Here is a 62,480-nt window from a genome sequence, read left to right as displayed (position 1 = left end):
GCCAGTGCGCTACAAGCCTCGCCAGAGAGGCTAAAAATATTACCAGAGAGGATTCAACCCATCCGTAGGGATCTGTATCCCGAACAACAGCCTTCAGAGCTATATGAGGACATTTCACCGCCTCTGACACAGACAGAGCTGCGTCATACCTCACTTCCAGCTACATGGACCTCCCTGCAGTCCTCGCCGGTTTTTTTTGAGGACAAAGAGTTTTCACCAGCCCCCCGTACCGACACTGCACAGCCCGGACGACAAGTATCCCCACATACCCCCTCCCTGACTTTGCAGCGTTCAAACGGGCACCAGGTAGTTAATGGTGGGGCCTTATTCGAGCTTACAGACTCACTGGACGCCAGTGACGTTCCATATTCCCAAGAACGTCCTGTGTCTAGCAGCTGCAACTCCTCCGCAGACGAAGTGCCTCTCTCTGACATTGAACTCCAGACGGAAATTAACGAAGCCGAAGTACGTGCATTGCAGCCAACTACCTATCTGGCAGACGTAATGGAGCAAACAGACTCTGGTGCCACTCTATGTGAGGACCTCTTCAGTAGGATATATTACGATTTTGATGAGGAGAGGTACTCAAGAGAGCATTGGGCCGATGTCGACGCTGAGGCCATGAATTTATGCGTCCCGGTCTCAGCAGAGGAATTGGAGGAGCGTGCTCAAGCGCAAAGAAGTGACGGTCTCGATGGCTGGCACTATGATAGCCCTTTCGACGAAGTATTCGTGAAAATCGACAACGTGAATCGGAGTCTGGAGGGTCGATTTGTAGAAGAAGCCAACACTGCACTCGACCGGGTTGTTGCAGACATTTCCAGTAGAAAGGATGACCAGGATGGTAGAGATGACGCCGCTACTTTATTAACGCCATTGTCCTGTATGCAGACGTTTGTTACTGAGTGTCTGCTGGAAAAACTTCGGTATGTAGCAAACCGAGTCTTGCACGAGAGAAAAAAAGCGCCAACAACAAAGAAAGAGATACTTGGCATGCTTATTCTACATATTCTTTGTGCTTCGTACAACGAGTCGCCGACTACGGTTTGTGACCCCCTCGAAAGCGGCCACTTCTTCCAAATGGGTCTGTCTGCAGACCGCTACTATGATGTCTGGGGGGCTCTCAGTGGTTCGAAGGAGCCCCGTGCCACACACGACTACAGTAGCACGGGATGGTCCCGTACAGCGAACAGAGCAACGACTCTCATAACTGAGATAGAAGCCGAGGTTGCAGCCGTCAACCGTGACCTACTTTATGTACAAAACGCAACTGTCTTCTCGTTAGATGACGATCATTTGCGTATGGCATCGCGGGCTGTTGTTGAACTTACCTACTTGCGACAACACAATAACCCTAAGAAGGGTTTGGGGCCTGTAGGTAACGCACTATGCTCCGCTCTGAACCCTTTCTTTATTGCCTGTCATTTTACGCGCACGGGTGAGAAACTGTTGCATACTTGGGAGAGGCTTATCCAGATGGTGCAGGGGGCATCTACGACCGGAGCTTTACGCCCTATGCCGAACGCAATCTTCGCTGCCGATCGCGGCTACAATTCTAAAGAAACAATCTCGTTTCTGTCCGACAAACTAGGTGCAAGCCTGCTGGGTACCCATAAGAGGGATTTATGGTACCCGTTTGTATTTGGCGAAGGCCCAATTTCAAGAAGGCACCGAGGGATGGACGTGTCTGAGAGGGGCTGCCGTGCTGTGTACACGGCCCAACTGAAGGGCGGGGGGGCTCGCAGTTCCCAGGTTCGACGCGCGGAGGCCTGTGTTTATCGAGAGAGCTGCTCTGGGAGAATTGCTGCCCTGGTTCACAATAATGCATCCCTGTTCCCTTCCAGATGCTTCACTGTTGTGCTGCGTGACTCTTTTCGAACGAAAAGTTCTGTACAGAAGCTACAAGAGTCATTGGTAGCCTTTGACGAATACCAAAAATGCGGGGATCGGCCGACAAGGTCCGAATCGGTCCGATCGGGCACAGTTAATCATGGCAAAAACAAGGTTGAACAGCTTCTTAGCAGGTGCACCATGCTGACATATTATCAGTCGGAGGACCCGGTTTGGTTCCTCCTTCGTGCATTCCGCTTCACATCACGCACTGCCCATGGCTTTAAAGCCGCATTGGCTAGCGACTACGAGGCTTTATTGGGGGGGCTATCATGGCTGTTGCGGGAGAAAGTGCTAACTATTGGGGCACAGTCTTTGTCTGAAGACCATGTCATTGTTCGGGAATACCTCAGGCCGAAATGGGAGCAGGTTCTCAGAACCCTAGGAATGGCATTAGGATGCATGCCCCGCCCATCTTCCCGTGCCTCTCTTGCAGACCGCATTTCAAATAGCTCTGCAAGCAGAATTTCTGCAACTACAAAACCTGAGTTGCTTAACTTTCTATCTGTGTTTGGGCGTGTAGTGGATAGTCGTGCTAACAAGCCCGAAGTTGTGGCCGCTGTAATGCAGCTTAAGGCAGATATACTGTCTAGGTCTGTGTCTACGGACGGTGGGAATGAAGCCGACCATACAACTGATGATGAGATGGCTGAGCAGGCAGCAAAAAGAATATGCATTTTGTTTCGAGAAGCCTCATTGACATCATGGGTCATGAAGCCCCTAGTGCCAACCGCTGGCATGAAGGAAGGCACTCGCAACGAAATGGAGATTATCCGAGCAATTCCTAACTTCTTCGCGGGGCACTTGGGTGCGTACAAGAGGGGACTGTGTTCGTCTACATATAGTTGGGATCACTACCACAGTTTAACTGTGAACTACATTCGGACAACCGGACTTCTAGAAAGCCAGAGCTGCTCTATGGTCGCTGACAGCCCGGATGCTGTCATGGCAGCTACTGATGGGGACAATTTAACTACGGTCTATGCAGTCGAAATTAAGACCATGTCCGCGGTGCAGACAATAGAAGGGGCTGTAGTACTTAGAGAGAAGTATGGTGCTATTATATCGCTGGAGAATGTTGGCACAGATGACAAAAGCTCTGAACTGTTCAGAGAACTTGTGCCATCTACACAGTACAGAGCACAGGTGCTACATCACTGTGCTACGCTAGGAATGAACCATGTGGCATTTGTTGTCGGCACTGGAGGGTCCATGGTTGAAGGTAATATCATTTACACATGTCTAGTTGAGTTTTCTGAGTCCCTGCGACACAGCTATACATACTGTCTGGACTGTGTTAGAGTCTCAGTTTTTTCTTGGGTGGGATTGGATGCGTCACTCGTGCCAAAAGAATACGACGAACTGTTGAAAGATAGTCATGCATCTGATCTATACAGCTTTGTGTCGTATTATAATCTAAGCAAGGCCATCAGAAAGGAAGTTTTGAAACAGGGATCCCCGATACCGCCCTGCAGGATGATCAGGTTGACCCCAGCTGTATTCTGGAACAACTTAAAGGGAGGCGTAGATGTTATCTCCAGGTATTTGAAGACGTTGGCCAGAACGAATATAAGTGAGAACCCTGTAATATCTATTATTGCACGGCTGCTAAGTATGCAAATCTGCAATGCAGCTGTGATATATAGACTCTCTCTTGCAAGGCAGAGAAATATTCTCCCGCCTTCTGTCAATGAACAATATGGAACTGAAGGATACGCCTCGCTACGACACAAAGTTACAAGGTGTGACACTTTCGGATCCTTCGCGAGACGACTCGCTCAAGAATGGGCAGAAAAAATAGGATCCACCCGCTCTGAGGACAATGAGAACGGTTTTAATGAATATGTCACCAAACTCACTCCTTTTTTTAAAAGAAAGGCTTCAGAGCAGTACAACCTTGGAATTCACAAGGCAAGAAGACTTAACAAAAACTTGCGTCACGAAAAGGTGCATGGGACACCGACTTACTGCGTTCTATGCAGCTGGGTGAAGCGCGGAACTAAGGACGGAAAACCTAAAACGAAAAGAAAGGGCTCCCGTCAAGTCCAGTGGTGCTGTACGTGTAGGCAAGCGATATGTAGTAGCTGCTGGATAGAGTGGCATTCGCGCCCCACGCTGAAGCGTCACATTCCCACAGCGGCTGATGAAAGGGAATTCGACTCTGCGCCAAGAACGCCAAGAAGACGTGCAAACCCATCTAGTTCACGCTGAAGCGAATAACCACCCCAACTCTCTGTTTCTGACCCCGTAGACTGACTCGTAAACAAGGCTGCTTGGTAGACGTTGTGCACTTAATGTGATGTTTGAGATTAGAATAGTGCATTTTTGAGACGTCGCATTCCAGGGAAGTGAGAGTCTCACAAATCGTCAACAACATTTACACAACAATCAACAAAAATGCTCTTCGAAAAGTTGACGTCTCACAATTTATGTGTGAATCTCATACACTGTGAGACTTTCGAGACTTTTTGTGTGAGTTTTGAGATGTTTGGGACCGTATCAAACCCCGGTCCACAATTCATTTTTTGAGCAGACACCACGCCGGAAGTACTCGCCAGTTCAGAAGGAGACCTATATCTACTTGACCGGAACACTGTTTTGTGTTGAACGGCACTACTTCGGGCTGACTGCGCCTTCTACAACGGAAGAAAGTTCAAAAAAACCCGACCGGGGCACAAAATTACCGTCACAAAAAAGGAGCACAGGGTTATTGCAGTGATTGTTTTAATCTCCATCCTGCATACATTAGTGTCACTGACACTAATTCAGTACTGACACTATTTAACCGTAAACGGAAATAGTGTTAGTTACAGTATTAATGTCACACAATATTAGTGTAACTTGGAATTTAACCTACGAGTCAACCTTAGGAGTACAAGTTGGTGTACGACGGCACCATTTTAGTCCTACTAAGTGTAGTACTAGCTGGCATCCATACTACTCATCATCGCTAGCTATCTGCACCTCCTTCTCATTAAAGTATTCGCGGTGCTTGCGGATAATATTCTGTAGATCAGGGGTCAGCTGAGATTCTTCCCATTGGCCATTAGTGTTTAGCGCCATACCGGTTATGATCAAAGCTTTCCTAGCGTATGATATGTCATTAGCATCGCGCTGCTGGTTCACTTCTCTCACAGAACAAGCTCCGAGCCTCAGGAAGAAAGGCTTCCCAGGATTGGAAACTTTTCCAGAACTATCCTTCCACTAAGAGTAAGCTGATTTGGGAGCAGGGGGGGCAATTAGGTTACTGTATCTTTGTGGGATCAGAGTAGGGAGCGGGCGAAGGAAGTGAACAGTAGCGAAACAATGATTTACGTGGTATCGTGCGTATCTTCCTTGTCGTCCTTTTCTGTTGTAGCTGTGTGGACTTGTGCTTTATACTGATGATGTGTTGGCAAGTTGTGTTAGAATATGTCGTGCACAAGAGTACGTGATATGTTGTGATGAGCACTGAGGTTGCATTTGATAATCGTTGCATTTGAATAAAATTGTTTGAATGAAGGGACGTGAGAGGCATGTCCGTTGGAGTGAGGGGTCGTGAGATATCCGAATTCAAAATTATCATACTACTTCCCTTTTGAAGTCATAGTTATCCAAGGGACTGATTGGAGCTTCTCGTTTCTGCTGTCGGGAAGTCGAGAGAAATTCTTCCATCGTGGAGAGTGAGTTGTAGCGGCTGCGATAATGGACTGTCCGTCTTGGTGAGGGGGTCTGATATATTTTGTCTTCCTGGTATCCACATAAAATTGTTCACGTTATGTGTTTCGAAGTCAAAACGGATAACGTTGACGTCGGCGCGTATATATTTGTCAATTGAGTTCCTTTGTGTGGATAGAGATGTATACAAGTCTTTGGAGTCAACAGCAATTGTCAGCTCAACTTGAGCGCCAAGTAGGGCTTTTAGGGCGCGACAGAGAACCTTTCCTTCATCAATTGCCTCGGAGGCTGCCAAGATCTCTGCGGCACCAATGGATTTGACTGGGCGTTTCGACTTGTGTGACATCCACGAGAGCGTGTGGAAGATTGAACCACTTCGCAAATCGCCAAGTAATAGGCCTGCTACATATCCAAGTTGTCCATAGTCACAAAAGCGTGCTGCGTCTGAGAAAACGAGTACAGAGATTCGGTATTCATGTCCGCTGCTCGAGGCAGGAACGTTAATCGACGTTCCAAGCTTCTTGAGCTGCCTTAGTTCATTTATTTGGCTCACGAGATCACTGACCTTCACAGATGGTAGTTTTTGGTGTAGATAGCTTGCTGTGAATGAGCAGAATGGTGAAGCGGATATTCCCAACCAGCCGATAGAACTGTTGAGAGAGCAGTAGGCTGGTATTTCGACAGTATTGAGAGCCTCATCGTGTTGTCGACGCCTAAGGCGAGAGATTGGAAAACCTTCAAGAGACTCTAGCTGGTCATCCCCGTTGATCTGGCAGGAATAGTCTTGTAGCTGTGTGATATTGAGGCCAAAGAATCTGAGGAGACCGGAACCGTGCGCAATCGTCCCAAGCTTGAACTTGTTATTGAATTGTGAGACGAAGAGATCGACTTCGTGATCAGGGCCGGTCGCCAATATGTCATCAACAATTTTGACTACCAGTAGTACCAATTTTCCATCACGCTGCAGATAGAATAGCTGAAGTACGTAAGCGAGCTGGTAAAGGCCTATGGTAAACAGCAGGTTGTCTGACTGGACTTGCCATTTCGCATTGGCATTAACGAGACCGTAGGCTGCAGTAAGCAACAGCCAGTAGAATGAGCGATTTTTCGATTCCCTTGGAGGTACAACATAAACATTGCGGTTGGCATCTCCTGTTTGTAGAAATGCACTTTCCACATCCATGTTTGTGATGCGCCATTTTCTTAGAGATGCCATAGACAATAAAAGTCTAATACCGGTAGGTGGGCATACGCAGCAGTCGGATCTGAGGTCATGTTTGAGACTGTCTTCATTTCCGTGGGGAGCAATTCTGGCTTTTAGTTTCAATGATTTGTCATCGTTCATCTTGACCTTGTAAATGACATGACTTGATATGACGTTTGCATCAGGAGGAATTTTAGATACATGCACTGGTTCCACAGTCTTTTTGAAGCTTGTTTCTTCTGCGTTGTATGCATTCACCAGGGCAAATTGCGGAAAGCCTTGTGCTTGGTGACGCATGAAAGATTTGTTACCAAAATGATTTAGCATCTCCTGCAGCACGACGAGTTCAATACTGCTCAACTGTGACCTTTGGGCAGAGACTGTACTGGATGTCGTATTGCTTGTCGAGAATCTCCATGTTTCATCTGTCATATCCAATATCTCATCATCACCGTCGTCGTATTCTATATTGTGCCTACCGTCCTCGTCCATCGATCGAACGGTGCCAGAGTAATAGGAATTGTCAAGAGGCCAGAATACATCGACACAGTCTCCTGCTTTCGGCAGTTCCGGTTCACAGTCGCTTGTCGAATACTCGTGATGGAAGGCTGTCTCGTCATTACTTTCATAATCGCAATCATCAGTATTACGATTTACAGCTGTGCAGTCAATGACGTTTTCCAAATCCATATCGAGTTGATCTATGCTTTGTTGAATTTGAATGGCAAAAGGGTCGTCTGGAATCGCGAAACGTGTGTCTTCGATTGCAGATGATATCTGTAGTGCAATACGCACCTGAAAAGGCGGGTGAAAAGAAAGGAAAACATTTGGATATGAAAAGTAGTCCGGGTTTGGGGGACACACGTGTGAATAATTGCACAGTTTTAATTTTTAATTATTTTATTTTATTTAGTTAATTAGTTGGCATTAATTTTGCTAACACTAGATTAGATCTAAGATCTAGCGCCGCGAGCTACTGTACTGGCTCCGGCGGGGCGATATATACCTTAGCCCTCTGACGATCAAGTCAGTAAAGGTAACCCGAGTTGCCGGAGTTGAATGTCGCCTTGGTCGAAGTCCGTCTCTATCAAGACGCTCCGTTTTACCTAAGCCTACGGCATCCTCTATCGCTCGGGGTTTCCTTTTCTCTTTCCTTTATTTCCCTATCCTTTTCTATCTCTAATCCTACCTATTTTTCCCTTATCTTGTGTTGGTGCCATCGGCCTCGGTTGCGACCGAACCGGTGTAGGTGTTTCGAGCCATCGGGCGGCACGGTTGACGTAGCGCTGCTACTTTCATTTCATCCCGTCGGGCTGCGTTGCGACGCCCCCGTCGAAGGCCTTGTCGCGTTACAAGGTGTCGAAGAAGCTCAACGAGCATTGGCCTTACAACCCAGTGGAACCGGGGTACCTACGTACGCGCCCCACTCCACACTCGTCGAGCAGATCTCTTCGCAAGTCTCTACCACACCGATCCCGGGCCGGGCTATTTCTCTGTGCCCCCCCATCAGGGATCCGAGCTACTACGAGTCGCAAGCTCGTTTAAACGGAGAAGGGAGAGTCGGACACTCCGTAGCGCTGTGCCATCGGCAGTTCTTCTTTTTGTTGCTGTTGTTGTTTTTGCTGGACCATCGGACCGCGGTCTCTGCCCGACAGGCGCATTGCACTACAAAAGTGGTCTCCCGACCTAGAATTTTTGGTGTACAGGAGACCTGATCAAGACTTTTTCCTACGAAAGTCCAGGTCTGGAGACGCACTACAAAAGTGGTCTGGGTAACGGACTCTTTTTTATTTTCTTTTGTTTGTAACTTTTTTGATGCGTAGGTCCGCTCGCACGAGCGATGTCAACAAGCGCACCCGGGGACGTCGGTCTCGGGGCGAGCAGAGCCGGATCGGCACGAGCGTCGAGGATCCCGAGGGGTCCTCGCACCCGGAGCCAGGCCAATACGGCCACGGACCCCGGAGATCAAGAATCCCCTACGGGGATAGCCGCCGACAAGACTGACCTCGACGAGAAGTTGGAGAAGATGAGCAGCGAAATTCGCGAAGAAGCGAAGAAAAATCTCGAGGCTGAATTAGCCCTCGTCCGGAAGCAACTGGAGTTGCAAGCATCCGAGTTCCACACCGTTTTGGGAGAGCTGTCGGCTCGAGTGGATCTCGTCGAGAAGGAGCGAGGTGAGGCGACCGACGGTCTGGAGCTGGAGGTCCTAGCCTCGTTGAAAATTTCGGTCAAGGACGCGAGGCGCGACGCGAATCAAGCCTTGGAGTCCTTAGGAAAATTTAGAACAAGCATCGATGACCGATTCGATCGCGCCGCGCAACGTGTCAAGGACCTCGAGCAGGCCGCGGATCAAGCTCCGCATGGATCGGACGACGAGCCGCTCCCTTCGGGTAGGGAGGGCGACCGTCGGTCGAAGAAGGACAAGCCCGCTCGGCAGCGGAGTTCTAAGTCGAAGCCCTCGAAGAAGGACAAGCGACGTGCAAGCAAGGGTCACTGTATTGACGATCCGGAGAACCGCGACTCACAGTCGGAGTCGCTTGGTCCCTCCGAAGATGGTAACGGCGGTTCGTCGAACCATTCGGGCGATTCCGAACGCCGTCCAGAAGACGGAAACGGAATTTCGTCAAGCGGGAAAATTTCCTCCAGACGAGGCGGAGTCACTTCGTCCGCCTCGCGGAGAGACAAGGACGCGGAGCCCGAAGATGTCGCAACGCAGCGCGGGCCGCGATGGGAGGAGTTGGAGGAGCTGAATCCGACCAACTACCTCTTCAAGAACTTACTTTTGTACCGAACGTACCGCTTGCGGAACCCGCAGACATATTTGTCAAGTTCCCGGCGGACCGCCGTGCGAAAAATTAGGAGAGATATTCCGCCTAAGGTGAAGAAGGACAACACGTTCACAGGAGAGGACGGGGTCCTTGTGTTGGATTTTTTGGCAAAGTTAGTTCAAGAGTTTGATACTCAAGAAATGAACGAGGGGCAAACGATCCGCTTGTTGCCTGAATTTTTAAGCGGCATCGCCTTGAGACAGTACACTTCGGTGTCTCAGACGGCCGGGGCCCATCACGGAAAGATATCCGTTTGGCCAGAGGCCGTACAGTGGTTGTTGAGGAGTTTCGCAACCGACGAGGCGATCCGTCAAGCCGTGCTCGCATTGTGAGAAGTTCAGCAAAGACCGTCTGAAGACGAGATGGAATTTTATATCCGTCTGACGGACGCAAGCAACCGATGTGGAAACGTATATTCGATGGAAGACCAGATGACGATGTTTATTGAAGGACTCGATTCGAGTATCAAGCCGATGGTATCTCAATACCGGCAAGACAATTGGGACGTTTCATTTTTGAGACTAGTGAATTACGCGAAGGCGCATGGCTCGGCGAGCCACGCTAGGGACAAGAAGACCAAGAAGGTCACGATTCAGACGCCGTCGACGTTCAGGGCGAGGAAGAAGCCGAGGGCACCGTGCGTTTCATAGATTCGGTGGTCAGCAGGCAGTTGCAGCCACGGCAATTTGGAACTGGTCCAGATATGGGCCGATACGTAGCGAAAATTACTACGAAGGAGCGTTAGTAGCCGAAGGCGAGTTCATTGAGCCATCGGAGGGCTACGGACACGAGGACTACGGGGACAGCGGGTCGTCAACTTTACCGACGCCTGCATACACGACGGAGTCGTTTTCAGAGCCCACGGATCCCGTGATGATGTTTCGGGGGCGCAGCCACACGCCGGCGCCACGCATTCCGATGGAAGACAAGGGTACGACGTTTCGAAGGCCAGGCTGGATGGGAAGGCCGCAACGCCAAGGAAGGCCGCCGGCCCGTGGAGGACCTAGGACGCCGTATCCCGTCAAGACGCACGGTCTGGTGTGCTATCATTGCTATGAAAAGGGGCACGCCGCGCCAACGTGCATTCTTTCCCTCCGGGAAATGCACCGAGTTTTGGAAAATTACGAGGCGTTGTCTCCGATGGAGAGGTTAGGGATACCATCGACGAGTTACGTGAAGGTCAAGAATTGGTTCGATTCGCAGACGGCGAGCACGCCGAGTGCTTCAACGCCGAGGTCGAACCAACCCTTCAGAGGGCCCACCGTGGGGCCCGCGCCGTCGAATGTGAGAAGGATCCCGCAACGGCGGGAAAACTAGAGAGGGGAATCTCGCATGAGTCGCGAGAGGCACAGGGTCGGCGTACTGTGCCCGGGGCTCAGCCCCGTTCCCCGTCTCTAAAGGAAAAATCAGGCCTCGAGGAGGAGGTTGTTGGATTGGTGGATAAGCCCAAAGGGCCAGCTCAAGTCAAGATAATTTTGAGCCGAGCCCGAGATCATCCGCTGGAAGAAGTTCGAAGACCCTGGTACAGGGTTAAGCGAAGGGAGTGTCTCGAGAAGATTTTGGTCCTTGCACGAAAAAACTACAAAGTTTACGCGGACATCGGACCCACAATTGGATTGATGAGCCGGGTGTTGTCTGTTTAAGACACCGGCGCGGGACCAAACCTTGTGCGAAAATCGGAACTCCCAGCTGGAATGGAATCTCTAGTGTCCTACGGACCGACCCAAGATATCGGCGACGCGAACAATAGGCCACTCCGGACTCTCGGCACAATTAGAATGCCTGTGAGGCTTGGAAAATTTGTGGCCGCAGCCGAGTTTATTGTATGCGAAAAACTAGCCGTCCCGCTAATTCTAGGCGCGGACTACTGTGACCAGTTTGTGGAAGCAATTTATCCAAGGAAGAAAACGGTTGAGTTGGCGGATTTCTCGGAGGTTCCGATAGTTAGGCGGTTCTCGACGAGAAAAGGGAAGAAGAATCTCGTCGCGGGAGAGGACGAGAATGATGGAAAGGGGGAGCGAATTTCCCCTAAGGTAAAAGTGGCAAGAGCCACAACTATCGAGCCAGGGACGCAACGCGTCGTGGAATGCACCTCGAAGAGGGCGGGCTTGGTGGTGGTTCAGCCGTACTCGTCGTTGTACGAAAGGCACGGGTTGACGTGCACGAATGGTGTGGTTCAGGTTGAGCCTGACAGGCCATTTCGTTTACTCGTTGCCAATTTTAGGACGTACCCTGTCAGGGTGCAAAAAGGTCAAGTGGTGGCAGAATTATTACCGCACCCGAGAGCTGCGCTCGAGAGCAAAACCACCATTGGTGAAGTTCTCGGAATTCAAGAAGGGAAGAACGAAAATTTTCCTAATTCCCACAAGACGCCTACGGGCGGGACAAGAGGCGAACCGTCGGATCAAGCGCGCGAGGACCAGCCAGAAGAACGGTCGGGAGAGCTCTCCGTGTCGGCATCTACGAAGCTGCAACGCAGGATCGAGCCGCCACTGCCGGACGTGGAGGACCTCGACCTGAGCCACGTGCCGGAACGGCTGCGCGAGCGCTTCCGTCGGATGTTGAAGAAGTATTCAAGGATGTGGGATGGGACGCTTGGCGAAATTAACACCACCGTCCATCGGATCGAGTTGATACCCGAGACCCGCCCCATCGCACAAGCCCCGTATCGGGCCGGACCTAAAGCCCGCGAAGTAGAAGATGCCGAGGTGCAGAAGATGTTGGAGGCAGGAGTGATAGAACCAGCGCAGTCAGAATGGGCGTCGCCCGTGTTGCTGGTGCCCAAGCCGGATGGGTCAATGCGTTTTTGCGTAGACTACCGCAGGCTGAACGCAGTAACGGTGAAGGACACGTACCCCTTACCGCGCATGGATGAGTGCCTGGACTCGCTTGGTGACACCAAGGTTTTCTCCGCGTTGGACGCGATTTCGGGATATTGGCAGATGCCTATCCCTGAGGGCGACCGCGACAAGACCGCATTTTCGTGTCACTCAGGACTGTATCGCTTCTCAAGAATGCCTTTCAGGCTAACTAACGCGCCAGCGACGTTTCAGAGAGCAATGGATATCCTGCTCTCTCCGTTCCGTTGGAAATGCTGTTTGGTGTATCTAGACGACATAATCATTTTTAGCAAGTCGTGGGAGGAGCACATCGTGCACGTGGATGAAATACTTTCCGTATTGGAAAAGGCAGGTGTCAAGCTCAAGCTTCGCAAGTGCGAGTTTTACGTGGAAAAGATCAAGTACCTGGGCCACGTCGTCCGTCCAGGTACGCTAGAAGTCGATGTCGCGCGAACCGCCGCGTTGGAACAAGTGCGGTACCCGCGAACACAGACACAGCTCAGGAGCTTCCTGGGACTCTGCAATGTCTACCGCAGGTTCGTTCCGCAGTATGCGAAAATCGCGCGGCCTCTAAACCAACTACTGAAGAAAGGACAACCGGTCCAGTTGGAAGGATTCGACGAACCGTGCAAGAAAGCTTTTCATAAGCTCAAGGACGCCATCTTGGCACCGCCGGTGTTGGCGCTGCCGAAGAAGGACCTACCCTACTCGGTAGATACCGATGCAAGCGACTACCAAATAGGCGCTGCACTATTTCAGACACACCCGGATGCGCAACGCAAACCCATCGGGTTCTTTTCAAGAACGTTAGCCGCAGCCGAGAGAAACTATTCTGTATCAGAAAAAGAATGTCTAGCGGTAATTTGGGCCGTACAGACCTTAACACCATATCTATATGGCGAGCACTTCGTCGTGCATACCGACCATGCCTCATTAAGGTGGTTGATGAACGTAACCGACCCCAGCGGGAGATTAATCCGATGGAGACTCCGCCTCTCGGAATTCGATTTTGAAATCAAGTACAAAAAGGGAAAGGCTAACAGCCAGGCGGACGCTTTGTCAAGGTTGCGAACCGCAGGAGAAACCGTCGACGAAATCGACGACGAAATCCCTTGCTTTATGGCCGAACCGGCCGAGGGTACAGTGGAGGACGAGGAAACTATTGACGCGGCAGACCACATCCTCGCTCTTGAGGGGGGGGACCGCCCCTGATCGCCTCGATCAATTCCAAGCTGTCACTCCGGAGGAGCTCATTCGCGAGCAAGCCGTCGACCCCTTCTGCAACCGCATCAAGGAAGAAATGGACGCCGGAAAGGTGAGAACGTTCAGCACGGAGACCGAGGAACTCGAAGGAACTCTATGCCGTACCGCGGCAGAGTTTGTACAAGTGGTAATACCACAATGGTTAAGGGACGGCGTCCTAGGGTTGAGCCACTACGCAAAATTGGCAGGCCACCCGGGAGGCAGGAAACTTTACAAGACTTTGAGAAGATATTTTTATTGGCCTACGATGGCCCTAGACTGCTATGCAGTCGCGAAGAATTGCGCTGCATGCGCGCGGGAAAGGGTGAAGTTAAGAAAAAACACGAAGGAAATGAAGCTGTTCACGCCCAAAGCGCCGCTGGAATTTGTCGCCATCGACATCCTCGGCGAGCTAATTACAACTAAGCGAGGAAATCGGTATATTCTCGTGATCAGCGATCGATACTCGAAACTGGTACGGACCGTACCGTTGAAGAAGATATCACCTGCGCACATCGCACAAGCCTTCGTTCACCATTGGGTATTCGTGTACGGACCGCCGGTCAAGCTGCTGTCCGACAATGGAACACAGTTCACGGCCCGGTTCTTTCAGAACGTCTGTCGAATTCTCGGCATCCGCAATGTGTTCACGACTACGTACCACCCGCAAGCCAACGGCCAAGTTGAGAGATTTAACCGCACGCTGACTTCTGCGTTGCGAAAATACGTTGGAGAGCATCCCAAGGACTGGGACTTATTTAGCGACGCTGTGACGTTCGCCTACAACACACAAGTTCATCGAACTACGAACATTGCGCCCTTCGAGCTGGTGTTGGCTCGGGCGCCGAGAAGCATTGCGTTACAAGCGCAACCAACTTTGGAGAACTTCAGCTCGTCACGAGCATACTACCTGAAATGGCAGTCGTTGTTGGAGAGCCTAATGCGAAGCGCCGGTAGGAGTTTGCGAAAGGAACAAGCCCGGTACAAGCGAAATTTCGACGCACGCCTTCGAACACCGCAATACGAGATCCCACCGGGGTCCTACGTGTTCCTCCGGAAGGAGCAGGGCACGGCTAGCGAACCGAAACACAAGCTGTCACAAGTCGCTACAGGGCCTTATCAGGTCAGAAGATCGGATCAACATACGGAAGTCATTGCCATTGGCGATCAGGAGGAACGCGTATCGCGAGACAGGGTGGAATTAGCCCCAAGCCCAATGGACCATGCGCCGATAACCGGCCTACGTCAAGCGCTACAGTTCCTGGGAGAGCCAAAGTTAAACGAAGAAGGAGAGGCAACGGAGGACGAGGAACGTTCCCACACCCGTGCGCCTACGTCAGGGGACCAGGATAATTCAGTCGGTCAAACGCCGACCGCGGAGACACCTCCAGGTCTACGAGAGTTCGGAAAGTCCAGAGATGAGGATGAGCCGCTGGCTCTTCGGAAGGGGGAACGACAGTTGGACACGCAGGAAGAAGGAACTGAGAGTCAGGAGTATGTGATCGACAAGATCGTGGACCACGGCTACGACGGGGAGAAATTAATTCTGAAGGTGGAATGGTACGGTTATACGCCCGAGGACGCGACGTGGGAGCCCATTGAGCAATTGCCCCGCAGCGCAGCGGTCACGTATTTCCGAAGGAAAAGATTATCCTTGCCCGCGCAGATCTCGCAAGCGCAATCAGGATAGTGGTAACCAAGAATTTCACATGTCAGTGTCAGTGCGATAATCCGCGCGGGGCATAGCGAGCCGACCTGAGGGTCGAGAAAAGGAGAATGATGAGATGGAACGAACCAGGTGAGGGGCCTTCAGACAGCTAACCCGCAAGTAGACGCAGCGCGCGCACGAGTAGGTTGAGCGTTGTGATGAGATACTCAGGTCGGAAGTCGCGTAACGATGTGCCAAGCGAGAAAAGAACGCTGGAAGAACAGGGACATAGACTGGATAGTCCACCTCCTTCACTCTTACCTTCATATCTGTTCGGTCTCGTTTTTGTTTTATTTGTGATTGCTTTTGTGTTGTTCTATTTTATTTTATTTTTGAGACATTAGGGACACGACCCCGCACCGCGGAGGTCCTTCAGCAAGTCTATGAGAAGTCTAAGGAGGACATTGAAGAGGCGATGATCTTCGAGATCAATTCCGCCTTTGACAAGGTTACGGCCGACTCCCGCGTCGCGGGATTCTCACCATTCAGGGCAAGGCCGAGGAGGAGCTAAGAGACGTAGGAGAACATGACTCTACGACGGGTGTTCCTACGTCGTGGATGGAGCCAGAAGGAGATGAGGCACTACACACGCGCTTTACGAACGGGGGGGTATTTTTCGACTCTAAGGCAAGACGCCAGAGAGGCAGAGCTGAAGCAACGGTTCTGCCATGCTGTCTGCATCTCTAGAGGACGTGAAGAAGGGGACAAGCTGTCCAATCTGGCCGAGGTGGAAGAGGTGCTAACAGGGGATCAAGCTTGGTTTTCAGGTCGTCGACGTCTGTTCATCTTCGATGATGTCTGGTCGCGCAACAGCAATGACGAGGGGATTCTGCTAAAACTGTCCAGCCTTGCCAGCACGGCAGTGCGAAATGGTGAGCCTGCGAGCAGGGTTTTGTACTCTACAAGGGATCCGACGCTCATAGATCTGGGGGAGCAAGTTAAGTTTGAGGCGAGAGAAGGGCGCAATGCGTACGACATGCTGATTCATGCGAGTGAGGCATCGCGTGATGAAGTAGAAGATCCAATATCGAGAGAGGCGTTTGGGGAGATTCTTGCCATGTGTGCGGGACTACCATTGGCTCTGAATGTAGCAGGATTCAATGATTCAATCATTGCACATTCCAGGGGGCGAATGAAGACGTAGTACTGCAGAAGGCGAAGGGCGGTTTCCTTATCAGGGAAACGATACACAGCCCTGCTAAACCCGCATAACGAATGTGCCTTGGTGTAGGTCGGGTTGATCACGACCTCTCCGTCTTGGGAGATGAACATGTTTCGAATCGAGTGGACATCGTTATGCAAGCGAAGGGAAGGGATCTTATCTCGGTTGCGCGAGCTAGGGACCCGGAAGAGAAGTGCATGGAAATAAGCAAGCAATATTGAAGCTTCTCGGAAAACTTGAGAAATTTCTCTACTCGTGACTTGCCCATGGGTATCCCCGCAACTTTGACGACGCCGGGAGAAGCTACAACATTACTAATGCATGGTGTCTTGTGTAACTTCTGGGGACCCGGTTTTTGGAGAACGCCCAATACGAACTCGGGGTTCGCTTGCACCCAGTCGCACTGACGTTCTCCATTGTTCATGAAAGAAAACCCCGAAGAACGGTTAGAGGGCTTATCTAGCAGAGAAGAAATGGCGGTGTTGAATGTGGCTGGGAGTGAGGCACCAAGAAGCAGTTCTTCGTAGAACATCTTATCGAAGGATTTATGTTGTGTTGAAACAATCTTTTCCAACGTCGCCATCGATAAGTGGTTGTAGTTGACGGCCCCGCAATGTTGATGAACAGTACAATGCTCGAAATTGGGTCGTGATTCCTCCCTCTTTAGAATCCCCATAACCATATTCAGAGTATTTCGAATGAACACTGCTGCGGAGTTCTCTTCCGGAGAAACGGAGGCAAAAAGTCTCTCCGTTTCCGCCTCACGGAGACTCTTTTAGTCTTCTTGGCGAAACTTGTCACGGATGTACCAGACATCATGCACGGCGACGGCCCCGACGGAATATTGGAGAGCGGCCAAAATAGGACTGGCATCATCAGCATCTGCGTGGCGATAAGGGAGCCTTTCCACGGAATGATATGCAGGGGATTCGAGTATTATGCAAGCACAAACCATGAAGTTTCTCACAACAAGCATACTCAAAGAGTCTGTCAGCCGAATGGTTGCAAGAAGAAGACACCTCAGCGCATGATGGAGCCGTTCTATGTGTAGTTCCGTCGTCAGTTCCCGCAGGACGATACGTTTTGGGCATATGTCAGGATCGATACGTAATGACAAAAAACATATCGTCCGGGCCTCAATCGTCGTGTGTGCGATTTTGGTACTGACTACGGTATATGGCTCAAAACGTATCGTTCTGGGTGATTTTGACGGCGCCAATTTTCCGGTGGGACGATACGTTTTAGGCCGATTTACACGGCGGTACCGTCATACGGGCTGGATTCGCCACATTGCTGTCGCCCATTTCTGGCCCAAATTTGCCAACGGCGGCGCACAGCCAATAAAATGTCAGTGCGCAAAATTTAATTTTTGCCCTGTGCGATTATAGGCGCGGCGCACAGGCAATATTTTTAACCTCATATTTTATCACGTACCGTGTCCGGCGTCTGGCAACCTTGTCAGATGCCCAAAACGTATCGTGCTGGGGGCCATATTACAGCAGGCAGATTTAGTGGCAGGGCCTCATATTAGACCCACTGCGTCCCAATGCGCACGTACAAACTACGTCATATGGCGTCGCAATTTAATGTTCGTGCTGGGGGCCATACTGCAGCAGGCAGATTTAGTGGCAGGCCCTCATATTAGACCAACTGCGTCCCAATGCGCACGATGATGGTAGCGGTCAGGCCATCTACTGTAGTAATGGCTGGTTGTGTAATGTTTTCAGATCGCGTCGTATGGACGTGGGGCTGAGCAGCAGCAGCAGCCCTGACTCCGGACCATTGTCAAATGTGTTGACTGTATAAGCACTGTTGTATGGCTTGGAGCATAAGTTCGTGTATAAATGTCTCTGAAGGTTTGAACATTTGATGGAATCTATAGTTTGAAGGAAAGCAGCAGTCCAAACTGGAAGCCTATTTGTTCGTTCTTTATTTTTCAATTATTCCCTTCTCAAACGCCCAGGAAAGACCAATTCGAACGCGCATGGGAACTGAATGGGAAGATTCTGTTAAAGCTTTATAGAAGAGCCCGTGTATGGCTTGCGCACTTGTGTGATTGAGGAGAGAGTTATACTTTCTCTCAGTCTCAGTAGTAAAGAAATTCTTCGCAATTGAATCCCTTATTGATGGACGGTCTCATATTGCCCAACATATCTTCGCAATGGTCTGTAGTTTGCATTTCAACCCCATGGCAAACCCTCCTGTATGAATTGAATAGTTCTTGCAATTATTCATGCCACATCCAAACAGGGGCCCACAATCTTCGTATTCTTGGAACAATGTTTAAGGCTGTGGGCTCTGGGATAACACCGCAGACATCGCGCGAGAAACCAAGGACACGATTTCGATTTCAAGTGTTTGGCTCTTACCCAGCTCGCAGCAAAACACATGAGACATTTTTCTTTCGCCATATCGTGTAGCTCACGCAATAACTCTATGACATACTCCCCGGAGGCCGTCTCAATGCAGGGGTGCGGCTCGAGATTTTCTGACGTAAATGGTAGCTGACGACGAACTTGGGCAGGGTACACCCTAAACGTCCCAGCATTCTTGGTCCCTGCGCTCGCACTGCCCGAATTGGTACCAGCAAAAGCTTTGAAAGCTTCGTAATCTGTGAGTCTTCGACTAGTCACGGCGTCTGTCAGCGGTGAGTTCGATGGCCGCTTTCGAGAAGAGCCTCCAAAATGAGATGCGTCGATTCCTGGGTCCTGTCCGAGACATGTAATTACGCGTACAGTACCCCGAGTTGTGTCCCGACTTGATCGTGCACGGCACGGTGGGAACTCGGCTGGGCGAGGGTGAACGGATCGGCGGACCGTAAGTTGAGCGCGGTACGATGCACGGGGCAATGTTCGCGGGGAGGTACGGCCACGACGGCGGACGTTGGCCTCGCGCGAGCGAGTTATGGGGACGGAGCATGGCCGACGCCCCTTTGTTATTCGAGAAGGCACCGTTCCTTTCGGCGGAAGGGTTGCGGGACCCGGACTTGATCCGTACCTACGCCACTGCAACGGGCGAGCTCCCGGGTGGCCTCAGCTTACAGGCTGTGTTTTCCAGAGACTTCAGCCATCGATTGGTCGTAGCGAATGAGTTACTACACCCCGAGTTCAGGCGGACGGATGCCGAATCGCAAGAAGCGTTCGTAAGTTTCCTTCGACAGCGCATCCGTCGTACCCTGTGCGATCGGCTAGTCCCCCGGGGGTGGAACTTAGACACGTGGGCGTACCGTGAGCAGGCCGACCGTGGGTATGTTGCCAATTTGCGGCATACTATGGGAGGACTCCGCGAAAGGGAGGAGGAACCATCCGTGTCGATGATGGCGTGGGACGCGCCGTTGTTGCCGGCCGGGTATGCCGTCGAATTGGAGAGGCGGAAGAACCCCGCCATGCATTGGAAGCTCAAGTTTGAGCGTCGTATGAGGAACCGCATGGGGGTTTTCATCGCCTACGAGTGGGTAGAGGTAACCTCGTTCGAGCGAGTGACGTTGCGCACGCGGTATCCAGATCTACCGACGTGGTTCGACCAGTATGAAGTCCCGGCGGACTTCATTGCTGAGCTTCCACCATGCCTGGTGTACTACGGTCTAGGCATGATGGAAGATCCCCAATCACCCAAGTGGATGGTGTTTCTGAGTGAATTGCTTGCTATCATTGCGAAGCGCTTCATCTGGTCCACGTATGATGGGCGCTTATATGTGCTCCCGACAGCCGTTGTGGCGTGGCTGCGGTGTCTCGATTTGACGAGGGTGTTGGGGACCGCCTTTCTGCAGGGTCGACTTCACGCGCTGCTAGATCTCCATGATAGCGTTGACTGGCCTCGGGTTTCTTATAGTCAAGGGCATCACTTCGACAATCCCCGCGTGAGGAATCACTCGCCCGGGCGGCGGTTTGATGCCGGTACGCCGCTGACGGGGAACTGGATGCGCATTGAAGCCGGTACGTTGAACGTCACCCAGTCCGACCTGCTGTTGGGCCGACCGGAGACCACCTCCGGGGTTGGTGGAGAAAACGCACGCGGGCGACCGCGTGAGGAAGCAGCCGAGGGCGATCCGGGCCACTGCACGCCTGAACCCGCCCGCGTGAGGGCGAAACATGGCGAGTGCAGTACGACGACCGATGTCGTGATGGCCGAAGGTGCAGCTGTCGTGCCGTCGGTAGCGCAAGCGGAGGAGACCGGGTGCGATCTGCTTGAGTTGTCTGACGCGAAGTTGTTCGCGTTACTTCGCCATCCTCTGATGGTGGCGAAAGTGAGACGGCTGGTTGCGGACGCGGACTCCGTGGAGGTAACCAAGGTGGTGGGTCGCGCTAGTGTGCCCCCGTCCGAACCTCTTCCGACGGAGGTAGCCCTCCGCCCGGAGACGGGGGAGGAGCCCGACCGAAGCGTCGGAGCGGAGAAGTCGACTCCCGCAGGAGGAGAAGGGGAGGAAGTAGTGACTCCTGGTGGACCCCGCGAGGTGATCCCGGAGGAGGAACTCGAAGGCTACGAGGAAGAGAAGTAGTCCGGTGTGGGACGTCGACCAACCGGCTGGTCGGCGGTCGCGCCTCGATACACCTCGGACCTGCGAGTGAGAGTCCTCGGGTCTCAAGTTTCTTAGTTGACCAGCGTCGGATATGCGAGCTGTACATGCTCGCCTTGTCGAGTAAAATAATAATAAAACCCCTCGGTCAAACGAGTTTGAGATTAGCGGTGAACGAGTTCATTAATGGACCAGCTTCGATTATGCGAGCTGTAGACTTCTCGCGTTTGTCGAGGTAATAAGTAACATCCTCGGTCAAGCTAGCTTCTGATCCTTGATTAGCGAGTTCCTAATTGTCCAACGTCGGATAGGCGAGCTGTACACGCTCGCCTTGTCGAGTAAAATAGTAACCTCCTCGGTCAAACGAATTTGAGATCTGTGGTGAGCGAAGTCATTCCTTGACCAGCTTCGATTATGCGAGCTGTACCCCTTCTCGCGTTTGGCGAGGTAATAAGCAACATTCTCGTTCAAACGACTTTGGGGAACCTCTGTTGACGAGTAAATTGTTTGACCATCCTCGATATGCGAGTTCGAGACCCTCGTTTGTCGAGTAAAATAATTGACCCGCATTGTGCATGCTGAAGGTCCTCTCGTCATCGAGCTTATTAGTTGACCGCTCTCGACATGCGAGTAAGAGACTCTCTGGTGACGAGTGTGTGCGCGGATAATCCTCGACCTGCGAGTTCGAGGTCCTCGTTTCTCGAGTAACTTACTTGATCAGCATTGGAAATGCTTGGCGAGGCAGTCGGCACCCCTTTGCTTGGGGATGAGCGTACCGGGGAGGGGGCCGTAGATCCTCGGAAAGTAGCGGTCAGTGTTGTATGCCCACGCTGTCGGGCCGGTCCCACAGGGAACGGGCGGGTATTCATAAGCGTTTTCGGCGACAGTAACGAACGACCGTGTTATAATCCACGTGATGGGCCGGCTCCCAGGTGTCGTCGTCCGTAGAATACCCGTACTGGTGGACGCGAAATGGGGGATACCGTCCGTTCCCGGGGAGTAGCCGGAGAGCGATTCCACGACATACTCGGTGGGTACGACTCCAGGAGGGGTTGACGGGGGTGATGACGGCTTCCCTGAGGGCGGCGGTTTCGAACCAACGGGCAGCGGACCAAAGGCGTCAGGTTTGAACATACACCTCGCAGCGAATGACGGCAGGGCTTCGGCGAGTGCTTGTTGCACTGTGGATCTCGTCGGTGAGATTTTTTGCGTGTCCGAAATCTCGCGCGAGGGGGAATCCGCCACCAGGGGCCGTACTTTATCCCGGATATTTCCCGGGAGGCCGCTGGTCCTCGTGCTTGCTGGCCACATGTCCTCGGGAGTGGCTGCGCGATGATCCGTACGAGCCATATCGCTAATGTTTGGGGCACTGTGGGCACGGGGAGCCCCAGAGTTCTTTCCGTATGACGCCACTCTTTCCCTTGAGGGGTCGTGGTCTCTTTCCTCCCTGAAGAGCCCTTTTCCTCCTCCTGAGGGGGGCCGTAGGCGAGTCGCGATATGACGAGCTCCGAAGCGCCCTTCCTTATAGCGTCCATCAGACCCGGCGCGCGCGCGGTTGCGAGCGCCGGGGTGGGCGTCGTACCCTTATGATCGACGTCATCACGCCGTGGGCCAACGGCTTGTCCTGCGGCATCGTCCCCCACTGTCGGTGTTTCCGCGGGCGGAGAGTTGGCCTCATCGTCGCGAGAGTCCGTCGGCATGGGCGTGGTATCCTCCACATTGCCATGCAATGGTGGAGACTTGACTACTCTGTCACGAGAGATCCTGTCTTTCAGTCCTGTCCCTCGAAGGACTGTGACGGTGTGGTCATCCACCTCTACTACTGGGAACGGACCCTCAGTGCGTGGTGCGAGCTTGTTGTTGACCCGATCCTTGTCGGTTTTCTCCTCTGAACGTAGAGCTGCTTCTCGATTGACGAGGACTTGGTCTCCCACCTCATATTCCGGGGTGGGGTTCCGTATCCGTTTGTCAAAATCGCGTTTGTATCGGCTCTGGCCGGCCAGCAGATTTTTGCTGGCTGTCGCCATCAGGCTGCGTAGCCACGCTAGGAAGCGGAACTTGAATTGCGCCCGTGAGGCGGAAGGATCCAACAACGGGGTTTGTTGTAGAGACAACGGACTCGGGGTCCGGGATAACACCAGGTCAAAAGGCTTCATGCCGATCATCCTGTTCACAGTGCAGTTGTAGCCGTAGGTGAGGGCATCCGTGTAGAGATCCCAGTCACGTTGCTTATCGGCGAGGTAGTGCCGGAGGGTTGAGACCAACGTTCTGTTGAATCTCTCCACCTGCCCATTTGTCTGGGGGTGATATGCTGTCGTGAACACACTCTCAATCGAGAGGATTTTGCACACTGCAAGGAAGAACCTTGAGGTGAACTGGCTCCCATTATCAGAGAGGAGTTTCACTGGGGCTCCGTAAACGAATACCCAGTGTGATATGAACGCCTGTGCAACGGTTTCGGCGGTGATCTTCCGTAAAGGTACTGTACGGGTTAACTTGGAGTAACGATCCGTCATCAGCAAGAGGTAGCGGTTCCCTCTTGGTGTTCGGGGAAGTTCTCCAAGGATATCAATTGCGATATACTCCAAGGGGCCTGATGGAGGGAAGGTCTTCAACTCCGAGTTGTGTTTACGCGACTTAATGCGGGCCTTGGCACAATCGGGGCACATCCGTACTGTGGAGTAAGCATCGACCGACATGCTCGGCCAATAATACCGCTGCCTGAGCGTGTAAAACAGACGCCGGCCTCCAGGGTGACCTGAGGTAGCGGGGTAATGGGACAAATGCAACACCTTCTCGCGGAGGGTTGTTGGTACAACTATCTGTTCAACACCATCAAGGTGGGCTTTCCGACAGATTAAACCTTCTGAATTGACAAAGAACCGTGACAAACGAAGTTGGGCGGAACCCTCCCCCTTCGTGAGACGGGAAGCCACCTCCCTGCACAAGGGGTCGGAGGCTTGTTCACGCGAGAAATCGTGGTGTGTTAATGCGGCAAGTGAGGCCGGGGGTTCCAAAGCGTAACAGCCGGCCGTGGTATCGACATCTGTGTCGTCGAACTTATTCTCTGTGTTCAGAGTATCATCCTCCAAATCTGTGACGGAGTAACATGGAATCTCCTCGTCAATTGGGACGGTGGTACCCCCCGTGGAGGGCATACGACTTAACGCGTCGGCAAGACAATTCTTGATACCCTTCACGTAAGTCACGTCGAACTCATATTCCGCCAGGCGCAAGCGTCACCGGGCAAGTCAACCACTCGCGTCGACGAGGTTCATAAGCCACCTGAGAGAATGGTGATCGGTGTTAACCGTAAACTGCTCGCGTTCCAAGTATGGCCGCAGCGTTTGGATCGCCCATACGATGGCGAGGCATTCTTTCTCGGTTGTCGAGTTATTCCGTTCCGCTGACTCTAGCGTGCGGGACCAATACCCAACAGGGTATCGGTTTCCATCCTCATGGGTCTGTAACAGGGTACAGCCCAGTTGAGCATCAGACACATCGGTACCGAGCGAGTAAGGTAACCGCGAGGGAGCTTCAACACCGGGGGGGATATTAGACACGCCTTCAGCGTATCGAAGGCCATGGTTTGATCGTCATCCAAGACGGGGAGGAGATCAGGTTCTCCCTTGCGGAGCATCGCCGTAAGAGGCGCCGCTATTTTAGCGAAGTGATCGACGAAACGGCGGTAAACATTACACATCCCCAAGAACGAGCGGAGCTCGGTTTGGGTCCGTGGAGGCGTCGCTTCGGAGAGCGCTTTGACGTTCTTCGGGTGAACTTGAAGTTCTCCCGGACGAATGATATGACCCAGGTACTCCACGGAGTCCTGAAAACACTTACACTTTTTGAGCTTAAGTGACAATCCCTCCTGCTGTAGAGCCCGGAGTATAACCTCCATATCCTTGAGATGGGAGTCGTGGTCCTTGGAGAAAATTATAATATCATCCAAGTAAATCAAGCAACTCTTCCAGCTGTAGCTGGAGAGGAGAATATCCAACATTCGTTGAAATGTAGCCGGGGCGTTCATCAACCCGAAGGGCATTCGGTTGAACTGGTACGTCCCGGCATGACACGTGAATGTGGTTTTGGCCCTATCCTCCTGGGCAACTGGAATTTGCCAGTACCCGGAGTTACAATCCAAAGTGGTGAACACCTTGGCTTCACCTAGGGAATCTAGGCACTCGTCCATGCGAGGAATAGGGTACGTGTCACGCACGGTTAAGGCGTTTAAGCGACGATAGTCGACGCAAAAACGGAGACTGCCATCCGACTTGGGGATGAGGACGACCGGCGAGGCCCACCCGGATTTCGACCGGGTGATAAACCCTCTGGCCAACATCTCGTCTACTGAGACTTGTTCTGACTCTCGGGCGCGAGGACCAGCCCGATAGGGTTGACAACGAAACGGCTTTGCGCCGAGGGTGAGTTCGATGCGATGTTCGGTCGCTCGAACCTCACCCAGATTCCCATTCCACATGCCTGCGTACGGCGTAAGCATGGTGCGAACCTGCTTCGGCACGTGTTGCGGCAAGTGGTCAAGGGGTACAGCATCCATGGGATGAGAAACCTCATGAGTCGAGGAAGGTCAGCGAGGGCGGTCTGCACCCTGTGAAGGAGGGCTCCCCTCGTCGAACTCCTCCGCAAGAACTGCGTCTAATGGTATCGCCGTGCAAATCATCGCACGGGGATGGAGAGAAACGAAACCAACCACTTGGTTCTTCGCCAGTCGCTTGGTGGCCGGTGAGAAGTTGGCTACCAAGATTTTAAACTCCTGCAACGGAGTGATGTGGATCACCCCGTTGGAAATGGAGACACGATGCCTCGCATATAATTGCGGGTTTGGCTCCACCGTGGAGAGTCCTCTTCGTCCATTAGTGACGTGTACCCAAGTTTGGGTACCGGCCGGTATATCCACCGCTCGGGACACCTTAAGCTTGGGCGATATGCGCCCAGCCTCGGGGGTATACTCCTGCTCCGAGGGGAGCGGAGGGTGATCTAGGGCACGGCGAGCCGGTTTACGAACGATCGGTACTTTTGTACCGTCGTCCAACTCCACCAACTTTCGTTGGGGGTAGATTGCTTCGACAAATTTGTCGTTAAACTCACACCCGAGAATGACGGGGGCTGCCAGTCGTTGGCAAACGATGAAGTTACACTTCATGGTGCGGTCACCTAACCGCACCACCAGTGGGATTTGTCCGCTCGTCCGCAATGGGCGGCCATTTGCGTCAGCGATTGTCCGGATTTCACCCGGGGTGACGAGCGACTCCCATCCTGAAGGTAAGGTATCACCTTGAACGAAGTTGGAACCCGCCCCCGTGTCGAGGATGGTGAGCTGCCTCACCATGACAGCTGGGGTAATACCAAGGTCTGCATAGACCTTGTAGTTTCTCTGCGACAAGGTCATCACTGTCGCAGAGGCGTGAACATCCGGTGCAAGCGGCTGGATGTTCGTCCGCCATGGTCGGAGTAGCGTACCGAGGCCTTCGGGATCGGGATTGCCCTGGGCTGAGCCAGTGTGTTTACGGCCGAGTACTCGGAACCGCTTCTCCGTCTTGGGAGGTGAAATTGTATCCGCCGACTTTGGCGAGTTCTCCGGGGTAGCCCCCGTCTCTACCTCAGTTGCTGCAGACTGAGGTTCTCCTAGTTTTTCGGAGGTCGCTGTACGCCATCACGGGCGGGGAGGTCTTCGCCACAGTCGCCGACGTCGGCGACTGTCTGGTGACAGGAACGCGATTGATTACCCGGTTAGCCTCGTAACTGAGGAGGGCGACGGCACGGAGATACGCATCCGGTGAGACCCAGCTCTTCTGGGCCATCGATAGCTTCTCGTACTGGTGGGGTACGAGGGATACATCCTTCACCTTCATGCCACAGTCGAGGGTAATATGATCCCCGACTGTGTAGCAGGCGAAGCAAATGATCCGCGGGGAAGGTGGCCCCCGCAGATCCTTCTGATATTCCCGGGACGTTCGTCCGCCGGAGGGGCCGCGGGTACTTCCCGGACGCTCTACAGCGGGTTGGTACGGCTTGTGCCGGTCGCCGTAGAAAAGCGAATCTCCATCGTTGAAGGAGAAGTCTTCTGTCGATAGGGAGGATATCCCCCCGACGTTGTCACCTTCCACTGCCAAGTAGTTCTCGGCTCCCCTGGCTGATTGGTAACTGGTCGTGGGGCCGGTCTTCGAGGACGGAACGCTATCAAGAGCGGCTAGAACCTATTTAACAGGGCGAGGCTTGATAAAGTCCACCCGGCGACCAGGCCCTAGTTGGGCCCGTATAGCATCGCCATGTGACCGGGCGTGGGCTACTGTATCCTCGAACGTGGATCGGGGACGATCCTCGCGAGTTTGTAGCACCAGCGGCTTGATCGCGGGGGTTAGTCCCTCTATGTACAGAGTGGTCCTCTCGTACTGTGAGTGGACGTCGCCACATCTCCCGAGGGCGGTTAACATACGAGTAGCATACTCGGTTTCCGTTTCGCCTTGCTTCTGGCGTAACTCCCGTAAGGAGGTGAGGGCCCGCTCGATTTAGAGGTTAGTCGCGTATGTGCGCAGTAGCCAATTAACAGCGGCGGCCCAACTCGCGATTCCTTGGGATTTGCGGTGCAGACCCCTCTGGGACTCATACGCCTCTTTCGCGGGTGGTGATAACAGGTGGGGGAGGGCCATCAGAGCCATGGCCTCCGACATATTGTCGTTGTCAAAGTTTTCCTTGCAGCGCGCAAGGAAACTTATGACTCTGATCGGGTCCACCCCGCTGAACTTGTACTCGCCCATAACGACGAGGAGGTACTGCCCCCTCTTACGGGTGGTGGCATAAACCTTGTCATCCACATTTTGGCCAGTGTCAACGAGACGGTATGCTCGGTAGTTACATGTACACCTGAAGCGGTGGTTCGTCGGCTTCCAAACAGAAAGGTGTTTCTGTTTGGGGCCGAACGTCGGCATTGGTGCCGTGAGGGACTCCGACTCGGAATCAGATTCCGAGTCCGAGGAAGACGACGACGACGAGCTCGATTGATACGAAGATGAATCCTCGGGTGGCGGGTCTTTCCCCTTTCGTCCCTTGTGGCGGCGATCATGGCGCTTCTTCCGACCGGGTTTGGACTTCTTTCGTCGTCCATCTCCGTTGTCGTCCGAACCTCCCCCAGAGTCGGGGTCCCCTCCCGGTACACTCCGGGAAGGTACTTCACCAGCAAGGTGTATGGGTCCGACGGAGGCACCTTCTCGGGACGCTCCAGCCGTTGTCGTCAACGCTGCGTGATTGGCAGAAAACTGTGGTACGGTCGCCATTGAGGGGACCGGAATCCCGGTGGCTTGTAACGCTGGGAGGGTAACGGTTGAAAGAGCAAGCTCTTGTTCAACGGGGGTAACTCCGCGGCGGGAGTGGTGGTAGACACTTCACCCGGATGGGTGTCGTGGCAACTCCGGCGGTATTCGGAGGGGTAACAGCCGCAGGGGCTGGAGTTTGCGTCGCCGATCCGACCCGGGTAGCCGGTGACGGATGGGGGCGGGACGTCTTAAGGACGGAGACTTCCTGCCGGAGGGTATTAAGCTCTGCAGTTATAGTGGCGATCTCTTGTTTCAGAGGGAGGACGGCCTCGTCGATACTGGCAGATAGATCCTTCTGCCAGGCGCGAGTCAAAACGCTTTCAAAAGCGGAGAGTCGATCGCGTCCCTACGCTGACTGAACATCCGCCTGTGCGGCGATCGTTTCCACAACAAAGCTGTTGAGACTTTCTCGCAGCGCCGGCGATTGCGCTGCGAGTTTTTCCGCTACAGTAGTGAGCGTAAACCGTTCGGCCTCTCGGAGTGCCTCGCGGCAACTCCGAGTGATCCACGCCGCAGTGGCAGGTAGTACGTCTCGAGGACGGGTTTCTCGGGAGCTCTCGGAACCGGACACCATGTCTGGTTCACACCTGTGAGCTGTGGAAAGAAAACCTTCGAAAATAAAAGAGAAAGGGTAAGAGAAAACTCCGCAGACTTCTAGGTCGGGAGACCAAATGTCGTGCACTGAGGCCACGTGTGGCAGCCTCAGGCAGAGCACGCGTGTTCGGGACGCGGGGAGTGGGAAACGGGAGACCACCCGGGTACCGATGTACTGTAGGGGGCTACTGTAGTGCGGGTCAGCCTGCACTGTAGCGCTGTCAGGCATCGGGCTGACAGTACACGTGCGTGTCGCGCACACGTGTGGGTCCGTACTGTAGAGCTCCGGCTCTACAGTGCGGGATCCAATCTAGATCTAAATCTAGTTTGCCGTTATACCACATGGCCCGGCTTAACCTCGAATGTCTCATGAACGACGTTGATGTCAAGGGAGCCATCAAGCGCGACGAGCTGGAGGAGCTCGCCGTTCCGCTCGTCGAGCGGATCCATGCAGTCTGCGAAAAGGCCATTGCAGACGCGGGGCTCAAGCCGGATGAGCACCTCGCCGCAGTCGAAATCGTTGGCGGCAGCACTCGTGTCCCAGCGTTCAAGGCAGCTATCACAGACGCCTTCGCCAAGGTCGGCGCGCCTATCCGCACCACGCTCAACGCGGACGAGTGCATTGCACGTGGATGTGCCCTCATGTCGGCCATGCTCTCTCCGGCGTTCAAAGTGCGCGACTAAATTGTTAGTGACATCGCAGCCCAGGCTCTTGACGCTGAGAAGATCTTCACGGACGGCACTGCGCCGGAGGCGCTCACTCTCGTACCAAAGGGCAACCTTATCCCCTGTCTCAAGGCCATGACCTTCAAGTCACCGGGACCGCTCACCATCAATGTTCGCTACAGCGACCCTACCACCCTCCCTGTTGGCGAGGAGGCCGCCCAGATATGCAGCTATCTTGTCGATGCGCCGTTAGACCCGGAAGCAAAGGTTCGTACCAAGATTCGTGTCACTGCGAATGGTACGGTCGAGGTGGCCAGTGCTCAGCTAATGAAGGAGGTCGAGGTGGAAGAAGAGGTGTCGGTCGAGAAGGTTGAAGAGAAGCCGAATGGCACCACCACTGCGGAAACTGCCAACGGTGCTCCTGCTTCGGATACCCCCATGACGGACGCTCCTGCCGACGGAATTGCCAAGACTGATGGCACGCCTGACGGCAAGCCGGAAGAACCAGCGGCTCAGGCAGCTCCAGCGGTCCCTCCGGCTCCAGCGGCGGAACCGGCTAAGGAAGAGCCTCCAGCGACGGAGAAGCGTCTGGTCAAGAAGATTAAGTCCTCCGATCTGGGGTTGACCAGACTCCCCGGCATTGGACATGGAATGACCACTGAACTGGTTATGGCCGCCACCGAGGAGGAGGCCAAGATGAGGGCAAATGACCTGTACATTAGGGAGCGGTCTGAGGCGATGAACTCGCTGGAAGCGTATGTGTATGACCTTCGCAATCGCATTGATCCGTACGGTGGGGATCTGAAGGACTTTGGATCTGATGAGGTACGGAACACGCTCAAAGCGGACCTGGATAACACGGAAGAGTGGATCTATTCGGAAGAAGCTGAGGCCGCGTCGAAAATCGCTTTCGTGCAGAAGAAGAACGAGCTTGTGGAGAAGGCCAGCAAGCTCTTTTATCGGAAGAAGGAATTCGAGGAGAGGCCTGTTCGAGTCAGTGTTTTGGAGACTTCGATCTAAAACTATAAGCAGATTGCCGTGCCAGGAGCGGAAGAGTACGCACACATCTCTGACGAAGACAAGAACAAAGTTTTGAAATGCGCGGAGAGCACATATGTTTGGCTTAAGGAGCAGCTGACAAAGCAAGAACCTCTGCCCAAGGACCAAGATCCTGTTTTGATCTGTGCCGATCTTAACGAGAAACTCACCGAATTGGACAAGGTGTGCCGACCAATTCAGAACACACCGAAACCGAAACCGAAAGTCGAAGAGAAGCCCGAAGAGAAGAAGGCCGATGAGAAGGACGGAGAGAAGATGGACGAGACTCCCGTAGAACCGCAGCCCAACGGGCCGGGTGCCGAAGAGATGGATGGGGAAGCGAACGGGAAAGCTGCTGAGGAACCGAAAGTGACTGAGGAACCGAAAGTGACTGGGGATGACATGGAAGTGGAGAAGGGGAAAGTAGCGCCGGCTACAGGAAAGGCATAGAGGCAACGTACTGTGTAGAATACTGTGGCCTGACGCGTTAAAACCACTTTTAATGCCGAAGACTGGTGTGCTCTGTTACATGCGGATACCACTATCGAGCTGGTTATCTCATCATTAGCAGTCAGAGCGAAATGTTGTGATCACCAACATCAACGAGAAAGCAAACCTTTTACGAACTATCCTTGATGCGTTCTTCGCATGGATCGTTTTACGGGTGTTACCCTCTGATGACCTGATGCCGTATTGCAACTGGCCTCCTAGTAGATCTTAATACAGCCCATGACAACAAGTGGAAGAGCTGGGTCACATATTAATTGTCCCTCTTTGGAAGCAATCTCGTTTTGCTGGTCACCATTTCCTGTTATCCCTGTGACACCTTAAGTGCTAGTTCACATTAACGACTCTGGTAGCCTTTGCTCTCATGCGATGGATAGAATTGATTCACAATAAAATGGCAAGGCGCTTTGTTGCAACTAAGAAAAGAGGAAGAGAAAATGCTGGGTACCAGTACGTGTCGGGAAGTTTGTTGTGAACTGTGGCTATGGCGACGGTCCTGATGGCCGCAATCGATACGGAAGTTGCATGAATTCGGAGTGCTCTCATGCAGTCTGCGAAGGCTGTGAAAAGTGGAATCGTCCCACGCGGGGCGCGGGGGGCTCGTCTGCAACTAGTCGCACAGGCCACCGTTGACATTTGTGCATTAATGTGAGAACTTGGTATTCTATCAACCGTGGACATATCCTTGCCGTCCATCACGAGATGACATGCCTTTGGACCTACTGCTTTGGGTGCATTCTAATGACTTCAAAAAGTCATCATCAATTGCTTGCTCGGTGCAAAGGGAACTCGCCTGCTTCATCCCACTACTGTAGAAACCATGTCCAGCCTCGGTTCAACCCTTCAGTCTGTCAATACTATCAATAAATTCGTTAATGCGTGCAACACCCTGCAAATCCCCTGGCACTGTTCCGCTGAGTTCATGGTCAACCCATCCTTTTGTTGTGTCTCCGTCGAAGTCGATTAGTATGGCTCTGTCGTTCCTCCGGCTGTCAATCATAATGTTGGCCGGTTTGGCATCTCCCCAAACCATTCCTCTGTTGTGCAAAAACTTAACAGCATCTTCAATCTCGCGTTTCCATTTCGCTCTTTGCGTTTCAGTCACTACACTGACATCCTGAAGACATTTCCCAGAAATGTACGGAAGCACAATGCCGTCTATCAGTCCGTTTCCAGCGTCTACAACCCCAACGAGCGAAATCAGGTTTGGATGAGAGGGCATATCGCTCAACTTTTCCAACTCTGCCAGGAAACACTCCTCCGTTCGTCTGTGAACTGTCTTAACACAGTACTCGGTTCCGTGAATCAAAACCCTTTGGATCTCGTAGACTATAGTCCCGACTTGTTCGATGTCCGATTTAGAAAACACGGTTAGGTCAGGGCAAGGGTTCTCAACAGGTTCGGTCGGGGGATATTTCATGTGGCGGTCATGAGGCATCGTTTTCAAGACCCCATTGACTGTCTTGACCTGCATTTTCACAACAGACGTGTTGCAAATGTCAGTGTCTTTGTCCTTCACTGAATGGGACTCTCGACGTGTTTGTTGCTGCGACCGATGGCTCTGCTCGATAAAATCCCAGAAAAGGTCTGCACAATCAAAAGCCTTGTCACATGAAGCCTCATCGTCGTCCAATTCTCCAGCATCGTCTACTCTTTGCAGGTATTGGTTTTCCACGCAATCTGGAACGTCTTCATTGTATTCCAGATACAGGTAGTAACGAACGCCATCGTATTCAAGCAGGTATTCAAAAGAACCGCGCGGACCACTGGACACCATCGACAAATATTTGACGCTTCCATGGTTTGGTGGAGACATGGTGCAGTACGTGGATCATATAAGGAAGCGATTGCCAATGGTTTCGGGCCTAAAGTCTGTCCTTCTTAAACAGGCGAGTTCTCGGATGTGTGTGAGCATGCGACACTGAAAGGAAGCAAGGGAAAGTGGTAAGGGTTAAACTTTAAACGCGTGAGCAACTGCCCACGAGTCCGGGTCGGTAACCTTTGGTCTGTTGCACGATTCGTGCAAGGCGACATTGGTGGGCATTGGCGGAAATTCAAAAGTTTAAATCCTTAATTAATACAACCAATAGTCAAGGGACAAGTGGTCATGTACGCCGAATGCAAATCTATAATAGTGCGCATCTCATGAAGGGAGCTCGCTGCAGCGTTTTCTAAATCGGAGCAGCTTTGACGATGTCGCGCAGAACTTCATCAACGAAAGAGCGCTTGCCTCAAGTTCGGACAGCGAGTTGGCGGTGGTAATTGCTCGCGCAAAACGGTCCCGCCAGCTGCTTTACATTCCTTGTCGCCATTGTAGATGCTGTGCACCTGCTCGAAGACTATACATACATCTGTTACTCCAGCCATGACCGGGGTCGGTATCACAGACTATGGCCGAGTGGAGGTGACGACGTCAGATGCGGCAAAGGGCAAGCGCAGAGCAATGAAGGCGAGAATGCAGATTGACGCGTGATGAGCATGCAGTGGGGTTGCGCCTGAAGCTGGTACGACTAAAAGAGCGAAGACAAGAAACGCAGGGAGAGCGGAAGCAGATCAGAGGTGCACGACAAGGTTGGTGGAGGTGAAGAAGATCATGGTTTCGGACCATATTCCGTTCCGTGCGGAAGCCTACGAGATGGGGCAGCTACGCTTAGGACGCGCGTGGCTTGACTGCAGGCGGCGGGGACAAAAGAGTGAGGGGCAGTCCTATCCGGGGACAGAGTGGGGAAGACGGGGGATAGGGAGAACGGGGTGCAAGTGGAAAGCGAAGGTCTTTTGGGTTTGGTTGCTGGGCGAAGGCTGCAGGCGAGGGCAGCATGTGGTGACTTTGTAACCCTGTTGCCGCCCTGGAGAGAACCTTGCGGTTGAAGTGGTCGCAAAGACGCTATTCACTCACATGAGTGATGTGGATTCATTTCACTGCTTGCCCAGCGCTTCGCGGATGCCATCTCAGCGATTTTTGGTTCCAAATTGCACAACAGGACACGCGTGTTGCTTCGCTTCCATGCCAACTGCAGATTGTGAACGAATGTAAGTGGCTGGTGAGAGGAGCCAGTTTCGAACCAGAGACGGCTTGCAGCTGTACATTTTGGTTGAAGCTGTCTTCCAAATTGGGAGAACAGGTTGAGAAGACACATTCTCTCAACAAAGCCATTGGACTGGAAGGCACCTGCAGTTTAAAGTCTCACACGATCGCGTCGAGAGCTTTGGACTCGACAACATCATCTACCGTTTCAAGCTCGTCAGGCCCACGACTCTTCGACGATCAGCACCGGCTTGCCGCGGAGAGGCAACGAGCCTCGGTCTAAGATGGATTTGACGCCGGGCGATGGTCGCGAACGCTTGGCTGCTCTCCTGTCCCCCAACCATGGATGCGGGCAGAAGCCTTAGTCCGAACATACTTCCCAGGAGAGATACCGGCGTTTTCCGAGACTAGAGGTTTGTCCTGGGGTGAAGGGTGAAGAGATTACCGGCAAGTGGTTATGTGGCGCTAGCGCACTGAGCGATGATGCGTGGCCGGGGGTCGAGCAGGTCCCTTCCGTTGCGCAGACACTTCTCATATTCAACAACTCCATTGAGGCAGTGGCGCTCGGTACTAATGCGGATATGTTGGGGCTCGTGGGAGGAAGCATGGTCGATAAGGTGGGACTGAGTAGGCTGCTTCAGTGCCTAGGTCTTGCTTGTGCTCCATATCACGAGCCGGGAGTATCGGACTTGGAGCAGGTCAGCCGTTCGCAAAGTCTGTGGCGGGCCGTTATGGAGATGTCCAGGCTGTGCCGAGAACGGCTCCTGAGGAATACTACATCGCTCACAGAGCCTGACATGCAACAGTATGAGCTCCTGATACGGAAGATCGAGACTAGCCCGTAGAAACCGTAGTTCACGTACTTAGTGCGAGAGGTGTTTCCGTCGTGTCCAGATGAGAAAGTTGCGGATCGGATTGTGCTTGAAGCCATTACAACGTCCCGTGCCGCGATAACGGGCGACATTCCTACCGTCGGCTGTCTCACAATCATTCAGGCAGCCCGGCGCGTCCAGTCCACAACGGATGAAGCGGAGTCATTGTAGTGGATAACAGGATAGAACCTCGTCTGCGAGCCGAGCTCACGCCCTAGGTGGGGGTGTTAAACGACAGCACGGTGTGCTTCCTCGGACCCATGACATGGGCTGCGGGTGTGGCCGACGAGGTATGCATTCCGGGCAACGTGAACACGGTCTTCGCACTATTGACGCCAGCACAAACAGCGGAACTGGCGCGCTGTCCTAAAGGGAGGCTGTGGGATACAGATCCCCGCCAGGTTAGTGAGTTCCCAGTTCAGACCGGGGCCAACCTCGGCCGTCTCGTAGAATCTACCCCGCAGAAATGTCAAGATATGCAAAAGGAACTGGACGAGGCATACGCCATTGGGTGTGATGAGTTCAGTAGTCAGTCCATAAATGCCGCCAATCGCGCGCTACAGCGCCTCAGAGACCAACACCCGACCGCATGGGATACCTTCGTTTCGCGAAATATGACGGTCAGGACGGTGTTAGGACTGTATCAAGGGACTCCGACAGCAAGCGCTTTTGGTCGGTTTGCTGATAGACCGCCTCGTTGTGGGGATTTCCGGGACGCACTTCCGCGTAAGCTCAGACAGCGAGAGCCAAGCGTTAGTGGTGTGGGGGATGGGAGCGCCAGGGCAGCGTGATATAGACCTTGTGCGATCCGGCCGAGAAGCGAGGTCGGGGCTGTCCCTTCCGGAGCTTGTCGCCGGGTTTGGGGTCGGAGAGGGGGAGTACAAGTGGATCTATACGGGACTGCATGTCATTGAGAGGAGATTCGATATTGTCTTTAGTAACTGCTTGACTGCATTATTGGACAAGGCGGAGGCTCCGCATCCCCGCGTGGTCTTGCCAGTGCTGTTGGATGACTTCCCAGGAGTATTACTCTACACAAACAGCACTAAGGGAGATCGGCGAACTCCGTACTGGCGGAAGAGATCACTCGAAGTGCGGCCCGCTATCGAGGAGACCAATGTATCAGAATCCGTTGTGGAAGCTGACGTGGGCTAATGTGTATGATGGGGTGGGTTGGGAGTTAGACTGACATCAAATACGCACCTTCGGAGCAAGATTAGACTACGAGCGATCGTGTTGTACAAGTAACTCCCGGGCGAGGTTCCGACGAAGTGGGTAGAATGACATGGTACTGTAGCTCAATCTCATGACAATAAAAGTTCTTCGGTAAGCATTTGTGCGCATAGAGCACATGAGTACATCGTAGTCTTCGATGCAAAGCAGCAGATTTGGGGTCCAATATCCTCAATTGCTCAAGTTGACTGTATCAATCATCACTATCACTACATGGCTTTAAGCCACAGCTAATAGCTGTGTGTGGTCTTGCGTAGCCGCGCAGACGGATCCATGGATCATCTGTTGGCAACGAGACAGGGCGCGAACACAGCATCGGCGTGTTGTGTGTCGGCGACCCAGGAGCGGAACAGGAAACCGAGTAGAGCGCAAAAAGGGACAACGAGATCTTTTATGGCCGGTGGTGGACAGGCTTGCGCACAGGGAATGTTGAAAAGGAGAGATACCAAACGATGATGTTGTCATCGAGACGGCGGCGCAAAAATGGTCTTGACGTCGACAACGAACCAAGCACGAAAATGGACTTGAGTCGGCACGGCGATGAAGTCGTGGCGGGTGTTGGAGGGAACGGAGAACCGAGGAGCTACCCCTGCCCTCCAAGTTCGTGGCCAGATCTGGAATGCAGGGTACTGTACCAGACACTGGTGCACGGTTCCCGACAAGATCACCCCCCAAAAAAACCGGCGTGAGATCCATAGAATCGAAGGTTTTGAGAAAATCTACTATAATGCGCTGTGATTGGGGCATGACAATGGAGAGGCAATCTTTGGAACAACCTTGCATTGATTTCAGATCAGATTACACTTGTAGAAGTAAAGGGTAGGTGTCTTTGGACGCTCAGCAAACAACGCAAGACAGAAGAGCACGGTTCTGATAATCTGGAAGCAGGCCGCTCCTTCAGATAGGAGGCTTCAGGACTCCGTTTCTCTTCACACGCTGTGGAACAAGGGCGCCAGCACAGGGGACGAAAGTCTCGCGCCCTTGCTACACAAAGAAATAATCCCTAAGCTCATATAAGAAAGTATCTTGTTTGACAAGATGTCGCCCTTTCTGCACAAAACATCAGAACTTTAAACTCTGGCCTTGCGGCTATGCGGACACGTCCGACGGGGCAAAAACACGGATTCGTCGCTGAGCAGAACCGATCCAGGCTTATGAATGATCAGAAAGGCTGAGAGAGTCTAGTTAGACTCCATAAGCCTGGAAGGCAGAAAGGCTGAGAGAGTCTAATTAGACAATAAGCCATAAGCCTGGAAGGCAGAAAGGCTGAGAGAGTCTAATTAGACAATAAGCCATAAGCCTGGAAGGCAGAAAGGCTGAGAGAGTCTAATTAGACTCTCTAGACTCTCTCAGCCTTTCTGATCATTCATACGGTAGCGTCGCAGCACTGCAGGCTCCTGCAGCTGCATGTGCCAGCGATATGAATCAAGCGTTCCTCTCGTACTTAAAAGAGTCTGTTGTCCTCTCCACGTACCTGTTGTGGATGACTCCTCCATGCTTCGTAATCGCTCAGTTGCGCAGTGATTTGCCTCGCTATTCAAGACGCTCGACATCAGAACCGAAAGGGACAGGCAGCAGTTCAAGAAGGGCGCAGGCTCCCAAGAAAACGCGGTAGAACCTCTAATCCGTACCCGCACTCGTAGGGTAGTGCAACACTCGCATTACGCATTACCGAAACAAGAAGCACACAAACGATATGTGCCACATGGTTAGACGTATTCACCGCTGCGGACATTCTTCTCAAAAACCGTCTTATTGCCGAAATGCGACAATGAACCCCATAACCAGAAGAAGGAATATGTGCAATGAAAGGAGCACCACTGTCTCAGATCAAAACCAAGGCCTGTGTAACAAGAGAGAGTGTTGGCATCGAAAGAAGAATGGAGTGTGGATTTGTTGTAAATGTGGCTATGGCGACGGTCCTGATGGCCGCAATCGATACGGAAGTTGCATGAATTCGGAGTGCTCTCATGCAGTCTGCGAAGGCTGTGAAAAGTGGAATCGTCCCACGCGGGGCGCGGGGGGCTCGTCTGCAACTAGTCGCACAGGCCACCGTTGACATTTGTGCATTAATGTGAGAACTTGGTATTCTATCAACCGTGGACATATCCTTGCCGTCCATCACGAGATGACATGCCTTTGGACCTACTGCTTTGGGTGCATTCTAATGACTTCAAAAAGTCATCATCAATTGCTTGCTCGGTGCAAAGGGAACTCGCCTGCTTCATCCCACTACTGTAGAAACCATGTCCAGCCTCGGTTCAACCCTTCAGTCTGTCAATACTATCAATAAATTCGTTAATGCGTGCAACACCCTGCAAATCCCCTGGCACTGTTCCGCTGAGTTCATAGTCAACCCATCCTTTTGTTGTGCCTCCGCCGAAGTCGATTAGTATGGCTCTGTCGTTCCTCCGGCTGTCAATCATAATGTTGGCCGGTTTGGCATCTCCCCAAACCATTCCTCTGTTGTGCAAAAACTTAACAGCATCTTCAATCTCGCGTTTCCATTTCGCTCTTTGCGTTTCAGTCACTACACTGACATCCTGAAGACATTTCCCAGAAATGTACGGAAGCACAATGCCGTCTATCAGTCCGTTTCCAGCGTCTACAACCCCAACGAGCGAAATCAGGTTTGGATGAGAGGGCATATCGCTCAACTTTTCCAACTCTGCCAGGAAACACTCCTCCGTTCGTCTGTGAACTGTCTTAACACAATACTCGGTTCCGTGAATCAAAACCCTTTGGATCTCGTAGACTATAGTCCCGACTTGTTCGATGTCCGATTTAGAAAACACGGTTAGGTCAGGGCAAGGGTTCTCAACAGGTTCGGTCGGGGGATATTTCATGTGGCGGTCATGAGGCATCGTTTTCAAGACCCCATTGACTGTCTTGACCTGCATTTTCACAACAGACGTGTTGCAAATGTCAGTGTCTTTGTCCTTCACTGAATGGGACTCTCGACGTGTTTGTTGCTGCGACCGATGGCTCTGCTCGATAAAATCCCAGAAAAGGTCTGCACAATCAAAAGCCTTGTCACATGAAGCCTCATCGTCGTCCAATTCTCCAGCATCGTCTACTCTTTGCAGGTATTGGTTTTCCACGCAATCTGGAACGTCTTCATTGTATTCCAGATACAGGTAGTAACGAACGCCATCGTATTCAAGCAGGTATTCAAAAGAACCGCGCGGACCACTGGACACCATCGACAAATATTTGACGCTTCCATGGTTTGGTGGAGACATGGTGCAGTACGTGGATCATATAAGGAAGCGATTGCCAATGGTTTCGGGCCTAAAGTCTGTCCTTCTTAAACAGGCGAGTTCTCGGATGTGTGTGAGCATGCGACACTGAAAGGAAGCAAGGGAAAGTGGTAAGGGTTAAACTTTAAACGCGTGAGCAACTGCCCACGAGTCCGGGTCGGTAACCTTTGGTCTGTTGCACGATTCGTGCAAGGCGACATTGGTGGGCATTGGCGGAAATTCAAAAGTTTAAATCCTTAATTAATACAACCAATAGTCAAGGGACAAGTGGTCATGTACGCCGAATGCAAATCTATAATAGTGCGCATCTCATGGCCTTTCTAAAGGTAGGTGGCCCTAATTCTTGGCCAGTGCCCCTAATCATTTGGCCACCTTGTTTGTTACGTAATAATAATCGAAATTATAATAATTATGCACTCTCGGTCCACACAATGGCCCTTCTCATCTCTTCTGAATGCGGTTGTGCCAAAACATGTGGTGGAATTCAAAAACAAATCAGACCAATCGATTCAGATGTGTCCAAAACAGCGGAATACGATCTATCAGATCCTAGATCCTCATGAATACAGTGAGAGGGCGGGTTTCTGGGATCAATGTCGCCAAAACCCCGCCTTCCCATTCACAAGCAGGCATCAAACTAGAATTGCTGCCCCCCTTTCACTGTTCCCACACTTTTCCTTGTTCCTTCTGCTCAATTTGCCATCCCTGCGATAGCATAAGACGACATTATGAGCCGTCCGCATGTACCTCGGCGCCGTGAAGACCGCAAATGTCTTGCAGTTCAAGAGTACCGGGCAGGCCGAATGTCCGCAAAAGATGCCGCAAAGTGGTTTCAAATTCCACGGTCCACAGTCCAGTACGCCGCAGCAACGCTAAACAAAACAATTACGAAGCAGGCTGGGCGACCACGCGCGCTAACTAATCAAGAAGAGAAACCAATTCTCGTCTCCTTACTGATTACGCAAACAAAAAAATCCCGATGGACTCCCATCATGTGAGACAGGCCGTAGCAATCATGGTGTCTCACATGACTCCAGCAAGACAAGCGTTCCTGCCATTTCGCGAGGGACAACCGGGTAGAAAGTGGGTACGAAACTTCATTAAGAGGCACAACAAACTCATTAAATTTTCCAAACCAACAAAGCAAGAAGCCGAGAGATTCGCCGCATGTAGTGGGGAGGTCTTGGGTGCGGATTTTGCTACCGTTGAGAGAATAATTGCTGAATACGACATCGACGCTGAACGTATGTGGAATTTGGACGAGTGTGGAGTTACACCTGGTAAGGATGTCAATGCCAAGTCAAGATCAAGAAAAATGATGCCTCGCAGTTGCTCGCAAGACACAAAAGTCCCCCGCTTCTCGTGCCACAAGAGAGTAACGATGATGCCCACAATATCCGCAGCTGGCAGTACAGGGCCATGTCTATTCGTTTTTAAAGGAAAAAGAATTCCTTTCAGGAATGTATTGCGTCATGGAACTGTGGTGTAAGAAACACCTTTATGCGTGCTACCGCGGGGTTCTCTTGGTGCACTGCGTGAGGAGTGCGGAGGCGTTGATCAAACGAATTTTCTCAACTGGGCACGCTGTTTTGTGGACAGTGTTAGCGATTTGACAGCAAATGGGAGGAAGGTTCTGCTCATTTATGATGCTTACCGCTCCCATTTATCACTTGGTGTTCTACAGTTGTTTCATATAAGCAACATCATCGTGTACGCTTTGCCAGCCCATACCAGCGGGAAGACACAACCGTTAGACGTGGGAGTGTTCAGTGTGTTCAAGCGAGAACTCAACAAAGTCATGAATTCAGTTGCTACAGGGGAGGAAGGTGAGAGTTGGGATGTCTTTAAATTGTGCATTCTAATAAGGCATGCATATGAGAAAGCATTGTCTTGGGAAAATATCAAGGCAGCATTTTGCAGAGCGGGATTATGGCCTCTCGACAGTCGGAAGCTCCTATCTGTTCCACGCCCAGCCGCGCCTGGCAGTTTAGAAAAAATACTGGATAAGGGCCAGTTAGCTGATTTATTTGAAAAGAAGAGGGCAGTGCTAAGGGAACAAGTGCTTGGCGAAAAAGCGGTTCTACAGTCAAGGGGATATGTTGGCACTATATGCGGCCAAGTCATGACGTCAGCAAATGCCCTGACTCTGATTGAAGCGCATGTCAATCGCAAAAGACGTGCCACAGCATCAGCGAAATTGGTCGCCAAGCAGAAGGAATTGGTGGAACAGAGGAAAGTAGTGGCGTGGGAGAAAAAGAGAGCATTGCTGCGAGAGTTCGTGGAGCTGAGGAGGGCAAAGCAATGTGGGGAATCGATAGAAATATATAGAAATCATGTGCGACCCCTCGGAGAACGACGGGCTTCTGCCAAACTCAATGCTGCACGTCGCGCACATGATGCTGCAACAGGTGGTGGTGGATCGAGTGAGTGACGTGGACCCAATAAACGTTACATAATTTTGGCAGTCCACCGGGCCAATTCCGATCAGTGACCGATCTTTAGGCACTTTTTGCCAAATTTCCCTTGCTTCAGTGTGGAATGTTGCCTGTCACCTTTCTTTGGTGGCGTTTCGCTTTAGCGGAAACGATTGGTGGACTTTGATAGAGCTTCAAGTCACGATTCCAACAGTCCAGAAACCATGTTCTCCGGCCCTCATTTCCTAGTTTTGTTTTTTAAATTACTACCGGTGGCCAAGAATTACGGCCACCTACCTTTACCTGGCACTTTCTCGGTGCTGTAGATTTGTATTATATGGATTCTTGTATGTCGGTCAGCAGTGATTGGCTTCCTCATGTATACATATACAATATGTAGTTCTGTATACATTTCCACCGTTACAGAGCAAAGCACACGTGTAGGAGAGAAATATGTAAAATTACATGATAGCTATTTTTTGAAATAGATATATCGGCGACATCTTCGCGCCACTTTTCGTGTATCCGGCTATTAATGGATGCTGTTCAACCCAAGGGACCATCAAGAACCTTATTTTCGCTCCTTTTTGACCCCAAATTCACTGTCAGAACTTTACTTTCTTGTCCTTATCCACATTCCTCTTACAGCAGATCTGCTTGCCTGGGGCGTCAGTTCGCCTGGCAGCGTCTGGGCCTCGCAAGCTCGGCCCGCGACGCAGCCGTCCGACTTCTCCCTTGCTCCTCGCGCTCCACCAGGAGCCCGGACAGTGCCATGTCGAAGTAGAGGCTCCTTGTGTAGAACCGCGAAAGCGGAATGGCCAGTGTCATCGACACAGCCACTCCGCAAAAATGCCGCAGCTTCTTCAACGATACCTACCGGCGGTTCCTTTGCGCGGACAAGAGGAGCTGCTTGGCTAGCAAGCGAAGGCGGGCTACCTTGCTGTCGGACGCAAACACCCTCATCGCGACAGTATCCACCGCACAACCCAAATGATCCAGCGTAGTCGTCCGTTCCCAGCATCCCTTCCCCGGGTGTCTGACGAGCCCCAACCTTGCGAACAGCCTTGACAGTCTCCTCCCGGCGCGCGCACAGTCCTGTCTTGTCGATATCTCCTGCTATCCCCCCCAGCGGCCACGGCGCACACGCAAAGTCGTCAATGTACGGCAGGATGCGGTACCCGAGGCGCTCCCGCAAGTGCTTCACCAAGGGACGGAGCAGCTTGGTGAACCACAGAACAGAGCGCCCCCAGCCGAACGGTAGCGCGATGCAACGGTAGTACCGACCGTTGTATCGGAAGAGGAAAAAGTCTCTCATGCGAGGATGGAGATAAAAGTGGCGGTACCCCCTTTTGATATCCCAGGACATCAGCACATCTCCCTCCTGCAGTTGGCATGCGAAGGACTGTAAGGTCTCCATCTTGACTGACCCCTTCGGCCAGTGCTTGCTCTGCCGCTTGAAATTAATTAGAAATCTTCCTTTGCGGTCCTCGCCCTCGCCTTGCCAGACCGTGAAGGCTGACGAGATCATCCTGCCCCCTCTCGCAAGGGCCTCGGCCTCCTCAAACCCTACCTCCTCTTACACCCCCTCCCTGCAACCCCTTGCCAGGGCCTCCGTGGCAAACTGCCTGTCTTCCGCCGTCTGAGGGAGCTCGCTGAGTACAGTACCGTCCTCGAAGGGCACCGTCGGCATGTCCAATACACCGTACCGGATCTGACGGGCGATGTACTCGTTGACTCCTAACTCCGAACGCCAAACGTCCGCCCTAAGAGCCGTCTCCCGCCACAAAGGTGCTCCCCCCTTACCCTTTGTAGCGTTTCTATCTCTTTTTAGGCACATTACTCCGGGCTGGACCCGTCCCCGGCGGAGGGTCCAGCGTTCTTCATGCTAGTAGTCTTCTCTAACCTGGCCTTGGCAATCATCTTTGCAGCCTGAATCTCCAACTTAGAAGTGAGCGCCTCGCGGGCAGACTTGTACGAATCTGAGAACACAGCGTCGTGCCCCTGTTCCACGAGGAATGCCATCTGGCGAGCTGCCTCGACTCCTTGGTCAGTGATGTCCCTGAAATACTGCGCGCGCATAGACAGTACCTCGAGGGCGGCACGGATAGACTTTTCACCCAAGGCCAGTTTCCTTGCCATGCTTGGAACGTCCTCGCTCTGATCCTTAGCAACTATGAGAGCGGAGAGTCCCATTTCGGTCCACGCGCCAGCTGCGTTTACGTATTCCCATTCCTTGGCCGAGCGTCGGTCCCTGGACCGCAACTCGGAGACGAAAGCGTCAGCAGCAGGCTTGAAGTAACCCATGTGAGTGACGGGTACATGGGGCCACGCTCAAACACATTTCCTTCTCCAACCAACTTGAGGGAGCTGAGCTCCGCGACAACATCCCCATAATCCCGACGCGCGGGCACGGCACTCTCCCACGCCGCTCTCACAGCTAGCGCAGGGCGCGCCACAGCTGCGACAGCCGGAAGCGTGGGGGCCGGGGGCACTGGCGCGCCGATGTCGGCGGGTTGTTCGGGTTGTACGCTCATAGCTCCAAAGTACTCTGTTTGTACTTCCTAGAATATGTCACTGCCTAGGCTGAGGGGAATTTCTCAAGCAAGAGAAGTAGACATGGCCAGGAGAGGGGGGCTGGCAAGACGCTCACGATGGCGCCATAAGTACCACGGAGCAGCGAGGCTGCGAGGTGAGGTACGCTCGGTTGGCTGATAGTAATTACAGCCACTCGCTATTCTTCGGGGAGTTTCACCCCTATACACGCTAGCGTGTACAGAGACGCGTACAGTAGCTGGTATACAGTAAGTAACAGCTACTGTAGCGGGACAGGTGTCCTGGCGTCCCACTTAGGGGTTAAGACCGGGGGCACCTGCCCCGTCCCGGTAAAGAGGAGGCAGACTCGCCTCCCTCCCTTTACGACTAAGTGCTAACACCGTTCCGGTTTTCCTTTAGCTCGGGCTTCTAACCCGTGACCAGCCGTCCGGGTATAACACCACCGACCGGCTGCGCGTCACCGGCCACGTGAGCCTTCTCTCTTTTCGAGTCCTTCCCAACGGTTTGCGTTCGCTCGTGGGTTACCCAGCGGCGCGCGCTCCCTTACCTCTAACCCCCCTCGTTTCCGAGTGGTCGGGACGAAGGTAGTTATACCACATTTTGGTACTCTTGTGAAGGGCTATAACTACAGAGGTTAAGCCCGCACTGGATCGCCAGCCCGAGCAATTACCGATCGGATTGAAAGAGGTCGATAATCACCGCGTCGATCGCCAGTGATCATCGACGATGAACAGTGCGGATTCCGCTGGAGAAGATACCGCCTCCGGGCGAGCAAGTACTCGCAGTGGCAGAGGCGCACAGCGCCCCCGGATCGACAATCCGGAAGCCCTGCTACACCCGCCGTCTACTAGGGGCCAGAAGACCCCTTCCGTTTCGTACACCACCGCCGGGCTACAGGCTGATGGGGGAAACCGCGTACAGGTACTGTACGACGCGTTACTCCCGCGATTACAAACCTGGATGGAGGAATTCCTCGCTCAGGAATTACCCCAGGTCGTCCAGGTTTGCCTCGACCGAACGGTACCCGGGCTGGTGGCGGAGCAAGCGGACGCCGCGCTCCGCGCCCTGCTGGACGAGAAGATCGCCCCCCTCGTACGCGACGAGGTGGTGGCTGCGCTCGCCGCGGAGGAGGACGAATCTCCTACCGCATTGGCTCTAAAGGGAGCTATTAGTCTCGCCGTGGCCATTCGTCTAGCCACGACATTTACAACCGAAACGGGAGGCTCGCCACCGCCGCCGGCGCCGCGCCATGAAACCGTTCCGGGCTCAAGCAATTATATCGCTGACCCGATCGGCGCCGTACCCGGGATTGATAGGATGGACCTTCACCCGGAGGGTAGAGCCATCTATCTCCCAACCGTTCACGGTGCTACAGAGAGGACTACAGAAAATGTCCTCCCCATACTCGCCGGTACAGGTGGCCCCCGTGGGACAGAAAACCGCCTGGGCCTCCCCGAGACAGAAAATCGGGACCGGTACCGGTTGAGCACAAGACGTGCACCCGGCACGCGCAGAACCGAAGCGGAATACACCTGGTATTCCGACGCAGAAGACCCCCGTCACAGGATGGATGAAAACCGCGAGGAACGCCGCTGGCGATACCGCGATAACCGCGAGGCACGCCACTGGCGATACCGCGATGCCGGAGGGGGAGGATACCCCTCCGATGACGACCAATCCGGTTTGGAAGACTCTCGCAGGCGGGGCCACAGGGCACGCCGCAATGAAAGCCGAGACCGTCACCGGCAAGAACCGTCCGACTCGGAAGACTACAGTACCGAGTCGGGTGAGGAGCGTCGTCGCTCAAGCAGACACCGCCGGGCTGCTCCAAGGGGCGACGAGCGACGGCCTACGGTAATCAGGCCGCTCAATGACCTGTTTACCAAGCCCGTCAACTACAACACCTACCGCCTGGAACGGCGTAGCTCGCGCTACGACTCTACAGTAGCGCGGCACATTAACCGTTACCTGAAGAAACTGGACGTGCAGATGAGGTCCCACACGTTCAGTGGTCAAGATCCGATTGCGGTAATGGGATTCCTCGCACGCCTCAAGATGGCGTGCGACCACAACGGGATCACCGAGGGAGCCGCCGTGTGGTGGTTCTAATTCTACATCACCGGTCAGGCTCACGCCCTACTCCAGTCCCGTCTCAATGGAAATACCATGGCGGTTGACGTGGAGCGGCGCAAACTGCTTAGGACGTACCCGCAGGTTGTCAACTTTTTGTTGCGTACCTATGCGACCGATGAGGTAATTTCCGAAGCGGTTGGTGACGTGACCTCCTTCCGTCAAAGTTCGAACATAACGGAGGAGGTCTACAGTAACCACCTCTGGGACAAGGCCCTCCGATGCGGTACGGTATTCTACGACAGGCGGTTGAAGTCCCTATTCGTCGAGGGGTTACTTCCCGCCAAGTGCGCGCAGGTCGACAATTAGCTTGCTACGCACCCGGATGTGGATTACCAATCCGAGGCTCGATACGCGCAAGCGATCGGGGAAACCAATCGGGCTTCCCGCCGGCAGGGGATGTCAGCCATGGCATCCCGGGAGCCGTCCGGAGCGGCCAGAAGATTCGAACGTACTGCCAGGACACGGCCCGTGCTGTCGGTTGAGTCGGCATCCGACATCCCGACAGCTGGAGGATCCGTGGCAGAAGAAATCTTGGCCGTGACGGACCACACCACGACGCCGAGCTCGTTAAGCTCGCCGCCGACGAGTTATTACCCGTCGCCGGCAGCCTCGGCATCAGGCGCCGCTGGTCCGCCCGCCAACCCGGGCGATGTGCGCGCAGGACCGTACGGGAGGCAGGGGCAGAACCCACGGGTCCGGTTCTCCAGTGGGGGATTCCCCGGACCGCTGCCGTGTCGGTTCTGCCTTGACACTACGCACCGACATGAGGAGTGTCCCGTCGTTGCCGATGGGGGCCTGCGGGCCAAGCTTCTGGAGGCACGAGAGGCCAACTACCAGAAGCTACGCATCCGGCAGGGCCTCCCTCCGGGATCCCTGTTCAACCGCCAGGGGCCGTCTGCTTGGAGAAACCAGCGTCCGACGGCCCCCGCGGGCGTGAACGTGATAGAGGCATCACGGCCCTACTGAAGACCACGTGGTGCAAGCCGCGGAGGAAACCCGCGAAGACCTGCTGCTCACGGCGGAAGCCGGGGAGGACGCGTAGAGGCGACGACGTCTCTCCCCGTGCCAAGCCTCAGAAGCTCAGGCACCCCCGAACCGGTTGCGCCAGTGGAAGTGCAACCGGGGAACCGAACGGAAATCCGGGCCATCTGCTTCTTCAAGAAGCAGAATAATAAGGTTTCTGCCACGGTTGGCCAAAAGCAGGCGCTGATGGTCGCCATCACGCCAGTGCTCGACTCAGGAGCCGGCCCGAATCTCATCTATTTGCGGTGTGTCGCCGAGTCATGGCGACCGTTGATAAAGCCGGTTCGGAGCCCAGCGCTCATTGACGCGTCAAACCGCGCAATGAAAGCTCTAGGAGAGATCTCCTTGTTTGTCCGTATCGGTGAATTTATCGCGCGCATCCCGTTCTTGGTGGTGACGAGCCTCGCCGTGGACTGTATCCTCGGTACGACCTTTCTCGATCGCCACGTCAAGGCGATCCTCCCACCGCAACGGAAGCTCGTGTTCCACGACGCGCCACCAGTGGCGTTGGTCGGGACAACCCCCTCGAGTCACGACCGCAACATGGCCACGAGGAGTGCGGTGCGACACCTACCGCCGTCAGAAACCCCCGGGCGGAAGCAGGCGGCATTCCCGACCACGACACCGTCACGGAAAATCCGCCTCGTCCAAGGGGTGACAATCCCCCCGATGACGCAGGCCCTCGTGAGGGCCGCCACGCCGGTAGGGGGTCTATGCTTTTTGCAGAACTCCCCAAAAAACGCGCACAAGAACCTGACACTCATGGCCCAGGGGGTCATGGACGTGGTCCCCGAAAAACCGTTCTCGGTAATGCTCAGCAACTTCGGGCACCGCCCGGTGCACATTCCGAAGCATACCGTAGTCGAACTGGCTTTTCCGTCGCCCACTCACATCCTGACCCTCGGCGACTCGGCCGCGGAAGCGGCCGAAGCTAAGGAAGGGGGAGGGATATTTAATTCCAACCTCTCAACCGCAGAGAATGGCGCGGGAGAATCCACCAACAACTGCACGGACAAGGACGTGCCTGAACAAGCCACCCTGCCAAGGGCGCCCCTCGGGGCGGACGGACGGGATAAACCCGAAGACACCGCCGCCCCGGAGGAGGACCCCAACGCCTGGCAGGAGGACGTCCACATCGGTGCCGAGGACGACGAGGTACGCTCGGAGATCCTCGAGGTACTGTCCGAATTCAAGGGGATGTGGACCGGCCGGTTGGGAAAAATCGGGGCCACGAAGCACCGCATTGAGCTCAAGCCCGGTGCTCGCCCGATTTACCAGGCGCCTTACCGCGCCGGACCAACCGCACGGGAAAAAGAGAAAACGGAGATCGACCGCATGCTCCGGGCAGGGGTAATCGAACCCGCCACGGCCGAATGGGCAAGCCCCGTGGTATTCGTCCCTAAAAAGGATGGTACCATGCGGTTCTGTGTCGACTACAGAAAGCTCAACGCAGTCAGCGTTCGGGATTCCTATCCGTTGCCGGGAATGGACGAGTGCATCGATTCCCTCGGCGACGCTACTGTCTTTACCACGCTGGATTGCAACAGCGGGTATTGGCAAGTAGAAATCGCCGAGGAGGACCGCGACAAGGCGACGTTCGCGTCGCACTGCGGGTTGTACCGTTTCCTCCGCATGCCGTTCGGTTTGAAGAATGCCCCCGCGACATTCCAGCGGGCCGTCGACATTATACTGTCGCGGGTAAAATGGGAAACCGCTCTGGTGTACCTGGATGATGTTATCATCTACTCCAAGACCGTAACGGAATACTTCGCACACGTCCGCGAGGTTCTACGCCTGCTGCGGGATGCGGGTGTGTCGCTGAAGCTGTCAAAGTGCGCTTTCTTTGACACATCAGTCACCTACCTGGGACATGTGACTCGACCAGGTAGGCTGGAGGTCGAGCGCCGCAATGTGGTCGCCATCGAGCGAGCTCGACCACCCTAGAACCAGACGGAATTGCGGTTCTTTTTAGGGATGTGCAATGTCTACCGTCGGTTCGTGAAGGGCTTCGCAAAAATAGACGGACCGTTAAATCGTAAGACGGGGAAAAATCAACCGTTCGAGTTCGAGGTACTCACCGATGAGGAATACGAGGCGTTCGTGGAGCTCAAGAAACGCCTCGTTTCGCCACCGATTCTCGCGTTACCCCGTCACGGAAAGAAGTATACCCTGGATACGGACGCTTGCGCGTACCAGGTCGGCTGCGCCCTGGTACAGGAGCAGCCGAACGGAGACCGCCTACCGATCGGGTATTGGAGCCGCGCCCTCACGGACGCGGAGAAGAACTATACAACTACCGAGAAGGAATGCCTCGCTGTCGTCTGGAGTATACTCACGCTTCGACCATATCTGTATGGGAACACGTTCGACCTCCGTACGGATCATGAGGCCCTCCGATGGGTCCTCAACCTGGCGGATAGCTCCGGCCGGCTAGCGCGCTGGCGTCTCCGCCTAGCCGAGTACGACTACGACGTACAGTACCGGCCGGGTATCAAGCATCAACTCGCAGATGGCGTATCACGCCTCCGAGTTGAGGGCGCAAATTCCAAACCAGTCGACGACGAGGTCCCGTGTTTCGCGGTACAATGGCGAAAGGAGGACCATGACCCCCGCCAAGGTACCGTACACTGGGAGACCCCCGTCGACCCGGGGAGAGCTGAGCACGCGTTCGCGGTTATACCCAAAGAACGCGACGTCTCATCCGTAACGGTAGAAGAGTTCCTTCGAGAACAGGCCAAGGACCTCTTCTGTAGGGCGGCCGCCGAGACCGTGGGGAATCCGGACTCGCCCTACGACGTTGACCGATACGGGTTCGTCGTCCGCAAGTCCCCCCTCGATGGGACCCTGCAGCGAGTTGTACCGAAACGGCTCAGGGCGAAGATATTGTACCTCGCCCATCATCCCCCGCCTGGCAGGACACCCGGGTGTGGTATAACTACCTTCGTCCCGACCACTCGGAACAAGGGGGGTTAGAGGTAAGGGAGCGCGCGCCGCTGGGTAACCCACGCGAGCGCAAACCGTACGGAAGGACTCGAAAAGAGGGAAGGCTCACGTGGCCGGTGACGCGCAGCCGGTCGGTGGTGTTAGATCCGGACGGCCGGTCACGGGTTAGAAGCCTGAGACTTAGAGGTAAAACCGGACGGAGTTAGCAAAAAGCCGTAAAGGGAAGGGAGGCGAGTCTGCCCCCGTTTACTGGAACGGGGCAGGTGGCCCCGGTCTTAACCCCTAAGTGGGACGCCAGGACACCTGTCCCGCTACAGTAGCTGTTACTTACTGTATACCAGCTACTGTGCTAAATTGGCTAATTTGTGCCATTAACTACTAATTACTAATTACTTACCGTTCGGATCCTACACGTGTAACCAGCGGGGTACTACTGTACTCCGCACCGGCCGTGTGCTGTAAATATAACTCCTTACAGTTCTTCTCGCGCTTACAGCTCATCGTACTGTATCCCGGGGCGGCAGCGGTGGCGCCGTTGCCTTCGCGCTGTTGTACTACACCGGGCGGTACGAGGATGTATTATACCCTCCGGCGGGAATATTATTGGCCTCTTATGGCCAACGACGCCTTCAGTACCGTACGGAATTGCGCCTCGTGCGCCGCCACCCGGAAAACCCTGGTGCGGCATCAAAAGGACCTCAAGCTATTCCCAGCGGCAGGGCCGCTGGATTTCGTCACCATGGACCTGCTGGCTCCTTTACCGAAGACGGCGCATGGGAATCGCCACGTGCTCGTCAGGACCGACCGGTTTACGAAGCTGGCGCGCAGCATCTCGTTACGGACAACCACCGCGTCGGTTGTGGTAAACGCCTTCCTGGACAATTGGGTCTACGTACACGGCGCACCTCGTTACGTGTTAACCGATTACGGACCACAATTTGCCGCCAAGTTCTTCGACGGGGTGTGCGCCTTGCTGGGGGTGAGGCACTACCTGACTACCGCCTATCACCCCCAGACAAATGGGCAAACCGAACGGTTCAACCGCACCCTAGTGCAGCGCCTCCGACACTATGTCGAGGAGCATCAGAGGGACTGGGACGGGTACATCCAGCCCCTGACCTTCGTGTATAACACGCAGGTCCACCGGTCAACGGAGACAACCCCGTTCGACCTAGTGCTGAGTCCGGATTGGCACTGCCCGGTACTGTACCGCAGGACGCCGGATCCCACACGGAAGACCCGCGGTTCCCGGTACAGTACAAGCGCGCGACATGGCGGAAACTCCGGGATGCACTCGAGCGCACGCTGTTGAAACTAACCGCGGCGCAGAGGAGGTACAAAGCCGACTTCGATAAGAAGGTGCGCTTCCTTCCGGTCATCGCAGTGGGAGATTTTGTCCACGTGGACCGTCCACCGCGGCCGTTGACGAGCGCCGAGCGCGGAGACTTGCCAAACGACGGAGGAGGACCCTCCGTCAAGCTCCTACCGAAAACGGAAGCCCCGTTTCGGGTCCGATCCGCTACGGAGGCACAGTGGTCGTCGACCAAGACGGGGTCTCGAACCGCGTGAGCATTGATCGGGTAACCAAGATGCCGCGGGGACCCCACGACCCTACTGTGGCCGCACCAACGACGGACCCGCCGGCGGGAACACCCCAACCGCCAGCCGAGTACGTGGTTGACCACTTGGTCGCCTACCGGGAGACCCGCAGCAGCAGCCAGTACAAGGTCCGCTGGTATGGTTTTACCCCAGCGGACGATACCTGGGAACCCGCCGAAGGCCTCCCGAAACCCTTCATCGACCGCTTCTGGCGCGCGCGGGCAACCGCGCGCCACCGCTAAAACCGCACCGCACAGACCCGGCGTGGATGGAATGGACCCGACGGCGGGGCGACCCGACGCGGCGATGGCCAAGGAAACCCTCGAGCGGTCTACGTCTCACCCCCCTCGGGGTGGATAAAATTGTAGCCCTCTTCCGAGCCCGGGTTAGCACACGGGAGACAAGAACGAACGGGGGGGGTACCGACGTGGAAATACTGTCAAGGCTAGCCCTCGTCGGCGGCTCAAGAGCGGGGTAAACCGCGACCGAACCGGTAGCAGAGCCAGCAACCGGGTGTGTGTGGCCCTCAGAGCACGGGCGGCGGTTCCAAATACGACCGATTTTGGGGACCGCCCAATCGGGGCTCGTCAAACCGCCGAGAAGCCACCCGCGGCAAGGAAAAAGCAGGCAGAAATTACTAAGGAAAAGGCCGATTTCCCCGCAAGACGCTGGTGGGGATGCCCCCCGGGTGGCGCGGAGGGGGACGGGAACCCGCCCCCGCGACGACCCGCCACGAACACGACACCGTGCGGTCCCTCGCCCCGCGAACCGGGGTACACGCCGGCCCCTTCAAGACCGGCTGGGCAGCTCGGGGAAAAACCGCAGTGGCACCCCCAACCAGACCGCCGAGGCCATCCCACCTCGGTGGACGACTCCGGGAGGACGTGCTACAGGCCGCCCATAACCGCTTGCTCACTACCGCATGGCGCGCGGGCGACCGCGCGCAACCATTGCCCCGTGCCGGACTAACCCGGCGCGGAAGGGCCCTGGACGGCAAGGAGGCGACTCCAGTCGCCGGCTTTTAATTAAGCCCAAAGGGGGGCTACGTTTTTCCTACTAGAAGGGTGGGAAAAAATTGTAGCTCCCTCTAGTTAACGGCATTGTACTCCCCGGGTCTGCCCGCGTCCGGAGGTCCAAAGACGGAAAACCGACTTTGGGAAGACACAGGCGGATTTGGAAACCGGAACTGTAAAACGCTGTTTCTGCTCGTTTTTTACAGTTTCCTTTCGTTTCCAAATCGCGCCTCCGCGGAAAGTGGCAACCGCAGGACTTACCGACCGGTTTTGGACGAATGGCAGAGCGTACCGCCGCCGAGAGCTCCCTGGTGACCGCACGGACATGCTGGCCGTCACACACCCCGCTGTCTCGCCGGTGAGAGAGCGCCATTTTTGGAAAAACGGCCAGCCCTCCGGGGCTGGGGGAAAACACTTCCGCACGACCGGCTAGGCTTTGCCCGGCGCAGACGGAAGCGGCCTTACGACATTGGTTGGCCATTCCGTACGGTTTGAGTGACGCAGGTTGCTCCGCTGCCCCCACAGACCCGAATTTCCGACCGGTCCTTCACGAGGACACAGTACCGGAAAAAGGGCTACTTTTTCCCTCTAGCAAGTAGGAAAAAATCGTAGCCCCATTTGGTGAACGGATTCGGCCTCCTGAGGTCGTTGCCAACCCGGGGGTGTCAAAACATGGAAGACCCCATTTGGAAACCAGAACGGTTTCTATTCGTTTCCTGCAGTGTGTTCCAGTTTCTAAACCAGAGTCACTGGGAAGTGGTCTACCGAGCGGTTCTTGCCTATCCTTCGGATAGCAGAGAGGCGCGTAGCCCACCAGGAGGGCGCGCGACGTACCGTGACGGACTGTGCGGTGACGGCTCCGCAAATTTATGGAGGAAAACTAAGAGGAGATCTTGGAAAAACGGCCAGCCCTTCGGGGGTGAAGTCGAAAGTGGGGGTTTCTCCCGCTGTTTACGCGCGGCTCTACCCCTCGCATGAGGCGAAAACCGCCCCACGGGGGTAACCGGCAACCCGTACGGTCATGGGTGAAGCAGGCCACCCTACAGTACCCCCGGGACTGAGTTTTCGCTCAGCCGCCCGAGGGACTACTGTATGCAGTCAGGGCCGACAACATGCCCGCCGTGAGGATGCGGAAAAATTGTAGCCCCCTCCCGAGGACGGCACCGCCCTCAGGGTACCAGCCCGGGTATGGGGGTACCGGCGCCGTCAAACCGTCAAGGATAAACTGCCTGTGGGGAGCCCAGGAGCGGGGTGAACCGCAACCAAACGGGGTACAGACCCCGGATCCGCGCAGGTGTGGCCCTCAGCGCACGGGCCGCGGTTTAAAAAACCACCGATTTTGGGGAGCACCCAATGGGAGCTCGTCAAAAATGCAAAACGCCACACGCCGCACGGAAAGTTCAGGCATGTTCTACTTGGAAAAACGCCGATTTTGCCGCAAGCCCTCGGTGGGGATGGGCACCTCGTGCTGTGCCGGTACGGGAAACCACCTCCACAGCACCGCGCCGCACCCACCGCGAGGTCATCCACCGCGGCCCGCAGGGGCCGGCGGGGCACTGATACCAACAAGGACCATTCGGGGCACTAGGAGAAGAAAAATGAGGAGACTACTTTACCAAAAAGGAAGGGGGCTTCGGTTCGCTACCATCACCGCCCTCGACGACCTTAATTGCGACGCTGGCGCTTCGCGGAGGGTTCAGACCCCGTAAGCGTCGCGGTCGCAGGGTCGGACTCGACTGCACCATACGGCCTCTTGTTGGCCACCTGCGCACTCAATACTGCAAGGTGGTCCTGAGTGGCGCGGATACGCGCCATTGTCTCACCCCGCATAAGGTCGTCGCCGGTGTCGCGCTGGCGTATGGAAAACTGAAGACCCGCCACCGGCGCCTTGAGCTGGGTCACCTCGACCACCCAAGCGCGCGCGGACATCAAACCCGCTGCAAAAGTGGGCGGTACGGGCACTCCCGCGTATCTGCACTCCACCTGCAGCACGCGCAGGGCAGCCTGCGCGTCCGGGGCAATGGCGGGTACCTCCTCGGTTGGGGCGTCCGCAGGGGCCCCACCAGAAGCCACCGAGGGATTCTGAGTCCCCGTTCCGCTCCTGTCGCTGACGAGGGGAGCGCCGGAGCTCGGTACCGATATGGGGGCTACCCCGGTCGGATTTACCGCCGCCGGCTCTACCACAAGCGCCACGTGAAGCGGCACAACTTGTGTCGGCTCCGCAGCGGGTTCCCCTTCAACCCTGCGCGGGGATACCGCGGGCGTGGGTACGTCTCAAGCGGGCGGTGTCGAGGGACCGACCGGAGGATTCTCTGTGATTCCGGCTTCGGGGTCAATCTCGACGACCTCGCCCGGCAGTGGCGACACCGGGATTGCTGTCACCGGCAGGGAGTCGGTTGACGCCTCGACGGGGCGTCCGGCGGAGGAACCCGCCGCGCCCCACCCGTCGCCCGAGGCGATGACGGCTCCGTACGACGGTGTACCGGTGTCCGGTAACGGTTCATACCACTGGTCGGCTTCTGTGGACACACCGTCCCAGTGCGGCATCCGCAGAGAACATCCGCGGGCCCAACTGTACCAGACGAAGTCGCCGCGTTCGGAGAGGGACCAGTCCAACCGTTCGGAGAAATTGCGCAGAGCCTCGGCCCCAGCCGGGTCGAAGGTAGTGCCCTCGAGGATGGCCGCCACCTCGACAGACCGGATGAGCTGCAAGAGCCCCGGGAACAGTCGGAAGAATGAGTCCCGTTCTCCGGGCTCGTTTGAGCTCCGGCTCGCCAAGCGGGGATCCGGGCACTTGGTGAAGAACGGGAGGCCGTCCCGCGCGGCGTGCAGAAAGCACAGTAGCGCCAACACCGCCCACTCGGACAATAAGATTGCGTCGATCAACCGTCGCGTCTGAGGTGTCGAGCCTCTCCCGAGCGAACCGGAAGTCATCCAGCGCGCGGCAACGTACGCCAGCGCGCTGGGGGTGGGAACGCAGAGGTACTGCGTGGCCTCGAGAGTGTGCCATTCCATAGGTAAAGCGGGGTACAGTCGCCCCCGGGACGCCGGGGGCACCGAGAAAAACTCCGTCAGATGCCACATGTGGAAGTAGTCGTCTCCGCGGCGCCACCGCAGGCAACTGTCCTTGGCGGAGTTCTCCCCCCACCGAACACGGTCGGCGATGCTATTCCATCGGTCGAAGGGCCGGTGGAAGACCACTAGCTGCACATGAGTTGCAGGGTCCACCTCCCCGCCGTATGTCCCGAGGAGGTTCAGCAGCCGCGAATGGTACTCATCCTCACCCGCGCAGCGGACATAGAGGAGGTCCGAGCCCGATACAGTCACCGACGGGTGGGGGGCGTGGAGACAGCGCGTCCTCCAAGCTGCCGAGCGGCTCTCTTGTCGGATACGACCGCGAGGGGAGGGCGTACGAATGCCCCGCCGCCTCGGTATCGCCTCGAATCTTGCCGCGTCCGGATAATCCGCATTGACGTAGGCTTCGACGGAGATTGGCGGTTGACCCCGTGAGGGGTTCCGCCCGCCTCGAGCCGTGCGATGGTCCAGGTCGGCCCCGGGGAGCAGGCCTCGGACCGCACGAACACCGTTACGGATCCATCCGGAGGGCGGAGTGGCCGCCGCCGGGTACGTCCCTGCATAGGGGTCGGGGCGTGTCGGATGTGAATCTTCATTGACTATCGAGGGTCCCCCGGCTCCGACCCCGTCGGGCAACTGCGTCACCGCGGTTGCACCGCCAACGCGGGGAACGGGAATAGATCTCAGCAGGACTGGTAGCGGCCCGCGCTCCGCAGACGCGGAAGCCGCAGCGGGCAAATCACCGGCCCTCCGCTGCCGCACTGAATGAAAAGAGACAGTTGGCGCGGGCGTCGCTAAGGGGGAGCGCTCAGAGGAGGGCTGCCCCCGGTCCGTTCGGTGGTTCTCCATCTGCAGAGAAGGGGGTAAATCGGGAGATGAGTTGTGAGGGAGAGTATGGCTGGTGGTAGTCGTGGGGAGAAGCGTGGGGTGAGTTGTGGAAAATAATGAAGGCGTGAGGGGATCCGCCACCGCATGGGAAGAGTCACCGCGGTTAAATACCAAAAACTCCACAGGCACCCCTGTGGAGGTGGCCGCCACACGACCGCGCGCCCCCGGTCGGCGCGGGTTTTTCCGTACGGCGAGAACTCTCTGCAAGCCGGTCATGGCACAACTCGGCCGCGACGAGAACGTGTCGCGAAGTAAGGAAGGGGGTCTGTAGTACAATTGCGTACCACGACCACCCCGGGGAGATGTGTGTCACCGTATTCGGAAATGAAGTATCTTAGGCTATACTAGAAAGGGAGACAACTGACTCCACTTGAGTCAAGCTGAGTCCCCTTTCATCCATCTAAGTCAAGCACCCTCTTATGGTAGTTTAAGTGATTTGATATGTCTATGTAACACGTACTCTGACCTATTGCAGTAAAGTCAGAACAGTATCAAAGCTCCACGGTCAACTTTGCTCTCCATTCTCTGTAACAGGTTATGGGCCTATAGCTGAAAATTTCCATTTGTTCTCTCGTTTTTTTCCCTGGTCCGCAATGTCAATGTCAAACGACAAGCTTGATTCTTCGTTTTTTCGCATCGACCGCCTGGGCCCACAGAACTACTATCTGTGGTCAAATGAAATGGAAATTATGCTGCGTGGTAAAGGTATTTGGAAACATGTTGAAGGGACTGCTGTTGCTCCTACGGATGAAGAAAAGCTTACAATCCATGAGCGAAACCGAGATATGGCTTTGGCACACATTATGATGTCTATAAGTCCCGCCTGTAAGGCTTCTGTCCTCCGATTGCGTGACCCAAAAGAGGTGTGGAAGACGCTTACAGAAACTTATCAAATAGTTTCTGAAGCCTCAATTGATGCCAAGTTGTCTGCCCTACAGGAAATCGGGATGGAAACTAGCGAATCAGTCCTTGAATATTCGAAGAGAATCGAAACATTGACGAATGAGTTGCTGGCAATTGGGCACAAAGTAAGTGACATAGAAAAGAAGCGTGCTTTGCTTCGTGGGTTATCTTCTAGTTTCTCAGTTATTGCGCAAGTGATTCGAGCTACAAGCAAGGCATATTCAGAGGCACTCTCAGAACTGGTCGTTGCTGAAATGACAATGGAAAAGCCAAGCACGCAGTCTGCTCTCGTTATGAACCATGGGAGTAACAGTCACCAATCGAAATCCCAGTATGACTGTTCACATTGTGGTCGACACGGTCATACATCTGGTAGGTGTTTTCATAACCCCCCTAGTCAGTCCTACAGAAAATCGTTTATGAAAAATGGTGGCAAGAACTCTCATCGAAGGCCGCACCATGCTGGCCACAAACACGGTAACGACAAGGCACCCCCAGCTCATACTGCCATGGTGACAGTTTCGAAGGCCCTTGTTGTATGTCAGAAAGATGAGTGCTCCACAAAATGGATGATAGACTCCGCCTGTACGGCACACATGACCAATGATAGGTCAAATTTTGCCGCTTTCGTTAGCCAAGATTGCTCTGTCCAAGTTGGTAACAGACAGTTCCTCGATACAAAATGAATTGGCACCGTAGTGGCTTTGGCTATCGTTAATGGAAAGAAACAAGCCATCACCATCAGCGATGTCCTATATGTTCCCAACATATTGTATAATCTCGTATCTGTCTCTTGTATTTGGAAGAAGGGCTTCCGTTCTGTGTTCGACGAAGACGACAGTTCGGAAGGCCTTTGCTTTATTGAGGACACGAAAACAATACAAGGAAGCTTGTGGGTTACGAAACTTCAGCCGGTCTATACGAGGCTGTCATTCATATTCCAAAAGAAGCAGGGGCCACAGCCCATTTCGCGGAAAACAGGGGTGATCCCCTGTCATGGCACAGACGCTTAGGGCATGTCAGTGCTTCAGTACTGTCAAAATCAAGCAAGATTGTGAAAGGTATCCCAACAACCGGATAGAACGACCCTTCAAGAAGCTGCAAAAACTGCAAGCTTGGAAAGTCGTGCCGACACAGTCGCAACACACGCTCTGAAAACCACGCTCTGAAAGCACTTGACCGTATCTATTCAGATGTGATTGGCCCAGTGCGTGTCCGTTCTTTTTCAAACTAACAGTACTTTGTTACTGCTATCGATTACTATAGTGGGTTTTCAATGGTCCGGTTCCTTCGGAGAAAGAATCAGGCAGCAGATGCTTTACAAGAAATGATTCTTGAGTTCCAGTCTTTGTTCAACAACACAGTAAGTCGTCTCACTGTGCTCAACCGTCGAAAAGTGAAGTGGTTACGGTCTGATGGTGGCGGTGAATACGTTTGTTCCCGACTGTCATCTTGGTTTCGTGCACGTGGCATAATACACGAGATAACTGCTCCGTACTCTCCTGAGTCGAACGGTCGTGCTGAACGGCTAAATCGCACTCTCCTAGACATGGCAAGAACAATGATGGTCAATATATCTACTTCCCAACGAGACAGATACTGCGCCGAGGCGGTGAACTGTGCAAATTACTTACGGAATCGGTTGTACACCGACAGTTGCAAGGAAGACGTGACCCCATTTGAAATTATTCACGACAAGCCCCCGAACCTTTCTAATGCAAAAGTATTTGGTTCCACGGCTTTCTGTCATGTCCCGAAACAGAAAAGGGAGGGCAAGTTTGCTCCGAGGTCCGTCGAAGGCATTTTTGTTGGTTATGAAAGAGGTACGTCATACAGAATTCTTCATCCGAAAAGTGGTAAGATCACTATATCACAAGATGTCGAGTTTATTGAATCCGAACCAGCTTCTCAAACGACTTCAAACGGTCACTAAATGTTACAAATTGACATGCCTGGCGTCTTTCCTGCCGCCCAGCCCGTTTCTCCATCTGAGGTCAGTAATGCACTGCCCCCACCCGAGGTACACTATACCAATAATGATGTTACTACTGAATCCGAATCCGACAATTTAGACCTGATAACGTACGACCCGGGACTACGCCGGTCGAACCGTGGCACCGCCAGTGTACCTCCTTAGCGTTTGGGTTTTCACACAGCTTGTTTGGTGACTGACTCTACAATGAATGCTGACAGGACAGATGTGCCCTTTACCTATGAGGAAGCCACATCAGGTGCTAATGCTGACTCATGGCTCCAACCTATGAGAGAGGAGATCGATTCACTTATCAAGCTCAAAACCTGGTCTCTTATTACGCTTCTACGAGGCCGCAAAACTGTCAAAACGAAATGGGTATACGATATTAAGACAAATGTCGATGGGAGCGTTCAGCGATTCAAAGCCAGACTCGTCGCTAAAGGCTTTACGCAGAGGCTGGGAGTCGATTACGGTGAAGTGTTTTCACCGGTGGCCCGATACAGTACCGTCCGATTTTTTATTGCGTTATCTGCGAAATATGGTTGGTCCACGATTACCGTCGACGTCAAGTCTGCATATCTTACTGCGGAACTAGAAGAAACAATATTTGTTTCTCAGCCACATGGTTTCGTTGTGCAGGGAAAAGAGGATCACGTTTTAATCTTGCATAAGGCTCTCTATGGCCTCAGGCAAGCATCTCGCGAATGGCACACACTTCTAAATACGTTCCTGCTCTCGGCTGGGTTTGACCAGTTTCATGCCGATAAAAGCCTCTACGTGAAACGCTTAAAAGAGTCGATCATACTACTGGTTGTGTATGTGGATGATATCAAAATAACGGGTGATGACGGCGGATCTATCAAAGAGGTCATTGATCAAATATCAGCCCAGTTCACAGTTCGAAGAGTGGATAGCAGCAGTAAGTTCTTGGGCATGGTCATCGAACAGTCTTCGGCTACTATCAAAATTCACCATGAGCCATTAATCAACCGAATGCTGCTATTCTTTTCAATGGAAGATTGTTATTAGCCGTATACCACTACACCCTGGTACTGATATCAACATATCTGGTTTGAGTCGTGAAGGGGAGAACACAGAAAGCATGGATGGTACCCCATACCGACAATTGGTCGGGTGCCTCCTACATCTTTCTAACACGACACGCCCCGATATTGCGTACGCCTCAAATTACCTTTCTCGTTTTATGCATGATCCTTCACCGTCTCTATGGAGGACGGCAAAATCTGTGCTGCAGTATTTGAAAGGCACAAAGAAACTGGGAATCGTTTACTCAAAAGGTCTTATCAATGACAAGGAAGACATGGTCTCTGGCTTCCGTGACTCAGACTGGGCCCAGGAGAAACCCTCCGGTAAATCAATCAGTGGCTATGTGTTCATGTTTGCTGCAGGTGCTGTGAGTTGGTGCAGCAAACAGCAAACTTCAGTTGCGCAAAGCTCCTTGGAAGCTGAATACATCGCTTTGGCATTTGCCATCCGAGAGGCCTTATGGTTTCGAAACTTCGGTACCATTGTAAACCCAATCACGGATGGGACCGCTCTTGCTATCAAAGCGGACAATCAAGGATGCATAAGTGTGGCACAGAACGGCATCGTGAACGAAAGGACTAAGCATATCGATGTGAAGTACCAGATGATCGCTGACAATGTGGCGAAAGGCAACATTCATATATCATACGTTCCAACTACCGAAATGATAGCCGACATCATGACGAAAGCATTGGCAGTCAAACCGTTTGAGTATCTCAAACAAAAACTCGGTATGACGCCTTGGTCTCCATTCCCTCAAGGGCGAGTGTTACCGTATTCGGAAATGAAGTACCTTAGGCTATACTAGAAAGGGAGACAGCTGACTCCACTTGAGTCAAGCTGAGTCCCCTTTCATCCATCTAAGTCAAGCACCCTCTTGTGGTAGTTTAATTGGTTTAATATGTCTATATAACACGTACTCTGACCTATTGCAGTAAAGTCAGAACAGTATCAAAGCTCCACGGTCAACCTTGCTCTGCATTCTCTGTAATGATGTGAACCGGACGGAAGAGCGGGTGCTACTGTAGCGACCGGGCTTACACGCGCCCGTAGCGGAGTACAGTAGTCTCTGCATTCTCTGTAATAATGTGAACCGGACGGAAGAGCGGGTGCTACTGTAGCGACCGGGCTTACACGCGCCCGTAGCGGAGTACAGTAGTACCTATGACTAGTACTTCCGTCAGTTCCGGGATTCCAGTACGTTTTGGGCATGTGTCAGTGCAGGTACGTAATGACAAAATACGGTTGGTACGGGCTGCGTTCAACGAATATGCCTTTTTGGTACTGACTACGGAGCATACCCCAAAACGTATCGGAACGGCCGGTTTTACCCCCTCG

The 62,480-nt window shown here is 53.9% G+C and overlaps 6 protein-coding genes; 4 read left to right on the top strand and 2 right to left on the bottom strand.

Annotated features, from left to right (window-relative positions):
- Positions 1-29,317: 29,317 nt before the first annotated feature.
- CHC_T00010099001 (incomplete HSP70) lies at positions 29,318-31,611 on the top strand. XM_005713860.1 is given in 3 exon segments: positions 29,318-29,656; positions 29,750-30,661; positions 30,662-31,611. 2 exon segments carry the CDS (start codon positions 29,318-29,320, stop codon positions 30,659-30,661), a joined length of 1,251 nt encoding a protein of 416 aa, XP_005713917.1. The 3' UTR covers positions 30,662-31,611.
- Positions 31,612-33,503: 1,892 nt separating this feature from the next.
- On the top strand, positions 33,504-33,659 carry CHC_T00002780001 (hypothetical protein). The gene has a single exon (XM_005713859.1). It carries the CDS (start codon positions 33,504-33,506, stop codon positions 33,657-33,659), a length of 156 nt encoding a protein of 51 aa, XP_005713916.1.
- Positions 33,660-33,779: 120 nt separating this feature from the next.
- CHC_T00002779001 (hypothetical protein) lies at positions 33,780-35,340 on the top strand. XM_005713858.1 is given in 2 exon segments: positions 33,780-34,019; positions 34,020-35,340. 1 exon segment carries the CDS (start codon positions 33,780-33,782, stop codon positions 34,017-34,019), a length of 240 nt encoding a protein of 79 aa, XP_005713915.1. The 3' UTR covers positions 34,020-35,340.
- Positions 35,341-35,851: 511 nt separating this feature from the next.
- CHC_T00002778001 (hypothetical protein) lies at positions 35,852-36,413 on the top strand. XM_005713857.1 is given in 2 exon segments: positions 35,852-36,238; positions 36,239-36,413. The coding sequence occupies 1 exon segment, from the start codon at positions 35,852-35,854 to the stop codon at positions 36,236-36,238; it is 387 nt and encodes a 128-aa protein (XP_005713914.1). The 3' UTR covers positions 36,239-36,413.
- Positions 36,414-36,535: 122 nt separating this feature from the next.
- Positions 36,536-37,012, bottom strand: CHC_T00002777001 (hypothetical protein). Its single transcript, XM_005713856.1, has one exon. It carries the CDS (start codon positions 37,010-37,012, stop codon positions 36,536-36,538), a length of 477 nt encoding a protein of 158 aa, XP_005713913.1.
- A 381-nt stretch (positions 37,013-37,393) lies between these two features.
- Positions 37,394-38,378, bottom strand: CHC_T00002776001 (hypothetical protein). XM_005713855.1 is given in 3 exon segments: positions 37,394-37,467; positions 37,653-38,141; positions 38,142-38,378. The coding sequence occupies 1 exon segment, from the start codon at positions 38,376-38,378 to the stop codon at positions 38,142-38,144; it is 237 nt and encodes a 78-aa protein (XP_005713912.1). The 3' UTR covers positions 37,394-37,467; positions 37,653-38,141.
- Positions 38,379-62,480: the final 24,102 nt, after the last annotated feature.

The sequence above is a fragment of the Chondrus crispus genome, genomic scaffold (assembly GCF_000350225.1).
Source record: "Chondrus crispus Stackhouse genomic scaffold, scaffold_156, whole genome shotgun sequence".
In the NCBI taxonomy this organism is placed as follows: Eukaryota; Rhodophyta; class Florideophyceae; order Gigartinales; family Gigartinaceae; genus Chondrus; species Chondrus crispus.
The sequence above is the reverse complement of the archived record's forward strand: the minus strand, read 5'-3'. Positions and strand labels throughout refer to the sequence as shown.

Coding starts and splice junctions, on each gene's coding strand:
- CHC_T00010099001 (XM_005713860.1), top strand. CDS start 29,318: ATGGCCCGGCTTAACCTCGAATGTCTCATGAACGACGTTGATGTCAAG. Junction 29,657..29,749: donor CGGCGTTCAAAGTGCGCGAC/TAAATTGTTAGT, acceptor CTCGTACCAAAG/GGCAACCTTATCCCCTGTCT.
- CHC_T00002780001 (XM_005713859.1), top strand. CDS start 33,504: ATGCTGTGCACCTGCTCGAAGACTATACATACATCTGTTACTCCAGCC.
- CHC_T00002779001 (XM_005713858.1), top strand. CDS start 33,780: ATGGTTTCGGACCATATTCCGTTCCGTGCGGAAGCCTACGAGATGGGG.
- CHC_T00002778001 (XM_005713857.1), top strand. CDS start 35,852: ATGGGAGCGCCAGGGCAGCGTGATATAGACCTTGTGCGATCCGGCCGA.
- CHC_T00002777001 (XM_005713856.1), bottom strand. CDS start 37,012: ATGGATCTCACGCCGGTTTTTTTGGGGGGTGATCTTGTCGGGAACCGT.
- CHC_T00002776001 (XM_005713855.1), bottom strand. CDS start 38,378: ATGTCAACGGTGGCCTGTGCGACTAGTTGCAGACGAGCCCCCCGCGCC.